The sequence below is a fragment of the Carcharhinus amblyrhynchos genome, chromosome 8 (genome assembly GCF_965287045.1).
Source record: "Carcharhinus amblyrhynchos chromosome 8, sCarAmb.v2.hapA, whole genome shotgun sequence".
NCBI classification, from domain to species: Eukaryota; Metazoa; Chordata; class Chondrichthyes; order Carcharhiniformes; family Carcharhinidae; genus Carcharhinus; species Carcharhinus amblyrhynchos.
Genome location: NC_137331.1, coordinates 31,451,143 through 31,523,231, shown reverse-complemented (window position 1 = coordinate 31,523,231; position 72,089 = coordinate 31,451,143).

Below are 72,089 nucleotides of genomic sequence, written 5' to 3'. Positions count from 1 at the left end.
TTTGAAGCCATGTCCCACCCCAGTGCATCGTCCTGGGCCTCTAGATGACTAGTCTGCTGATATTACCACCACACCAAAAAGCCTCGCTGTCTGTTTCCTTCACCCACAATGTTCTGTTTCTAAAAAAACTCAACACCCTGTGCGTTTATGACAACCTCGAACCATGGGCTGACAATATTACCTACAGAGTGAAGACTGGTGCTCCAGCTGCCATGCCTGTGTGTGTCAGCTTTGATTTTACATTAACATTTCCATTGAGTGCTCTTGTGCAAGCACTCCTCATGTCTGTCGTCGGGAGTGGGTAAACATTGATTTTGTGAGGTAGATGCAGCGAGTAATTTGCATTCTACTGTGCTCGCTGCTGGCCTCGGCGCTCAGTTAGCTGTCTCCGAACGTTTGCTCGATAATCCTATGAATTTTAATGTTTCATACAGGATTAAGTTTGGGCATAAACCAGTCTGAGAAATATGAAAACTTTGGCGGGAAGCCGTGGACAGAAGAATGTAAATGAAAGCTCCTGCAAAATGTTTAATTCATTCCTTTTTCTAATCGGTTAAAATGATTCATCCGAGTGGTGTGTTTGTTTCCGGCCTAGTTAAATCTTTGGGTAGAATGACTTGCTTTCCCAACCAAAGAAAATGTAGAACACGGCTAATTGTGTTGTGATAGATGGTAGATTACTTTCTGCGATGGATAATGCCATTTACACAAGTATATTTGGCAGAGATCTTATACAAACAGAATACCTGTTTGCTAATCACACAGAAATCCTTCTATTCAAGCTCTGTGATTTAAAATGACTAATTAAATCGCTGTTAAACACTAAGCATGGCATAACTTTTTCCCAATAACCGCACGCATTGTTCTTAATTCTTTCATCAGTAAAACAGAAAATAGAATGCACTTGAATAAAGATAAGGAATAATGCAGGATCAACCACATTACAGGGGAGCTTACAGGCCATCTAATCATGGGAGGAGGAGCAGAAATAAATGAGAAAACAAATTAGGAAAATGAGTCACGGATATAGAATAATAATCATGAGGTGTTTCAAATTCCCAGTATTAGGAGGCACTTCAAGGTCCAACCATTGGTTAGTTTTTAGTTTATTAATTAGTGTCACAAGTAGGCTGACCTTAACACAGCAATGAAGTTACTGTGAAAATCCCCTAGTCACCACATTCCGGTGCCTGTTCAGGTACACTGAGGGAGAATTTAATGTGGCCAATGCACCTAACCAGCACATCTTGCAGATTGTGGAAGGAAACCGGAGCACCTGGGGGAAACCCATGCAGACATGGGAAGAACATGCAGACTCCACACAGACAGTGACCCAAGCCAGAATCGAACCCTGGTCCCTGCATTGTGAGACAGCTCTGCTAACCAATGTGCCATCGTTCCACCAGGTGGAAGTTTACAGAGCCAACGGGGAAGGTGTTAGCTAGTAAGCTAGTGAGAGGTTGCATTGCCTCCTTTGGGGGAAGGCCCACTGGATCCCAATACAGTTAAGCAATCAACAGGTCATCAGTAAGGCTTCCACGGGACCATGCGGTTAAGGTGCCACTCAGAGGCTGGCAACTCTGCTGCTCAGCAATGTCACAAGGTGGGTGCTGCAGGAAGTGCATCTAATGGAGGCCCAGGGTCGCAGCGTGTTCCAGGCTGGAGCTCAGTGATGGCGGGAGGGGTTTTGTTTAGCAGGACTTTGGGGTTTTGGAGAGTTGGCAACAACAACCGGAGAGGGTTGAATCTCAGCAGGCTCCCCTCTGCCCTTCCTGATGCCTGATCCTTGATCGGGCACTGAGCGCCGTTGAACAAGGAACCCCCAGCAGACAAACAACCTGCATAGATTTGCTTGTCACGTGGTGTTAGGTCCACCTGCCACTTGTTTAATACCAGTGGTAGTACGGTGAGACCCTTGTATGGGCTTTTATAACCCACTTAAAGGCATCAATTGACAATGGATTGGAAAGGCTGTCCTTAGATGTTCCTGCCACAGGCTTAAGGAGGTGCAAATGTAGCAGGATCCTAACTGACATCACCCCACCTCATTAAATACCCTTCTGCCACCTAACTCATCATGAGGGAGCACTTAAAACCCCGCTCCACTTGTGCTAAATTCCTTTCCAAATCAGCCTGTCAGAAGCCCAGCAAGGTGGGAAGACATTCTACTGGACCTGATGGTAGAGAATGAATCAGAGAAGATAGGAAAAGCAGATGAACATGGGTTCAGACTGTGATAACCCCTGTGATCTGCATGGGAAATCACTAATTGACCATCCAGTTGGGCTCATTGAATACAAGGTCCCTGGGGATTGGTAGTTAGCTAATCTGCTGGAGCTCATATACTGAACCCTTTATGGAGGAAGACCCTGAGAGGGTCCATTAACTTTTTTTGTCTCGGTTGGGACCTGTTGTGTTCATCGCAGGCTTGTGGTTCTGTTTATATTCATTTTGTGCAATAAAAACACAGTCCCTTCATAGCTGACTCCTGGAATTATTATAGAACAAAGTGGTCAATACCAAGGAAGATGGCAAAAAATACAGGATGACATTAATAAAGTTGCAGATGGACAGATAATCGAGAAATGAGCTTATACATGTGAGGCATTACATTTTGGAAGGAAAGGCAAGAAAGTCACGCATTACAGGGGAAAAATAATTCTAGACGGGAAAGAAAAGGAAAGCAACCTCAGAGTACTAAAGGAGGCATGATCACTTATTTCTAGAGTGTTAGGAATCAAAGTTAGAGAAATTATATTAAAATTGCCTCAAACCCTGATCAAAGAACAAAGAACAAAGAAAATTACAGCACAGGAACAGGCCCTCCCAGCTTGCACCGTCCATGCTGCCTGACTAGATCACACTGTTGCTGGGCAGCATGAATAAAGAGGCATTCGAGGGAGTTCAAAAAGAGAACCAGGAGGGTGATACCAGAGCTAAGAGGTGAGACCTATCAGGAAAGAATGAACAGGCTGAATCACTAACCTTTTGAAAAGAGAGGCTGTGAAATGACCAAATGGCGATCTTTAAAAATCTGGCAAGCTTTTGATAGGATAGATGTAGGAGAGAGAATGGTCGAGACTTTGAATTGCTCAAAACCCGCTTGTTAAAACCATGTCTGAACTGGTGAGAAAAGAACAAAATTGGCATCATTAATATAGTCACCAACAAACCAAATGGAATTCAGAAAGAAACCTCTGTCGCCAGAAATTGGTGCATGTGAACATTAAAATCGTAGGAAGTGGTTGACCAAGGCAAATAGAAGAGGTGCATTTAAAGTGCACCCAGGGGGTTGGCACGGGGGCACAGTGGTAAGCATTGCTGTCTGACAGCGCAGGGACCTGGGTTTGATTTCCGTCGTGGGTCACTGTCTGTGCAGAGTCTGCACGTTCTCCTCGTGTCTGCGTGGGTTTCCTCTGGGGGCTCTGGTTTCCTCTCAGAATCTGAAAAATGCACTGGTTAGGTGCATTGACCATGCTAACTTTTCCATCAATGTACTCAAACAGGAGATGGAGTGTGGTGAATGGAGGATTTTTACAATAAATTCATTGCAGTGTTAATGTGAGCATTGTTGTGACACTTTAAACTTTAGATAAACAAATGAGGAAGAAAGAAATAGAAAGTTATGCTGATAGAGTTGGAAAAAGAGTAAGGGATAGGAGGAGGTTCTAATGGATTGGAGGGGCTAAATAGCTTATTTCTGTGATTCTATATGACTTAAAGTTTAGTAAAATGTGCGTTGGTTCTGAAGTTAAAGTTTATTTATTAGTCACAAATAAGGGTTACATTAACACTGCAATGAAGTTACTGTGAAATTCCTCTAGTTGCCACACTCCAGCGCCTGTTGGGGTCCATGCACCTCACCAGCACGTCTTTCAGGCTGTGGGGGGAAACCAGAGTACCCGGAGGAAACCCACGCAGACACGGGGAGAACATGCAGACTCTGCACAGACAGTGACACAAGCCAGGAATCGAACCGAGGTCCTTGGCGCTGTGAGGCAGCAGTGCTAACCACTGTGCCACTGTGGGGTATAGCAGGGGCTTTCCAGATAGTTCAATTCAGAATACATATGTGATGTTCCCACCCTGGGAAACAGAGAAAAAAGAGATTTTATTTTCAGTAAATAGGAAACCTGTGAAATCATTTGAAGAGTATTAGAGGAGTGGGCTGAGTAATTCACTGATGTGTAAGTGTCAGTGGAATGCAAAGCTTGAGTTGCTGACCCATATCGTACATCAGCGGGACAGAGAATGCCAGTGGGAGGATACAGCATGGAAGCTCCTGTCAGAGAGATGACTGCAACACACAGTGCACAGAGTAACAGAGAGCACTATCTGAAACGTGAGACATTCGCTTCAGGTATTTAAGGAGTAAATGATAAACAGTGGGGGGATTCTCAAAGGCTAGAACATATACTTCAGATCTTAAGAGCAGGTTGCAGCAAATGTGGATTACAGATGATTACAAATGTTCACTGACAATATCTAGAAACCTATTACAAGCACCTTCTCAATTAATACCCGTATCCAACACCAAATCTGGTGTCGTCCAGGATGGCATTTTGGCACAGTGGTTAGCACTGCCAGCAGTGCCAGGGACATGTGTTCAATTCATGGCTTGGGCCACTGTCTATGTGGAGTTTGCACGTTCACCCCGTGTCTACATGGGTTTCCTCTGCATGCTCCGGGTTTCTCCCACAGTCCAAAGATGGCAGGTTAGGTTGATAGGCTCTGACAAATTGCCCCTTAGTGTCAGAGGAATTAGAAGGGTGAATATGTGGGGTTACGGTAATAGGGCCTGGGTGGGCTTGTGACCAATGCAGATTCGATGGGCTGAATGGCCATCTTCTGCACTGTAGCAATTCTATGATATCACCGGCAGTGCATTTTCTGTTGAGTGAGCCTGTGTTTGCAACCTTGAATGTGAGGAAGTGAAACATTTAGAAGAAGGGACAAAGACTGAACTCTGAACTTTCAAACGCGCTTGGAATATCTTGTTGCATTTTTCATCTCTGCTGGTGTTAGCAAGGCCCTTGTGAGGTATTTGGTTTGGCTACCATTGGAATTGAGTGCTACACTTGAGACTGAATCTCCTCCCTCCCTCAATCGTGCCTGAAGCCCGCACAACTTCTCAAACATTCTTTTGGTGAAAATAGGATGGATTGTGGGAGTTCGGTTTGATGTGGTTCTCTAAGCTATAAAAGTTTATTTATTAGTGTCATAAGTAGGCTTACATTCACATTGAAATGAAGTTACTGTGAAAATCCCCTAGTCGTCACACTCTGGCACCTGTTTGGGTACACTGTGGGAGAATTTTAACATGGCTAATGCACCTAACCAGCAAGTCTTTGGATTGTGGGTGGAAACTGGAGCACCCAGAAGGAACCCAGGCAGACACGGGAGAATGTGCAAATTCCCTGCAGACAGTGAGCCAAGCTGGGAATCGAACCTGGGTCCTGGGGTACTGTGAGGCATCAGTGTGAACCACTGTGCCACTATGTTGCCCTGTATATGCTGATATCATATTTGTTCAACATTTTCTTCTCAAAGAGCTTCAATCTCGTGTGAAGGATCACAAATGCAAGGGCCCTGTCACTTCTTTTAGGCAGCCATTCTCAATGCCCGATAATTGACATGGTCCAATTTCAGGGCACAAGTTAACATTAAAAGTAAAGTTAAAAATATTGATAAACTTCCCAATCATGCTTTTTTTTGTGCTGTACCAGTTCTGTGGGTTTGTGATTTTGTTGTTTCCCACTTAATCTGACTGCGAACCGCAATGTATAAAACAACTTTTAGCTGCTGCAATCATTAACCATGTTAAAAAAAATCCTAACCTTCTTGGATATGTTAAGGGGAGAATGGGTTAGCACACTAACAAGCCCATGGCTCCTCACAACTGCTCAGACCTCAGTCTTCAATTGTGTCATTCTGGTGTGTCCTGATCTAAAGGGTGTGAGAGAGAAGCATGGCAAGTGAATGATGTCCAAGCCAGGGTTGTGTATTGTAGAGAAATGTGCCCAGGGCAGCACTGTCTCAGATCCTTCTGGTTTTCCCCATCATGTTCTCTGGGGAGCCGCATGGCCTCTGTTTCACAAAACCTCACAGCCGCAGTGATGAGATCAAATAATCGCTGGTGCACAAATTGTACCATGAACCATTGATAGAAAAAAAAGCAGCCCCTTCTCAAATCCTATTGTTTCAGGCCATGATAGCTTTGATGCTAAAAACTGCGGAGGTTCTGTCAGAGTTCCAACCTTCACTCTCACGTTACGTTAGGAAGTTTGTAAGTACTCAGCTTAAGGCAGTTCCTAAAAGTGTTTTTTTAAATTAAATCTGATCACAATTAATCAAACACTAATCAACATGCTATCAATTTTGTGAGATTTGAATGTTAAAATTAAACTTGTTAAGTGCTACTGTCTCTGCTTCTAATTTATTGCATGTATTGTAAATGTGAGGTAATTTGTAAGCTTGTTAACTACTCATCTCAAGATTTAATTGTGTTTGGGTCAGTTTGTACCCTGTGTTTAATCCGATTAGCACCACAATGTGAATGGAAGTTAGAACTGTTCTGAACCTACCAAACCTTCTTCGTGACTAGTGATAAAGTTGTCTTTTCCTTAACTGCCTGACTGAAGCAGCTGCTGCTTTGGACCTGTACATCATTCTCAACTGCCTGAATTAGGTTGCATCTTCACAGGCATCCAACTGCATAAGGTGGGCCTTATATCTGTTGCTTTGAATTCTTTATCCTCAGAAACAGGACACAAGATCTGAAAGTATAACCGTCAGCTCTCATGTGTGTCTAACCTGGTGGTCAAGTTTCAGGAAGTTTCACTCTGTCCCAATGACTATCAGAAATAATCTTTAGCACTGTTGGCACAGTGGCAAGTGGTTAGCACTGCAGCCTCACAGCACCAGGGACCCAGGTTCAATTCTGGCCTTTGTGACTCTGTGCGGAGTTTGCACATTCTCCCTGCGTCCGTGTGGGTTTCCTCCAGATGCTTCGGTTTCCTCTTACCGTCCAAGGATGTGCAGGCCATGCAAAATTGACCGTTAGTGTAGGGGGATCTGCAGGGTAAATACGTGGGGTTACGGGATAGGGCCTGGGCAGGATTGTGGTCGGCGCAGACTCGATGGGTCAAGTGGCCTTCTTCTGCTCTGTACGGACTCTATGATTCTATGACTAATGATATCAGCTCTGTCATCCTTGGCTTAATAATAGCATCATGTCCCTGAGGAAGACATTGGGATTTAAGTTCCAATTCTGAGATTTGCACACATATTCTAAACTGACACTTCAGTGCAGTACGGGGGAGTGCTGCAGGGTCAGAGGTGCTGTCTTTCAGATAAGAAGCTAAATTGATCCTCTATCTGTCCTCTTTTTTAATTATTTGTGGGAGATGGGTGTCGCTGGCTGGCCAGCATTTCTTGTTCATCCTTGTTGCCCTTGGTGGACAGTTGAGAGTCAACCATATTTCTGTGGCTCTGGAGTTACATGTAGGCCAGAGCAGGTAAGGACAGCAGATTTCCTTCTCTAAAGGATACTAGTGAACCAGATGCAGTTTTTCTGACAATTAACAACGGTTTCATGGTCATCAGTAGATCCTTAATTCCAGATTTTTTTTATTGAATTCAAATTCCACCATCTGCACGGCAGGATTCGAACCCAGGACATTAGCTAGTTTCTGGATTATTAGTCTAGCAATAATACCTCTCGGCCATTGTGCCATAATTAATCCTATTCCAAGAAGGGTTGGGGAGTTCTCCCTAGCGTCTGGCCAATTTTTACCTCTCAACAAACATCATACAATAAAAAGTCTTATTATCTCATTGTTGTTTTCAGGGCTGTTCTGTGAGCAAATTGCCCACTGTGTTTCTTACATTGCAACAGTAACTATACTTCTAAAATACTTTATTGGCTGTAAACTGCTTCAAAATGTCATCTTAAGCTAAAGTTGAAAGTTTATTTATTAGTCACAAGCTATCAGTGATAATCCCTCCATCATAAGGTCAGAACTGGAGATGTCCAGTGATGACTGTGCAATGTTCAGCATCACCCAGACTTCTCAGATACTGAAGCAGTCAATGACCATATGTAGCAAGGCTTGGATGATATCCCAGCTTGAGCTGCCAAGTGGCAAGTAACACGTGGGCCACACAAGTGCCAGGCAATGACCATCTCCAACAAGAGAGAATCTGACCATCTCCACTCAATGGCATCACCATCACTGAATCTCCCACTACCAACATCCTTGGGGGAGGTGTTACCATTAATTAGAAACTGAATTAGACTACCTATATAAATACTGCAGCCACATGAGCAGGATAGAGACTGGAAATCCAGGACGAGTAATTCATCTCCTGACTCCCCAAAGCCTATCCATAATCCACGAAGCACAAGTCAGGAATGTGGTGGAATACTTTACACTTGCTTGGATGAGTGCTGCTCTTAACAACACTGAAAAGGTTTAACACCATCCAGGATAAAGCTAGATTGGCACGCCACGCACAAACATTCGCTCCCTCTCCCGCTGGCGCACAGTGCATCCACAAGATGCAATGCAGCACTCACCACAGTTTCTTAAACAGCACCTTCCAAACCCACAGCACTTTGGGTGCACCTATACCACATGACTGCCGCGGTTCAAGAAGGCAGCTCACCACCACCTTCTCAAGGGCGGTTAGGGATGGGCAATAAATGCTGGCTTAGCCAACGATACCCATGTCCCGTGAACAAATAAGTTAAAATAAGGGTATCTTGAAATGGTGAAAAATTTGACATAAATAGTAATATTTCTTATTCTTCAATAAATAAAGATAAATGGAACCTTGCTTGAAGTGTATATAATGCACTGTACTTTAAAGTTTATTTATTAGTGTCACAAATAGGTTTACATTAACACTGCAATGAATTTACTATGAAAATCCCCTAGATGCCACACTCCATTACCTGTTTGGGTACACTGAGGGAGAATTGAGCATGGCCGATTTACCTTAGCTGCACATCTTTGAAGTGTGGGAGCAAACCAGAACACGTGGAGGCAACCCATGCAGACAAGGGGAGAAAGTACAAACTCCCCACAGGGAGTCATCCAAGCCGGGAATTGAACCCGGGTCCCTGGCACTGTGAGACAGCAGTGCTAACCACTGTGCCACCATGCTACCCCTTCATGGCCATTAGTTGAATAATACAGATTTTTGGGAATGGAGAAGTGTTGAGAAGATTTTCTTAGTTGTCTACATGTAATTATTGTACAGAGACAGAACCATGTGTGTGCACTGAAGCACAGACATCAAATGATTTAATTTGTCAGCCATTATCTGAGCCTTGCTAATTCACTTTCCATTCAACTCACTTTTATCTTGTGTTCAAACAACTCCTTCCCTCAGGAGATTATGTGGACAAAACGCATTAGAGAGTAATTTGTACCTGCTCTGTGGAAAATGTGGGCTTGATTGGTTTCTCATTTTTCAAGCTTTCTGGGGTTATGATTTCCTCCGGTTCTGGAACATGCAGGAGGGGAGAAATCAAAGTCTATTTCTTTTAAAACGGGTCTGCGCACAGCGACAAGAGAATTACTGACAGAATCTAATTGAAATTCTGTTAACATCGGGCACGGTGATCTGTGAATGATTAGAGAAGCACGAAGTCTGCTGAGTGGGTCCTTTGTGTTCTCAGAAAGATTGTTACCAGCAAGCAGGGTATGGCTTGCTTGTAGTCAGAGAACCATCATGTATAATTGAGCTGTATCAGCTGAATTTAAAAAGCTGAAGGAATATTGTGGTATTGGTAAGAGAGAAAGATATTCTCTAGTATAATTAGCCTTGAACTGGAGCCGAGTAGATTTGCGTTTGACATTTATGTTTTTTTAAAAAGTTTGTTTATTAGTCACAAGTAGGTTTACATTAACAGGGCAATGAAGTTACTGTGAAATTCCCCTAGTCACCACACTCCGGCGCCTGTTCAGATCAATGCACCTAACCAGCACATCCTTCAGATTGTGGGAGGAAACTGGAGCATCCAGATGAAACTCACACAGACGTAGGGAGAACGTGCAGACTCCACACTGACAGTAACCCAAGCTGGGAATCAAAATTGGGTCCCTGATGCTGTGAAGCAGCAGTTCTAACCACTGTGCCACTGTGCTGCCTTCATCTTTTCTGATTGAGCAGGCAGAGATATGGAAGGTAGAACGTCATTTTTGTGCCCTGTTACTGGAACTTTGGGACTCCCAGCTCACTAATCTGATTATTAGCAAATCAACACGTCTGTTAAATTTGAGGGCATCCATTTAATCACAGGCAGCAGTGTAAGATAACCATGAGTCCTGTTGTGTTTTAAGAGTTGGATTGCATTATGATATATAGGGACAGACCAGCTTACTGTGAAGTCTGACTTCTGAATGGTCCTACCACATATTAAGCTGATCTTTCTCTACTGCAGCATTATATTCTGCATCCTCTCTTTTTCCTTCTCTATATACTCTATGAACGGTATGCTTTGTATGTATACCACACAAGAAACAATATTTTGCACTGTATCTCAATTCATGTGACAATAATAAATCAAGTGAAATGAAATAAAATCAAAGTGCTTCTTTGAGAGAAGTGTCTGTATTCACTTGAAACTTGAGTCATTTCTGTGTGTTAGCTTTGAATGATTTGCTATCATTATCGGGATAGGCAGGATTGTGTGTGTTGTGCACATCTCGATTCATTCTCATTGTCATTTGCTTTCAGCAGCTTGCCGCTGTGAAGCTCAAACAATCCTGCCTCTCCTCTGCCGCTCCTTCATTTCCTCTGAGTCAGATGTGAAGATGCAGGCGTTGGATTTAAGTCCAACAGGTTGATTTGGTAGCACACCCTTTGGAGTGTCACTCCTCACCTAAAGAAGGAGTGACACTCTGAAAGCTTTTGCTACCAAATAAACCTATTGGACTTTAGCCTGTCGTTGTGAGACTTCTTACTGTTTACAGCGCCAGGGATCCGGATTCAATTCCGGCCTCGTGTCACTGTCTGCGTGGAGTTTGTACGTTCTCCCTGTGTCTGTGTGTGTTTCCTCCAGCTGCTCCAGTTTACTCCCAGCCTGAAAGATGTGCTGGTTAGGTGCATTGGCCATGCTAAATTCTTCCTCAGTGTACCCGAACAGGTGCCAGAATGTGGCGACTAGGGGATTTTCACAATAATTTCATTGCAGTGTTAGTGTAAGTCTACTGTAACACTAATAAATAATTAAATTAAATTTATTAATGTTTAAGGTTTATTTATTAGTCAAAAGTAGGCTTACATTAACACAGCAAAGAAGTTACTATGAAATCCCCTAATCACCACGCTCCGGTGCCTGTTTGGGTACACTGAGGGAGAATTTAGCACAGTCAATGCACCTAACCAGCACATTTTTGGGACTGTGGGAGGAAATTGTTGAATATATAATTAAAAAGTAGATGGATATTCCAAAAAATGGGCTGCTTGCTCCATGGATTGTCTGAATAGATGGGGCGTGATAAAGGATCAGCTACCGCTCTGAAATTCTCTTACTTTGAGAAGACAAATCTATGTATAAACTGTAAATCCTCTTCTGCCTCTGTGCGTGAAGTACTTGTTCTGAAGGATATGTGACGGACAGGAAAGAGAAGGCGGTACTTGGGACTCCTTTTGGAACAAGTTAGTTCCAATGTGGCATGCCCAAAGGTCACCAATTGGACTTGAGTCAGGCCTCTGTGACAGACTGTAATCCAACAGTTGAGGTAGGAAGATTCATGGTGTTCTAGGACTTGGTGAGGTGATTTACTGCAATTGTACAGGGTGTTAGTGAGGCCACACCTGGAGCATTGTGTGCAGATTTGTTGTCCTTATCTGATGAAAGATGTCCTTGCTATAGAGGTAGTGCACCCAAGGTTTACAAGGCTGATTCAGGGATGGCAGGTTAGTCATATGAGGAGAGATTAAATTGGTTAGGATTGTATTCATTGGGGCTTAGAAGAGTGAGAGGCGATCTCATAGGAACTCAATTAACTCTAACAGGATTAGACAGGGTAGATTCATAAAGAATGTTCCTGATGGTGGGGGAGTCCAAGACTAGGGGTCATAGTTTGAGGATAAGGACTGAGGTGAGGAGAAATTTCTCCACAGAAAAAGTTGAGGCCAAAATATTGTGTGATTTCAAGCAGAAATTAGATATAACTCTTGGGGCTAAAGGGATCAAGGGGGGAAGAGGGGATCAGGATATTGAATTCGATGATCGGCCATGATCAAAATGAATGGCGGAGCAGGCTTGAAGGGCTGAATGGCCTACTCTTGCTTCTAGTTTCTATGTTTCTATGCTTAGCCAGCTTGGTGGAGCCTGAAGGGTCAGTCTGATATGCTTTCAACTCCACTCAAAGTAGCTGCCAAAGCAAGTGGCTGTGAGGTGATGAGTGCCAGGAAATTTGTTGGGTCTACTGACTCTGGGCAACCATCTCTGCCATTTTCCTCACAGCAAAAATGAATGTGGGAGTGTTTACCGGGGCTTAGGGGCAGCAGTCTGAACCTTTTTCTGCTTCCCTTCTCAAATATAGGGCTCGATATTTCAAATGAGAGACTGGTGAAATAATGGGGATGTACATTGTAAGCATCAAGAGGATTGAAACTGTCATAGAATCCCTACAGTACAGAAGGAGGCCATTCAGCCCATCGAGACTGCACTGACCACACTCCCACTCAGACCCTATTCCTATAAGCTCACATATTTTACTTTGCCATTCCTCCCCCCGTGAAACTAGGGTCAATTTAGCATGGCCAATCAATTTAACCTGCACATCTTTGGTGTGGGGAAGGAAGCCAGAGCACCCGGAGGAAACCCACGCAGACACAAGGAGAACATGCAAACTACACAGATAGTCACCCAAGCCAGGAATTGAATCTGGGTCCCTGGCACTGTGAGGCAGCAGTGCTAACCATTGTGCTACTGTGCCACCCACTATATTAGATACCAGAGTGGAACATGTAATCATAGAATTCCTACAGAGCAGAAGGAGACCATTTGCCCCATCAAGTCTGCACCGAACACAGTCCTACCCAAGCCCTATCTCTGTAACCCCATATATTTACCCTGCTAACCCTTCCCCCCGGATACTAAGGATCAGCTTAGCATGGCCAGTCAACCTGACCTGCACACCTTTGGACTGTGGCAGGAAACTGGAGCACATGCATACTGTATGCGGACAAGATCGGGGCATTATACTCCCCCACCCCACTTTGCAGGCAACAGGGTCTACCGATGTTACCCCCACCCCTTGCAGGCATCATGGCAACCATCACCACGCCCCACCAACTCCACCACTGCAGTCTCAGGGGAACTCTCCCCAACCCCCCTCAACCCACCACAGGCATCAACCCTCCTTAATACACAGAAGGGGAAGTCCTCCTGGGCTGGTCAGTGGACCCACCCTGGCACAGGTTGACAGTGCCATGTTGGTGCCAATCTGGCTGGCAGTGCCAACCTGTCTGAAGTGGCAGGGCACTGCCCAGGCATGTCACTGTCCACCTGGGGGCTATATTTATCTTTGCCCTCCGCTGGGACATCGCCTTGACTGAACCTCATTTTCAGACAGCTGTTGTGAAGCTCATTGGCATCGCGTCATGTCGACAATGTTGAGTGAGGAAGGGCCATGTGACGGGGGAACTGGGTAATGAGATTTAGATTTATTCAAATTCATTAAAATGAGGTTCTCGCCCTTTGTGGGCCAGGCCTTTGTGATGTCACTGGCGAGGGACATGGAAAATAGGGAAATGTGATCTCGCTGGTGAGAACCGCGTCTCCTGATCCTCGCTGGATGTTCGCCCCCCTCCCCCACACCAGCGATCTCGTGGACCGCCCACCTGCACTGAACATCGCCCTCCCCAAATCAACGCAAGCCTTATTGCCTTGAGTTGAACATTAGCACCCTCTACAGCCTGCATAGTAGACCAGAGATGTCTGCGTGACAACACTGGAAGAAATGTGAAACATTTGCAGCATCGAAGGAGGCCATTCAGACCCTCTTGCCCACCCTGGCCGAAGCAGCACTGTTCAACGGTCCATCATGTGATAGAAAGAAAGCTGGGGCCTCCACCATAGCTCCGGAATACAACATCCATGTTGGCACGGCAACTCGGACACTTTGAGTGAACTGCAACACATCACTCCATCGAAACCCACTCACAATTTTATACACCTCAGTTAGATCTCCCCTCTGGTTCCTCTGTTCTGAAGAAAACAATCCCAGCTTATTTAATCTTTCCTCAGAGCTAAAGTTCTCCATTCACAACAACACAGCGTAAATCTCTACTATAGCTACTCTCATGTGATCACGTCCTTCCTGTAATGCGGTGACTGCATGCAGTACACCAGCTGTGGTCTTACTATGTGTACTATCAGTCCTCCCAGCCAGAACCAATGGTGTCTGATTCTGACAGGAAACACACAGAATAAAAAGCGTGATCACACCTTGTCTTTTGCAATCAGGAAGTTTTCTGATCAGGAAGCTTTGACTAAGGGTCATCTGGACTTGAAATGTCAGCTGTTTTCTCTCCTCACACTTGCTGCCAGGCCTGCTGAGATTTTCCAGCATTTTCCCTTTGGTTTCAGATTCCAGCATCTGCAGTAATTTGCTTTTATTCAGAAAGTTTTCTTTTTGCCTAAACGATCGCTGCGTTACATTGCTCGTGTCAAGATTAGGGTCAAAGATTTATCATAGACTCGTAGAATCCCTATAGTGGAGAGGGGGGCCATTTGACCCATCGAGTCTGCACCAACGACAATCCCTCCCTATCTTCATAACCCCACATATCTGCCCTGCTAATCCCCCGAAACTAGGGTCAATTTGGCATGGCTAAGCAACCTAACCCATTTTTGGGCTGTGGGAGGAAACCAGAGCACCTGGAGGAAACCCATGCAGACACGGGGAGAATGAACAAACTTCACACAGACAGTGACCTGGGGCTGGGATCAAACCTGGGTCCCTGGCACTGTGAGACAGTAGTGCTAACTACTGTGCCACTGCACTGCCCTTATGAATGCATTCCATTCCTCTTCTGTTCACACACACGAGTTTAGGAGATTATGTCCCACGTAATCTGATCTTTCCTGAAATGACTTCCTCTCTGCTCTCCTACCTGGTCACCTGGTATCCTTGCCTCCCCTTACCTGTTCAACATCTATCAGTGCCATTTTCCTTCGGGGTTAGCTCAGTTCACACCTGTATCCTGATGGCACCCAATTCTGCCTGGACTCCACAGCCTTCACCTCCACATCCAGCACTGTCCGCCTTACTAATTATCTCAGCTGGAGTGTGGAAACCTAGAACCACAATAAAGGTGTTAAAAAGGAGGATCTTTTAAAGTTTAACAATAGCAGTAACTTAGCAAAATAGTAATAATAGTAATATCTAAACAGGAACACTAGTAAAACAGGTTTTGCTTGTATAGCATTCTCTTGTAGATTGAAAAGCTTTCCAAAAACTGACACATGCTCAGGCCATCAACACACACCAGTAAAACAATTACAGACGAGACAAGGCTTATAAGAGCATGCTGTACTGAAAATGACAGTCTGTGACAAGGAGGAAGGCCGATCAGCCTATCTTTAACCATTTGGAAGTATCCCTTGATATGTCGCCTATCCTCAGTAACCATCTAGAAGTATTCATCTGGAAGTTCCTTCCATGTTAGAGAACTCACGAGTTACAAGAACCTCCTGGAAATCTCCCACTTTGACCAGACTTTGGTCAACTCCTTAACGTCGATTGAGGGCAACATGATGGGTAGCATTGCTGCCTCACAGTGCCAGGGACCTGGGTTCGATTCCGGTCTTGGGTGACTACCTGCTGCAGTGGTGGATTCCAACATTTTCACGAGTGCTTCCTCAGTTGATTTGGGAAGGAAATCTACCACATAATGCAGCACTGAACTGTAGAGTCAGGAGCAATTGACACGCTTCCATTCACTTCAGGGCATTGGGAAAGAAAATTAATTGAGGCTACAGGACCTGTTTTCCACCCAGTGTGGACATCAAGTGAGTGCAGGGGCAACCAAACCTACAAAGCTTTCTACACTCAAGCAATCTATAGGCCTTATCCTCCATTGGCTTCCTGCCATTTAAACAAATGTCTTTATTTTAAAATTCTCATCCTTGTCTACAAATCCCTCCCTGGCCTTACCCCTTCTATTCTCTGCGATTTCCACTGGGCCCTCAACCCTCTGAGTCACTCCTCTAATTCTGGTCTTGCAAGCATCCCCAGTTATAATCGCTCCAGCATTGCTACTTCCAGTTGTCAGGGAACCAAATTCTGGAATTCACTCCTTACACCTCCCCCTCCTCATTTATTTTATTCATTCATGGGATATGGATGTCGTTGGCTGGTCCATTCCTAGTCACCTGAGGGCAGTTGAGAATCAACCACATTGCTGTGGCTCTGGAGTCACAAGTAGGCCAGACCAGGTAAGAATGGCAGATTTCCTTACCCAAAGGACATTAGTGAACCAGATGTGTCTTTCTGACAATCGCCAGTGGTTTCGTGGTCATGTGCAGAATCTTAATTCCAGATATCTTTTATTGAGTTCAAATTCCACCATCTGCTGTAATGTGATCTGAACCCATATGCTCAGAGCATTAGTCGAGGTTCTGGATCAATAGTCTGGTGACAATACCACTAGGCTATCACCTCCCCAGAATTTTACTACCCGCCCGCCATGGGAATTGGAACGGGCAAGGGGCGGACAGTGGGAAAGCCCATTGACCTTTGGTGGGACTTTATGTTTTTGGAATGAGCAAGGCCATAATATCCTACCCAATATCTCCAAAAAATGGCATTGCTGTACTTTGTTTTATCAAAGTTCCCATGGAATGCCTCAGGCTGTTTCATTCTGTCCAAGGTGCTGTATCAACGTAAGGTGTTGTTGTAATGGCCACATTGCTGTATCCCAGCAAGGAGCAGGTGCGAACAAGAGAAGGAAACCAATAATATGGACGGCACGGTGGCACAATGGTTAGCACTGCTGCCTCACAGCGCCAGGTATCTCAATTTGATTCGCAGCTTGAGTCACTGTCTGTGTGGAGTTTGCACATTCTCCCCGTGTCTGTGTGGGTTTCCTCTGGGTGCTCCAGTGTCCTCCCACTGCCCAAAGATGCAGGGATTAAGTTCATTGGCTGTGCTAAATTGACCTTCAGTGTCCTGGGATGCGTATGTTAAGGGATTAACAGGGTAAATATGTAGGATTTCGGGCATAGGACCTGGGTGGGATTGTTGATGGTGCAGACTCGATAAGCCGAATGGCCTCCTTCTGCACTGTAGGGATTGTATGATCCTGTGTGATTTTGTTTGTTTTAAACATGGATTTTGGTATAACATGCTGTGACACACTGTCGGGCAAAGGCAACTTCCCATTTTCAGTTTCGGTACAACTTGTGCCCACGGTACACAAAGAGATCGCGGTGCGATGGATTTGAAGTCACTCATTTACCACTGGAGACATGGAGTTTTCCATTTCTAGTCACTTATTAAATCTGTTGGGTCTCAGCTGTCGTCAGCGTGATAGCCACATTCACCTCGAATAAATTAATGGCTGTTCCCCGTTTCAGAAAGCACACAGGGGTGACTAATAAACTGCAACTTGGAGCAGTTTGTTTATTGGAGTGAGCGAGGTGTTTGGGTTGCTATCTCCCAGCTAATGAGTCTCGTTCCACCGGCATCTGTTCCAAAATAAACTTGCTGGAAACCTGAAAGTTGCCCGCCAAGAACACTGAGGGCTCATTCAGCCTGGGATTTGCTTTGCTGTGCCATGTGCGACGCAACCTGCCCACTCTGCTTTGCTGATGAGGATGATGGGCAGAATCCCTCTCATTCCCCATACTGTGCCCCCATTGCTACTAGGCACACAGAGGTTGCGTGCTTTTGAAGCCATTCCTTTAGATCCTACTCACTCACACTTTCCCTGCCTCATTTACTCTGCCTTGATTTTTGTTGTGCTGAAACATTTCTGCCACTTCCTTCTATTGCCTCTTCCAAGTTTTTAAAAAAATTCTTTCATGGGATGTGGGTGTCACTGGCGAGGCCTAATTACCCATCCCTAATTGCCCTTGAACTGAGTAGCTTTCCAGACCAGAGGGCAGCTAAGAGTCAACTGCATTGTTGTGGATCTGGATTCACGTGCAGGCCAGACCTAGTAAGGACAGCAGATTTCCTTCCCTAAAAGAGGGCATTAGTGAACAAGATGGATTTTCCCAACAATCGACAATGGTTTCACGGTCATTGTTAGACTTCTTTGATTCCAGATTTTATTGAATTCAAATTTCACCATCTGCCCTGGTGGGATTCGGACCCTGGTCCCCAGAGGGGTATCCTGGATCTCTGGATTATCAGATAATGGTGGATAATAATTGAAATTACAGGACAATAAAAGGTAGAGGTGACATAATCCCAGATGTCTATAGCTGACTGGTGATTTAACCTGAGGGCCACCACACCTCAGGCAAGAGACAAGGCTGAGAAGGTGGTGTCTTCATGAATAACCTCAGCTGGTACGGGAATCGTATCTGTTCTGTTGTCATCGCTCTGCATCACAAACCAGTTGTCTACACAACTGAGCTAAATGACCTCCATGACTAGACAATACCACTATCCCCTGCCTCCTCTCATGTGTTACATGTGATAACGTGTCACTGCCCACACAAGGAATGCTCATACACCGTCTCACCATTGGGCATGTCACTACTGACCCTGTACTCAGCAGCCACACTAGGTCACAATAAGGCCTGGGATCACTGGCTGTTCACTATCCCCCTCTCTGCACCCCCGAACCCCAATAACCCAACTCCAATCCTCCAGCATAAAAGCCAATTGGTTCTTCCATTTGGAATCAGTGAATTCAGGATAAAATGGGACCTTTTGTTTGATACTAGATGTTGCCTTTATTCATCGAGTTAATGGAAAGGGAGCAATTTTCTTTTCTCCTTTAATATTCACAATCATTCATTGGCATTTATCCCACTATAGTTTCCTTCCTATGGCCTTGCACATGGCTATTCCAGAGCAAGTGCTGATAACAGCTCCAGCGGAGTTGGAGGGTGGTAATTATACAAAGGCAAAAATGCCTGTTAACCAGTGTAGTGAAAACATAACTCATTTATTTACAGGTTAAAATGATAGGATGAACCCAATGTAAACTGAAATAACAACGTCCCAAGTTCCACTACCAAAAGAGAAAGTGCTGGAAAATCTTAGCAGGTTGGGCAGCATCAGGAAGGAAAGAAAAGAGCTGATGTTTCGAGTCCAGACGACCCTTTGACAAAGCTAAAAGGCATAGAAAGTGGGGGATATTTACACTGCAGAGTGAGGAAATGAAAGATGAGTCATAGCCACAAAAACTAGGGGAAAGGCTGCTAATGGCAGTCCACAGACAGAACAAAGGGAGTGAATGGCCAAACGGCAAAGAAACTGAAATCAGAGGGTAAGCTGTGACAGATGAGTTCTCCCCTCTCACCTGATGAAGGAGCAGGCCTCCGAAAGCTAGTGGCTTTTGCTACCAAAGAAACCTGTTGGACTTTAACCTGGTGTTGTGAGTTTACCCTCAACCGTTTTGTTCCAAAGGCTTTGGAGTGTTAGTCAGTGTAAGAATGGGTAACGCAGATGACCCACAAGACCTACAAGTGTAACAAGTAAACACGGACACTCAGGTAATGTAATTCCCTGAAGCATTAGGTGCTTAAACTGAAACTTGCGATCCGCCGGACAGCTTTAATCTGTAATGGATGTAGCTTCCCTCCACAATACTTCTATTCTGCCTTTCTAGAAGCAGCAAGTAGGTGCCATCTGAGCCAGCTGATTATCCATCTGATACAATGAGCAGTAAGCATCTGTTTGCTTTAAGAACATGAGGTAATGCGACACCAATGAGAATTGAAGATCCTCAAGAGATAAGTCTCTCGACCTTGCACTGTGTTTCAGGAAGCGAGCCCTCTGAATGCAGTGCAGCAGTTACGGGAGATTGCATCATGTTTCAGCGTGTGTTGCACACAGCAGCCGCGTCCAGAACATCCGTCAGGTGATTTTCCCAAATCAATGGAGGAGGCTACAGGGATCGGCAAGGGGCAGCTATTTATGTGATCTGAGCACTCAGCGAGAGAACATGACTCATCCCCATCCAGCGCGCCATTGTGCCGGGCACTAATGAGAGACAATTTGTAACTGGGGTCAAATCCTAAGCACTGTGGTCTGGAAAGAATGAACAATAATGCGGGCCGGGAAACCGGAAGACCGGCTAATTTAGCATGCGGAGATTAATTAAATGTAATTTGATAACCTGGCCTGTCTGTCGCAGTTCCAGCAAGGAAGCAAAGCACTTAGCTGACGCAGGCAAGAGAGTACAGTGTCTGCAGTAGGTTGCGGCAGTGCAGTGTGTGTTGGAAAGAAATCTCTCTGCTTTAAAGATATGACATTCAAATCATGTCAATAAATGAAATGGTGTTGTCAGAGCTTGTATTTTATTCAGGAAGAGTAACTATTCAAAACCAAAGGCTGGTTTATTGATTGGACCCTTGCTTCTCTATGTTTACAACAGAGGCTGGATTTAGCACAAATTTCGATAAAATGCCAGCGCTAACACTAGCAGTAAATATTAAATAGTTGCCATCACCCGCTCTGATACAACCCATCCCAGGTAACAAGGGGCAGTGGGGGGAGGTGGAGTGGGGAGGGGGCAGGCTGAGAATGCAATAGACCCTTGGCACAGTTTAAATTAACTTCACCCAAGAACATATCTTCATCTTGAACTGTTCAAAGTCCCCGAGGGATGTAGACAGGAAACGTCTACATTTGTGGATGCAAATGTATTAATAGAATCATAGAATCCCGACAGTGCAGAAGAGGATCATTCAGTCCATTGAGTCCGTAACAATCTTACCCAGGCCGTGTAACACCAGGTATACCCTCTGCTAATCCCCCAACACTAAGGGCTCGATTTTACCATCAGGTTGCACCCATTTTCGGGCGCAGAAACTTGGTAAAGTCGGGCGAGAGGGCAATCCGCTGCCAATCTGTCTGATATCAGTGAGGGGGAAGGGGGGGGGGGCCGCTGACACTCTGCCTGTGATCAGTGAGGGGGAAGGGGGGGGTCCACTGCCACTCTGCCTGGGATCAGTGAGGGGGAAGGGGGGGTCCGCTGCCACTCTGCCTGAGATCAGTGAGGGGGAAGGGGGGGGCCGCTGACACTCTGCCTGAGATCAGTGAGGGGGAAGGGGGGGTCCGCTGTCACTCTGCCTGAGATCAGTGAGGGGGAAGGGGGGGGGTCCGCTGTCACTCTGCCTGAGATCAGTGAGGGGGAAGGGGGGGCCGCTGACACTCTGCCTGAGATCAGTGAGGGGGAAGGGGGGGTCCGCTGCCACTCTGCCTGTGATCAGTGAGGGGGAAGGGGGGAGCCGCTGCCACTCTGCCTGAGATCAGTGAGGGGGAAGGGGGGTCCGCTGCCACTCTGCCTGAGATCAGTGAGGGGGAAGGGGGGGTCCGCTGCCACTCTGCCTGGGATCAGTGAGGGGGAAGGGGGGTCCGCTGCCACTCTGCCTGTGATCAGTGAGGGGGAAGGGGGGGTCCGCTGCCACTCTGCCTGAGATCAGTGAGGGGGAAGGGGGGGGTCCGCTGCCACTCTGCCTGGGATCAGTGAGGGGGAAGGGGGGGTCCGCTGCCACTCTGCCTGAGATCAGTGAGGGGGAAGGGGGGGGTCCGCGGCCACTCTGCCTGGGATCAGTGAGGGGGAAGGGGGGGTCCGCGGCCACTCTGCCTGGGATCAGTGAAGGGGAAGGGGGGGGTCCGTGGCCACTCTGCCTGTGATCAGTGAGGGGGAAGGGGGGGTCCGCGGCCACTCTGCCTGTGATCAGTGAGGGGGAAGGGGGGGTCCGCGGCCACTCTTCCTGAGATCAGTGAGGGGGAAGGGGGGGGTCCACTGCCACTCTGCCTGTGATCAGTGAGGGGGAAGGGGGGGGTCCCTGCCCATGAGATGACAGTGAGGGGGAAGGGGGATCCCTTGCCACTCTGTCTGTTATCAGTGAGGGGGAAGGGGGATCCGTTGCCACTCTTCCTGAGATCAGTGAGGGGGAAGGGGGGTGGGGGGTGGGGGGGGGCGGATTCGCGGCCACTCTGCCTGAGATCAGTGAGGAGGAAGGGGATCTGTTGCCACTCTGCCTGTGATCAGTGAGGGACAAGGGGGGTCTGCGGCACTCTGCCTGTGATCAGAGAGGGGGAAGGGGGGGGTCCGCTGCCACTCTGCCTGTGATCAGTGAGGGGGAAGGGGGGGTCCGTGGCCACTCTGCCTGGGATCAGTGAGGGGGAAGGGGGGGTCCGTGGCCACTCTGTCTGGGATCAGTGAGGGGGAAGGGGGGGGTCCGCGGCCACTCTGCCTGGGATCAGTGAGGGGGAAGGGGGGGTCCGTGGCCACTCTGCCTGGGATCAGTGAGGGGGAAGGGGGGGGTCCACGGCCACTCTGCCTGAGATCAGTGAGGGGAAGTGTGGAGGGGGCTGCTATTGGTCTGGCTGGTGGAGGGGGTCAGATGATAAGGGGGTCAGTAATGTTGGGGGGAATGAGGCAATGTCTGTGGGGGCCGGGGGAGGCATTATCCAACAAAGGAGGGATCTGACAGGGGAGCAGCATTCTCTCAGTTTTTTTCTGCACGTGCACAGTTGCAGCACCAATTGGAGCTGCAGGATTTCGGGTGCGTTAAACCTCACCCACAGGCTTCTGCAATGCGGTTTAGAATCACTGACATTTTTTCAGGCAGAATGCAGATGGAGGCATCTGAGAACAGGTCTAAAAGTTGGATCTGAAGCACTCCCAGTTTCAAGTCTGCCCAAGCACTTAGAATTAAAAGGTAAAATAGGGCCCACAGAATCAGTTTAGCATGGCCAATCAACCTAACCTACATGTCTTGGGACGTGGCAACACCTGCCTCTTACCTGTCACCATCATTGATACCTTGATTCAGCTGTCCTGTAGTCCCCTCACTTCTCAACATTCAAACATGGACCCACCCCTCCCCACCCCCCACCCCCTGCACTCCTACCCCTCCCCACTCCCCCACCCCTCCCCACTCCCACCCTCTCCACTCCCCCACCCCTCCCCTCTCCCCACCCCTCCCACTCCCCACCTCCACCCACCCCCCACTCCCCCATCCCTCCCCACCCCCCACCCCTCCCCATCCCCACCCTCCCCCTCCCCTCCACTCTCCCCCACCCCTCCCCACTCCCCCATCCCTCCCCACTCCCCCACCCCTCCCCACCCCCCCACCCCTCTGCACTCCCCCACCCCTCTGCACTCCCCCATCCCTCCCCACTCCCCCACCCCTCCCCACTTCCCCACCCTTCTCCACTCCCCCACCCCTCCCCACTCCCCCACCCTTCTCCACTCCCCCACCCCTCCCACCTCCCCCACCCCTCCCCACTCCCCCACCCCTCCCCACTCCCCCACCCCCCCTCCCCTCCCCACTCTTCTTCACTCCCCCACCCCTTCCCACTCCCCCACCCCTCCCCACTCCCCCACCCCTCCCCACTCCCCCACCCCTCCCCACTCCCCCACCCCTCCCCACTCCCCCACCCCTCCCCACCTTTCTCCACTCCCCCACCCCTCCCCACTTCCCCACCTTTCTCCACTCCCCCACCCCTCCCCACCCCTCCCGTCCCCCATCCCCCACCCCTCTGCACTCCCCCACCCCTCTGCACTCCCCCACCCCTCTGCACTCCCCCACCCCTCCGCACTTCCCCACCCCTCCCCACTCCCCCACCCCTCCCCACTTCCTCACCTTTCTTCACTCCCCCACCCCTCCCCACTCCCCCACCCCTCCTGTCCCCCATCCCCCACCCCTCCCCACTCCCCCACCCCTCCCCACTCCCCCACCCCTCCTGTCCCCCATCCCCCACCCCTCCCCACTTCCTCACCTCCCTCTTTTCCAGTAAAGCCCTGCTTGAAATCCACTTCTTTGACCAGGTTTGTGAGTGCCCCTCCAATACATCCTTTGGCATGGCTTCTGTTTATTTCTGATTCCTCCTCCCTGTGGTGCCTGGGACACATATCCGTAGAAAGGTCTGTTGATGGATTTTTTTTCTCTGGTTTTCTTTCCTCTTCTCCTTGAGGTTCTGCTTCATCATTTGGTGTGAAACAAATGGTGCCTTCCAGTGCCTGATAGTCTTCCTGTGAGAGTCCAGTGCCAGTGAGTTGTGAAGAGTGTGACAGCCATGTACAGTCCTCTCCATGGCCGGCATTCAAATGTGTATGTTCCCCAGCCAGAGTCACCAAATAAGAAAGAGGAACTGATTGCCCCCCTTTCCCAGTCCTGGATACTGAGGCCAATTAGAATACATAGATTGGTGGGGCAATCTAGCACAAGAGGTCACAGGTATAGTTTGCGAGGCAGTAAATTTAAAACTGAAATGAACACTTCTCACAGAGGGTGGTGAATCTGTGGAACTCATTGCCCCATAGCACGAAGGAGATAGATATATTTCTGAAAAACAAACAGATTAAAGGGATACAGGGAACAGGTGGAGATAGACTTGAGACCAGGGAGAGATCAGCCATAATCTGATTGAATGGCGGAGTAGGCTCGAAGGGCTAAGTTGCCTACTTCTGCACCTAATTCCTATGTTCCTAATAGCCCTGATAAAAATCAGTAAACAGAGCACCAGGAATCGGACTAACATTTTTCCTTGTATATATGGTACATTATTGAATACAAAATCCAAGCTGACACTCCAGTACAATACTGAGAAAGTGTTATGCAGCAGCCTTTTGGATGAGACATTAGATCAAGCCAGCCTCTCAGATGAACAAGTAATTCCCTAGCACTGTACAAAGGAGAAATTGGAGTTCTCCTTGGTGTCCTGGCCAATATTTATACCTCAGCCAACATCCCCTAGACAGATGAACTGCTCATCACCACATTGTTATTGGCGCCCAGATAAGTGATTCCACTTGAAAAGTACTTCACTAACCAGTTGGTATCCTGAGGTGCCTTGAGGCTGTGAAGATGCTGTATAAATGCATGCCTTTCTTTCCCTCATACTTTGCCACTTTTTGAGCTATTCAGTAAAGGCTGAGTCTTGATGGAGAGCTTTTCCACTTCTGCTCTGTGTGTTACAAGGGCCTTGCTTCCTAAAAGAGGGAGGATTCTGTCTCCCAGAAGGATGATGACGGGCTGATTGGGAATGGGAAAACGGGGCAGTAAATTTTCCTGCTGCCTTTTGAGATTCTCCCACCCTCTTTGCCCAGTGAAGCCAATGGAAATCTCTGCCCTGGCTTCCAATTACACCTTCTCAGGTTTAGATGAAGTTAAAGTGTTTTTTAAAAGTTTATTTATTAGTGTCACAAGGAGACTTACTTTAACACTGCAATGAAGTTGCTGTGAAAATCCCCTAGTTGCTACACTCCAACACCTGTTCGGGTACACTGAGGGAGAATTTAGCGTGGCCAATGCACCTAACCAGATATAACATACCTAGAGGGATTTGAGAATTGTATACTCACCCATCGATAGTAATGCAAGTTTACAACAATAGTGGAGTCGCTATACAGAAAAAGACTGAAGTACATTAGGTCCTGCTTTTCCCATCCTGATAAATGTTGTAATCTAATGATAATGGAAAGAATAACTTTTCATAGCAATCTTTCGCTATCAATTAGTCTACAATAATGGTGCCAGAAGTATCCCAGCAATGAAAAGCTTTGGAAACCAAGGCCAGAATTTTACCGGCATGCCCGCCTCGGGGCGGGTGAGGCTCACACAATGTCATTCTCCATTGGCCTTGGGTGGCATTTTACAAGCCCCGGGTGGGCAAGGCGATAAAATTCCAGCTCAAGAGTCCAAAGTCTCTATTTTCCTTTGTAAGAGGTTACACATAATGCATCACTTGTCAAATTCCCAAATCTCAAACTGGATATTTTATGGGAGTCATCCATCTAATTTGCATTGGAATGAATCAATACTAATTGCTTTCTCTAATTCTTCAGGGAACCCTTTCCAGAGATTGGCCACTCATTCACTGAATATCTTGTCCACAGGTTCATTTTGAATTTATTCCCTCTTAAGCAGAGGCCAGGCACTGGATTTCAACATGCTGTGTGTGATCTGGTGGGAGGGACTGGACCCCAGCATCTGCTTGCAAACTTGAAAGGCATTAGCATAATGGAAAGTCCATTAATCCCAACTGGCCACGACCTCCAGCAACTCGAGGAACATTAAATCCCTGGACAACGTGACAAGACTATCCTTTTTCAGTTTGTTTATTAAACATTTGCATGAGGCAGGGGCTCAGATTAAAAGCACCCCACTGATCCCCAGAGTGGAAACATTCTTTCTTGGAGGTTTATGTGGGTGTGGGCCTGTTGCATCTTTACCATCAATGAAGGTAAAATTAATGGGCTGTGTGAATACTAAAGATTTCTCAAAAGGAAACATCTGAGTACTTGTTAAACCTTTAGAAATGTTCTTGAATGGAGGGGAGACAGGAGCACCTTTCTCTGAGTGCATGTTGAGCCGTGTGTGTTTATACAACAAGTAATCATGAACCGAGCATCTCTATATGGGCGGCATAGTGGCACAGTGGTTAGTACTGCTGCCTCACAGTGCCAGGGACCCGGGTTTGATTCCGGGCCTTGGGTCACTGGCCGCGTGGAGTTTGCACATTCTCCCTGTGTCAGTGTGGGTTTCCTCCCACAGTCCAAAGATGTGCGAATTTGGTGGATTGGCCATGCTAAATTGCCCCTTAGTGTCAGTGGGATTAGCTCGGATAAATGCATGGGGTTATGGGAATAGACCCTGGGCTGGATTGTGGTGGGTGCAGACTTGATGGGCTGAGTGGCCTCCTTCTGTACTGTAGGGATTCGATGAAATGTTTTCTATATCTCAAAGCACTTTATAAAGATGGAATGGATCAAACAGGAAGTAAAGAAGGATTGAGAGAGGTGACTGAAAGACACGGATAAAGGTTCTCTGGAGATTTTTAAATGTGTGTAGAGAGGTTGCGAGGAAAAAGCTGTGAGGCAAAATACCAGTGCCTCTCACAGTATTTAAACATTCCCCACAGGATAAAGAGACCACATCTGTTGTATATTGGAGAATTGATGTAGGAAGCATGGAGGGTTATAAATAAGGGGTGGTGTTCACTACATTGCTGCTGTTTCATCCCAGCAGTTACCCTGCGCTAGTGACTTGTGAAGCCATTTCCAGTGAATACATGAATATATTAATACTCTGTGCTTACTGCAACTACCAAGAATTGATATTAATACATAATAGCATCCAGCTGTATAAGTTTGGGGAGATAGTTTAAGAACACCATTCTCTGAGAGCCTGACTCAGTGGCCAGAATTTTGCCACCTCGCCTGCGCCAGCATCCCCCCTTGGCCTCGGACGGGATCTAACGAGCCTCAGGCGGGGGGGCAAAATTTTGACATGTGATTGCCAATATAAAAGCAATTCATGTAATGTCCATCGCAAAATACATCACACACAAGTGATACAACGAGCTCCTTTAATGTGATTTAAGCGTCTTGTCAGCTGAAACAAAAACAGAAAATGCTGGAACGTCTCAGCAAGTCTGACAGCATCTATGGAGAGAGAAAAGAGCCAATGTTTTGAGTCTGGATGACCCTTCGCCATACAATGCAATGATTCATTGTGGTTGAGACTGAACTGCCCTCTGAAATGGCCCAGCAAGCCTCTTAGTTTAAGGACAATTAGGAAAGGGGCACATGCCCACACCCCCACAAGAGAAATAAAACAAATATCGTGAAGCCCTTTCCACCAGCTATATGGTGAGGAGCAGGGAATAAGGAAGGGAGAAAGAAATCTAAATGGGCTGTTTTTGCTTTAAAAGTTTATTTTTATTGTCACAAGTAATGCTTACATTAATACTGCAATGAAGTTACTGTGAAAATCCTCTAGTTGCTACACTCTGGCGCCTGCTCGGGTATACTGAGGGAGAATTTAGCACGGCCAAAGCACCTAATTAGTACATCTTTCAGACTGTGGGAGGAAACCAGAGCATCCGGAGGAAACCCATGCAGCTACAGGGAGAATGTGCAGACTCCGCACAGTCAGTGAACCAAGTGAGAATTGAGCCCGGGTCCCTGGCTTTGTGAGGCAGCAGTGTTAACCACTGTGCCACCATGCCTGAGATGTCTGCACCAGATTGAGTTAAAGTTGACCCCGATAGTCTCTGATTAGAGATTTCTGTAACTTCTCCTCAACTGGTAGGTCTGTCGTTAACTGATTTCTACCTGTCTCCCTTCATAGAAACATAGAATCTCTACAGTGCAGAAGGAGGCCATTGGGCCCATCAAGCTTGCACTGACAACAATCCCATCCAGGTCCTATCCCTGCAACCTTGTACATTTACCCTGCTAATTCCCCCTTACACTAATGGTCAATTAATCATGGCCAATCCACCTAACATGCCACTTCCAAATTTTCAGTTACTGAATATACGGGAACCTTGAAGAATGATTTCCTCACCTTCCTAACACTTGTGGATGGAAAATCTCAGGTTGTGCAGATTAATCTATCTTCAAAATGGCTCAAAATAACTGAAAGAAGCCCAAAAGCCAGAACTAAGTCCCATGAAAGCTTCCACCCCTGAGATGGTTTGTCAGAGGCTGAGGGAAATTATAGGCAGCTGTGATCAGTCAGCGTTGACACTAATGTGAGGAAGCTCCTTCCCCTCCCCGGGAGTCAACGTGTTTGTTTTTCTTTTGGTGTTTTCCAATTTGCTCCTGATCTTGTCCTGACCACACTGACTCCAGCTGGGCAGATCCCAGCTACCTTTGCCCCGGGGACCATTTCCTGCGATGAGCTGTGTGTGCCCTGGTTAGTGAGCATCTGCAGACTATTTGTCCTGTTCCGGTCTTGTCCCCCATCCACACGTTCCCAAAATAGAGGCAGCGGCCGATTTACAACTACCGCAGAGGAAATTTGCCCTTTCCCCATTGCCACCCACTGAGACTGGCCAACAGAGCAGTAATTAAACCCTTGCTGCTGCTTACTCTAATGCCAATGTGACTTACTTGACAATGCTGTGAAGAGAACTGGATACTTCTCAATAGAAATTCACTGACTGAGTTGTCCCAAACAAACCTGGAGGGTCTCGCATTGTACATATTGTGGGGAAAGTATGAAATCATAGAATCCCTATAGTGCAGAAGGAAGCCATTTGGTCCATTCTGTCTGCATCGAACACAATATCATCCAAGCCCTATCCCCTTAACCCCACATATTTACCCTGCCAATTCCCCTGACACTATGGGGCAATTTAGCATGGCCAATCAACCTAACGCTATAATAATGCAATAATTATTGTATTATTATACAATAATAATTATAATATTAATAATATTATTAGTAATAATTGGTAATAATAATAATTATTAGTAAGAAGCACATCTTTGGACTGTGGGAGGAAACTGGAGCACTCGGAGGAAACCCACACAGACACGGGGAGAATGTGCAAACTTTCTTGAAGTTGGTCACGATGTTATCGCTGAGATCTCCTGACCAGTTCTCCTTCACCCAGAGAAGGGAAACAAGTTCATGCATTCACACCAATTGTGCTTCTCCGCCATGTTTTAGCGCTTGATGGGTAGCTTGCTGCAGGACGGCGGAGAAGACGTTCATAGTGAAGACAGAGGGTGAGATTTCCAGCCATGCTCGCCCCGAAACTGGAAAGTCCCAAAGAGGTCAACAGACCTTTCCATGGTCTGCCCCTCGCCTGTTATGATAGCCGTAAAGGAGATATCTTTTTACCCAGAGGGTGGTGAGGGTCTGGGAGGGTAGTGGGGCAGATTGCCTCACATTCTTTAAAAAGTACCTGGATGAGTACTTGACACGCCATAACATTCAAGCTATGGGCCAAGGGCTAGTGGATGGGAAAATTTGGGAAGTAAGGTGTTTCACATGTGTCGATGCAGACTTAATGGGCTGATGGGCCTTTCCTGCACTATATTATTCTATCATTCTACAGAACAAATGGGAATCTGTTCAGCCTCTGTAGGCCAGATCCAAGTGATTCCTTCCTCTGTTTTTGAATTACAATGCGTAGATGATGCTTGTGTCTGCAAACACTCTGAAGCTATGCTCCTAGCCATTGTAACACCTTTGCTGTGGCATTGAAAAGCATGAGCCTTACAGCAACCATCCCTAAGATAAAGGTTCTCTACCAAGCTTCCCCTGCCTACAGCATTGCCCTGACACACAGCACAGCCCTCAATACTTAGCACTATCTCCAACACACGGCACTGCCTCTGACACACAGTCCTGCCCCACACAGGCACCTCACACACCCGACCCCCCAACCCAACTGGGTATTCAACCCACCTACTCCTCCAACCCACTGCCTGTGCCACCTGTGACAGAGTAGGTCACACATTGATCTCCTCAGTCGCCTGAGTGTCAGTGTGGAAGTGAGTCACCCTCGACCTCGAGGGACTGCCTATGAAGAAAGTGCGTCCCATGAAAGCACTGCGTGGGTGATACCACAATAACTGTCATGTGCAGCTTTGTGGCAAAATAATTCCAATAAATTTACTTTGTAAACATATCTGCACAGATTTCTGTAAATCTTCAGAAAAGAAGTATTTTGATGTGAAGTCACACTGCACTGTGGAAATCCTGGAATGAGTATGCTGGACTTTTACTTTCTGAGTTATTACTATGGCTTTAGTACCTCATACTGAAAGTAAATCAAGGTGTGAAAATAAATTTAAATGATAACATTTTTGCTTTGGACTTATTCATCTACGTTAGCTTGTAGTTTTGATTTGGAGATAAGTGTGGCATGTGAATTTGCTCTTTACTGATTTGTGACCAATAAGAGTTGCCCACTGGTCTGCAAGTGAAGGACCCCATGTGAAAAAAGTGTGAGAGGAACATGTCCAACACAAGAAGGCAGCTTATACCCAGTCTGCTTGGTGATGTCAGCAGCATTCAAATTGGGGCGAAGGGGATCAAAGGATATGGGGGGGCAAGGCAGGATCAGGCTATTGAGTTGAACGATCAGCCATGATCGTAATGAAGGGCTCACTGGCCTCCTCCTGCTCCTATTTCCTGTGTTTCTTTGACTTTTTTGCTGAGGTTTGGATATTAAAACACAAACATGGCTTTAATTTAACAAATTAATTAAATAACCTTCACTGTAACCCCCAGTTACTCCCCTCCCTCTGAATTGTATTGACACATATGTAATTTTCTTAGACTGGACGCAGCATGAATTTTGAGCTCAGGGAAAATGTATGATTGATTTTTACAGTTGTAACGATCGGAAATGTTCCTGTAATATTTTTCAGATTATTTGTGAATGAATATAAGATTAAAAAAATTCAGAGAATCACCGATTTCAGTTGAATCACATCTTGGGTGGGATTATCCAGTTCCATCCATTCCAGGACCAGAAATTCCTGCCCGAGTCAACGGATGTTTCATTGGTACATCAAATTATCCATCCCACTCACGTCAAATCCTGTGGTGGGCAGGTCTGGACACTTGGCTCCTCATCCGTTTGATGAGATGTTTAATGAGCTGGATGCTAAAGTTCCCACCACAACGGTTTGGAGGTGAGCAGGTGAGTTATCCTGCTGTATTGGCCAATTTTTAAAAAAATTCCTTCAAGGGATGTGGGCGTCGCTGAAAGACCAACATCTGTAGCCCATCTCTAACAGCCCTTGAGAACGTTGTCCCTTAACCAACATCACTGATAAAAGAAAACAGGCCATACTGTCATTGCTGTTTGTGGGATCTTACTCTGCCATGTTTCTGAGATTGCAACGGTGACCACACCTTAAAAATGTTCTTCATTGGCTGTGAGGCACTTGGGCCAAGGATGCTGCTGTTAAATGTCAGTCTTTTTCTCAGCTTTAAAGTAAAGTTTATTTATTAGTCACAAGTAAGGCTTACATTAATACTGCAATGAAGTTATTGTGAAATTCCCCTAGTTGCCATACTGTAGCATCTGTTCAGATCATTGCACCTAACCAGCACTTCTTCCAGAATGTGGGACGAAACCGGAGCACCCAGAGGAAACCCACGCAGTCACGGGGAGAATGTGCAAACTTCGCACAGACAGTCACCCAAGCCGGGAGTCAAATCCGTGTCCCTGGCGCTGTGAGGCAGCAGTGCTAACCACTGTGCCACCACGCTGCTGAGACTAGAGAACATTGGGAGGGGCAAAAATATCAAACAATATCAACAATTTGTTATTCATACTAGTCTTCTTGCCATTGGTGAATACGTCGCGGTTCAGTTTGTTGTCGAGTGTCAGGTGGTCTGGGCAAGTTAAAATTGGATATCTTTTGTGCAAAGGTGTCTCTGCTGCACTCTGGAGTGTTGTTATTATGATGAGCAGGGAGAAGCTTAACACTTAAAACTTGCACCTGCTGTCACTGCCATTTTAGAGAGAAAACTATTCCCATAACTGACATACCAATGGAAGTATTGTTGAAAATTAAGCTGTTTCATTTGTGTTAAGGTAGATCATTGTAGCTCTTATGAATATAATTACATAAAATTAGCAAAAGAATACAAAATGGAGGTGAGGGAAATTGTTCTGAAGCATTTAAGATCCTGAGGGGTTTTGACAGGGTGGATGTGGGGAGGAGTTGTGAACATAGCCCAGTCTGTTACGCAAACCAGCCTCCCATCCATTAACTCTATCTATGCTTCCCACTGCCTCAGAAAAGCAGCCAGCATAATCAAGGATCCCATGCACCCCATCTCTTCCACCTTCTTCCATCGGGAAAAGGAGACAAAAGTCTGAGGTCATGTACCAACCGACTCAAAAACAGCTTCTTCCCTGCTGCTATTTTGAATTGACTTACCTCACACTAAGCTGACCTTTCTCTACACCCTAGCTAGGACTGTAACACTACATTCTGCACTCTCTCCTTTCCTTCTCCCTCGCGTACTCTATGAACAGTATGCTTTGTCTGTTTAGTGCACAAGAAACAATACTTTTCACTGTATCCCAATACATGTGACAATAATAAATGGAGAAGACTGTCTTGTCGGAGAATCTAGAACTTAGGGGTCACTGTTTAAATTAAGGGGTCATCCATTTAAGATGGAGATGAGTTAAGATAATATTCCGTCAGAGGGTTGTGAGTCTTTGGAACGTTTTTCCTAAAAAGCTGAGGGAGCAGAGTCTTTGAATCATTTTAAGGCAGAGCTGAATAGATTCTTGGTCAGTAAGATGTGACACTGAAATCCCCATTTTCCATATATAACCAGATCTGACCTTAATTTAGCACAAGCCCCATGGTTGAGGGTTCTATGAAAATCATCCACTTGTATTATGGGATGGATCACGTAGCAATCCACCCACTTCAGGAGCAAAGATTTGTGCGTTGCATTCTCAGAACATTGCTTTTAGCTGCCTTCTCTACACCCAGCTGTTCTTGCCCAGTGACGGGGCAGTTGTATTAACAATTGCAAACAGAGACTTAGCTGGTTTGTGATGCAGAGCGATGCCCACAGCGTGGGTTCAATTCCCATACTGGCTGAAGTTATCCCTGAAGGCCCAGCCTTCTCGACCTTGCCCCATGCCTAAGGTGTGGTGACCCTCAGGTTAAATTGCCACCAATCAGCCCTCCCTCTCAGAGGGAGAGCATCTACTCTCATCTGGGACTATCGTGACTTTATCTTTCTTGTGATGTAAGACTTTTGTCCCCCTGTTCCTCCGGTTTCTGTCCCTGAAGGTGCCGAGCCACCCTGAGGTCAGGTTTTGCCAGTGTCAGATGTAAGCCTGGCTCAGTAAGTGTCTCTCCGACAGTCAGCATTCCCTCCGAGCACAGCTCCTCACGGGGAATGCCATTTTGTGTAATTGTTCCCTGGCAGACCAATTAACACAGTAAGAAGTTTCACCACACTAGATTAAAGTCCAACAGGTTTATTTGGTAGCAAAATCCACTAGCTTTCGGAGTGCTGGCCCTTCATCAGGTGAGTGGAAGTTCTAGTCACAAACTGGGCATATGAAGACACAAACTCATTTATAGAATAATGATTGGAATGTGAGTCTTTACAGCTAATCAAGTCTTAAAGGTACAGACAATGTAAGTGGAGAGAGCGTTAAGCAGAGGTTAAAGAGATGTGTATTGTCTCCAGGCAGGACAGTTAGTGAGATTTTGCAAGTCCAGGTAAATCGTGGGGGCTACAGATAGTGTGACGTGAACCCAAGATCCCGGTTGAGGCCATCCTCATGTGTGCGGAACTTGGCTATCAGTCTCTGCTCAGCGACTCTGCGCTGTCGTGTGTTGTGAAGGCTGCCTTGGAGAATGCTTACCCGAAGGTCAGAGGCCAAATGCCCCTGACTACTGAAGTATTTCCCAACAGGAAGAGAATAGTCTTGCCTGGTGATTGTGGAGCTGTGTTCATTCATTTGTTGTCGTAGCATCTGCATGGTCTCCCCAATGTACCATGCCTCAGGGCATCTTTCCTGCAGCTTATCAGGTAGACAATGTTGGCCAAGTTGCAAGAGTATGTACTGTGTACCTGGTGGATGGTGTTCTCACATGAGATGATGGCATCCGTGTCGATGATCCGGCACATCTTGCAGAGGTTGCTGTGGCAGGGTTGTGTGGTGTTGTGGTCACTGTTCTCCTGAAGGCTGGGTAGTTTGCTACGGACAATGGTCAGTTTGAGGTTGTGTGGTTGTTTGAAGGCAAGAAGTGGGGGTGTGGGGATAGCCCTGGCGAGATGTTTGTCTTCATCAATGAGTGTTGAAGGTTTTGGAGGAGATGTCGTAGCTTCTCTGCTCCGGGGAAGTACTGGATGATGAAGGCTACTCTGTTCATCGTGTCCCGTGTTTGTCTTCTGAGGAGATTGGTGCGATTTTTCGCTGTGGCACGTTGGAACTGTCGATCGATGAGTCGAGCGCCATATCCTGTTCTTTCGAGGGAATCTTTCAACGTCTGGAGGTGTATGTTGCGATCCTACTCATCTGGGCAGATCCTGTGTAGACGGAGGGCTCGTCCATAGGGGATGGCTTCTTTAACGTGGAAGCTGGAGAAGTGGAGCATTGTGAGGTTATCCGTGGGCTTGCAGTACAGTGAGGTGCTGAGGTGACCGTCCTGGATGGAGATGCGTGTGTCATCATAAAGACCAATTAACATCATTGAGAAACTGGGCCAAGACTTACCATAAAACTCACATCTTGTCCACAGAACCATTCAAGGTGGAGAGTTCCATACCCTTCACTCCGCTGGGTTTGAAGCCATGTCAGACAGGTCAGTGATTCTATGTAAACTGACTGCCATAGTAGTCTTCATTTTGCTGTAAGAACTGGAGGTAAATTTTTCAGTCCCGCCTGCCTTGGGAATCATTGCAGGCTGGACGGAAAAAATGATGGACCATTGAAAAATCCATTGACCTCGCGCAGGAATTTCTCGTCTCAGAGTGAGCGGGATTGGTTTTATGGTAAGTCTTGGCCTAGTTTCTCAATTACGTTAATTGGTGAGGTCTGAAACATAAGTGAGCCTGGACAATCGCATCTCAGGCTTGCTAAAGAGATTCAATTTAAGTTATAAATATTTAAATCAGCATTGTGCCGTTCCCCGGCATGAGGCTGATAATCGAGAGTTGGAATGATTGCTACGAGAGCACACAGGTTTAAGGTGCTGGGGAGTGGGTACAGAGGAGCTATCAAGAGTAAGTTTTTCTCTCAGAGGGTGGTGGGTGAGTGGAATCGGCTGCCGTCAGTGGTTGTGGAGGCGAACTCGTTGGGGTCTTTTAAGAAACTTCTGGATGAGTACATGGGACTTAATAGAATTGAGGGTTATAGGTAAGCCTAGTTGATATAGATATCATCGGCACAACTTGTGGGCCGAAGGGCCTGTTTGTGCTGTAGCTTTTCTATGTTCTATGTTCTAATGGCCGGGGAGATTCCCGATCGGCCAGACACCAGTCCCAATTCCTGTTTTTGGCTTCGCGCTTAGATTTCCCAGGCTGCTACATGACTCGACCAGCACAGTGGGCCAGAAAAACCGTGTCCCTGCTAAGAACAACTGCAGCTCTCTAGACATTGCCCCCATGTTGTATTTTAAATTTCTAGTGGGTGGCAGTAAAGGCTATCGCAGTTTTGCCTGCAGAGATTCAAGAGATGGCAGAGTGTGACAGTGAGGTAAGACGTGACTGGTGCTCTCCATTCAATTGGCCGGTTTGTAATTTCCCAGCTGAATGGAGGAATGTGTCTCGATGGCTCATTGCTTGGTGTGGCATTAGCCCACAGGGGCCAACGAGGCTTAGCCTGTGATATGAACCACTCAGAGCATTACAATGTGAGGCAGTGTAAAGAGGGAAGGTAACCTCTCAATTCCTGTTCCTGACTGGCTACCTACCCCTTTAATATGTGTGTAGACTTTGGGTGAGGACAAGATTGGGCTCAGATTAAGCTGGAAATATGATTGTGCATGAATAAAGATGTCCAGTGTGAATGTAGTTATTCTCATAACCTGATCATCACACTAAATTGATGACAGTGACTCACTAAATTTTTGATTTGATTTGATGTATTATTGTCACATGTATTAACATATAGTGAAAAGTATTGTTTCTTGCGTGCTACACAAGCAAAGCATACTGTCCATAGAGAAGGAAAGGAGAGAGTGCAGAATGTAGTGTTACAGTCATCGCTGAGGCGTAGTAAAAGATCAACTTAGTGCGAGTAGGTCCATTCAAAAGCCTGATGGGCAGCAAGGAAGAAGCTGTTCTTGAGCCACTTGGTACATGACCTCAGACTTTTGTATCTTTTACCCGATGGAAAAAGGTGGAAGAGAGAATGTCCAGGGTGTCTGGGGTAGTTGATTATGTTGGCTGCTTTGCCCAGGCAGTGGGAAGTGTAGACAGAGTCAATGGATGGGAAGTTGGTTTGCGTGATGGACTGGGCTTCATTCTCAATCCATTGTAGTTTCTTGCGGTCTTGGGCAGAGTGGGAGCCATATCAAGCTGTGATCCAACCAGAAAGAATGCTTCCTATGGTGCATCTGTAAAAGATGGTGAGAGAAATGATTAAAACCATCCAGCCTTTACAAAGGTTAAGCTGGGAATTTATTTCTGAGGCCGAGAGATTTTGGTACTCCAGCAGAATCCTCACCTTTGGCCAGCATTAAAACATGGAGCCAGGCAGCCCGGTGGCAAAGTGGTTAGCACTGCTGCTTCACTGCACCAGGGACTCAGGTTCAATTCTGCCTTTGGGTCACTGTCTGTGTGGAGTTTGCACGCTCTTCCCGTGTCTGTGTGGGTTTCCTCCAGGTGCTCGTTTCTTCCCACAATCCAAAGATGTGCAGGTTCAGTAGATTGGCCATGTTAAATTGCCGCTTAGGATGCAACAATGTGTAGGTTGGGTGGGTTAGTCATGGTAAATGCATGGGGTAATGGGGATAGGGCAGAGGTGAGGGCCTGAGTACGATGCTCTTTGGGAGAGTTGGTGCGGATTCAATGGGCCAAATGGCCTCCTTCTGCACTGTAGAGTTCTATGTAACAGTCACTTGGCATCCCTCAGCTTTTGGGTTTGATGTAAGTGAGACAGGAGCCTCAGAATTGCTGCCTCCTTTTGACCCTCTGCACAGTGTCCCGCAGGTGTCCGAAATTCACAACTGACTCCACATGGTTTACAACGTATAAAGAAATATTTTGCTTTGAACCTAACTTCCAATGGTTTTTCCCATGACCATCTTATCATGAGCAATGTATGACATGATGTTGCTGGTAGCTATCATCCAAGCGGATCCAAACCACGGTGGATCCACATATGTCTAGATGTGTAATGTCTATATTTTTCATTGTAACAAATGTACACCCAGAGAATGTTCAAAACTAAATGCTGTAACAACCTTTGCTCCTTTCCAACTTCCCAGAAGGGAATTGGATAATATTTGAAGAGCAAAATTGTCTGAGCTATGGAGAAAAAGCAGGAGAGATGGACTAATTGGGTACTTCTTTTAAAGAGTTGTCACAGTGAGGATGGGCAAAACGGCCTCCTCCATTCTGTGTCATTCTGATCATTGTCTGCACACCTGGTATAAGGGAGGTGAGAAGTCTGGCCTTTTTGGCATTACTTAAAGATAGCTAGCATCTCTTAAAGGTGGACAATAGGGAAACTCACCCCATGTTGAAGAAAATGTCTGGACAAGGTGGGAATAGGATCCTGGTTCTCTACGCTAGAGACTCCAAAGGCTGCTTGTCCCCTTAAAGGTGATGGCCGGTGGCAATTTTACCAAAGGATTACTGTACCTCAAGCAAGGGGCGAGTACAGGAATTAAGCACACACTGATGGCGTCACTCTGCATCATGAACCAATTGCTCTGCCAACTGAGCTAAACCTTCTCATATGCAGTGTCAGCGGTCCTTGTCCAGGTAATGAACAGTAGGTGGGACATCTGGTTTCTCCACATGAAGCAACACTTCTACTGCAGTGGTTAGCACTGATGCCTCACATCGCCAGGGGCCCGGGTTCAATTCCAGCCTTGGGTGACTCTCTGTGTGGCATCTGCACGTTCTCCCCATGTCTGATTGGGATTCCCCTGGGTGATCCGGTTTCCTCCCATAGTCCGAAAGACGTGCTGGTTAGGTGCATTGGTCGTACTAAATTCTCCCTCAGTGCACCCAAACACTGTGGCGATGAGGGGGTTTTCACTGCATTGTAACTTCATTGCAGTGTTAAGGGAAGCCTACTTGTGGCTAATGAATAAATAAACCTGCGAAAATAAATAAACTTATCTTTTCACTCTCCTGCAATCACATCTCACCCTACACACACCAATATTATTTTTTCCCACACCCACATCTTACATATTGCACGCCAACAATTTGACGATGTTGGCACATTTTCCACACACCTCCCACGACTGCCAGTAAGTCATTCTTGCAGGAAAAGGTTGCACACAACCTATATCAGTGCACCCTTTCCCTTGTGGATGAAAGTAGACAGGCAGTGGAACAGTCATAACTATTGTGAGGACCAACTGTAACCGCGTATCGAGTTTATTCAAACCTTCTTCTATCCTTTGTACTCATGTCTCGCCAACCACACTCTGCGCGCCAACTGCTTTTACCAGCCAGTATTTTCCTCAGCTCTGCCTGCACAGTGGCCGCAGCTCAGTCGGCAGCACACTTGCCCCTGTGCCAGAGTGTTATGGATTCAAGCCTCAAGCCAGAGACGTAGACCGGGATTCTCTGGCCGGGGGAGCTGGGATTGTCCAGTCCAGCAGCAGTGAATGGAGTTTCGTCTGAGTGTCAAATTCTCCATTCTCGCTGACAGCGGGGGCAAGGCGTATGACGTTGGAGAATTCCAGCCCATGTTTCTGTTGGTGGGAACCTGCAGGCCAGAATTCTCCAATCTCGCAGGTGCCGCTGCCAGCGAGAACCGAGAATTTGGTGCTCAGCCAAATCTCCATTCACTGCCGCGGGACTGGGGGACCACCCTCAATGTCAGTGATTGAGGGGATTCTCCCTCAATGTTAACAAAATGAAGGAGATAGTCATCGACTTCAGGAAGCATAGTGGAGAACATGCCCCTGTCGATATCAATGAGCACGAAGTAGAATTGGTCGAGAGCTACAGGTTCTTAGATGTCCAGATCACCAACAACCTGTCCTAGTCCCTCCATGCCAGCACTACAGTTAAGAAAGCCCACCAACGCCTTTACTTTCTCAGGAGGCTAAGGAAATTTGGCATGTCCGCTACGACTCTCGCCAACTTTAACAGATGCACCATAGAAAGCATTCCTTTTGGTTGTATTACAAATTGATATGGTTCTTGCTCTGTCCAAGACCGCAAGGAACTACAACTCTTGTGAACGAACCCAGTCCATCATGCAAACCAGCCTCCCATCCATTGAATCCATCTACACTTCCTGCTACCTCGGAAAAGGAGCCAGAATAATTAAAGGCCCCACACTTCTTCAGACATTCTCTCTTCCACCTTCTTCTATTGGGAAAATGATCCAGAGTCTGAGATCATGTACCAACTGACCCAAGATTAGTTCCTTCCCGCTGCCATCAGACTTTTGAAAGGATTTACCTCGCATAAGGTTGATCTTTCTCTACACCCTAGTTTAGGACTCTAAAGTTATATTCTGCACTCTCTCGTTTTCTTCTCTATGCAAGGTACACTGTGTCTGTATAGAGCACAAGAAACAATACTTTTCACATTGTACTAATGCATATGAAAATAATAAATCAAATCAAATCAGGTTGGAGAATTCCAGCTGCAGCGTGCAAATTGGTTGCCATGTTTTCCACATTACAATAGTCGTTTGACTTCCAAAACATTGCACTGATTTCTTTGGGTTGCCCTGGGTTAATCACAGGCCCTATTTAAATGCAAGTCTTTTTTTAAAGAAACTAACCATTGGTCCTTCATTTTAATTGACAACAGCAGACGATGCAGAAAGAACATAAGAACATAAGAAATAGGAGCAGGAGTAGGCCATCTAGCCCTTCGAGCCTGCCCCGCCATTCAATAAGATCATGGCTGATCTGAAGTGGCTCAGTTCCACTTTCCTGCTTTCTCCCCATAACCCTTAATTCCCTTGTCTATCAGAAGCCTATCTACCCGTGACTTAAATATATTTAGCGAGGTAGCCTCCACCACTTCAACGGGCAGAGAATTCCAGAGATTCACCACCCTTTGAGTGAAGAAGTTCTTCCTCAACTCCGTTCTAAACTGCGCCCCCCCCCTTATCTTGAGGCTGTGCCCTGTAGTCCTGCTGTCCTTTCTAAGCAGGAAGAATCTCTCTACCTCTACCCTATCCATCCCTTCATTATCTTTCACAAAAGCAGCCTTTGTGAAAGGAAGACACCAGGGGACTGATTTTCCTCTTCCACCTGCCACGGGAAACGGAGCAGGTGAGGGGCAGACCATGGAATGATCCGTTGACATCAGGCGGAATTTCCTGGTTTCGGGTGAGCACAGCTGGGAAGTCCCACCCCGCCCCCGTGTGACCTGCTCTGTCGTGGTTCCTTAGCTGTTCAGCATCAGCCCCCAGTTCCAAAGGAGGAGCCCAATCCAATATGGTGAATAGTGAAGTTCTGGTGGAGGGTGGATGCGGCCTGTCATGTTTCACTCTTAGGCACCAATTAGATGCCTGCAAAATGGCAATAACTTTTCTGGTCCTTCATAGAATCATAACAGTACAGAAGGAGGCCATTCGGCCCATCGAGTATGCACTGACCACAATCCCACTCAGGCCCTATCCCCTTGACCCCATGTATTTACCCTGCTCATCCTCCTGACACTAAGGGGCAATTTATCTTGGCCAGTCAACCTGACCTGCGCATCTTTGGACTGTGGGAGGAAACTGGAGCACCCGGAGGAAACCCATTCAGACATGGGGAGAATGAGCAAACTCCACACAGACAGTGACCCGAAGCTGGAATTCAACCCGGGTCCCTGGCACTGTGAGGCAGCAGTGCCAACTACTGTGCCACCGTGCCACCCTTGTCTCCCTGGTTGAATAATGCATTGAATGCTGCTGCCAGTGTTTGCTTTGTTGGAATGATCACTTGGGCAAGGCAATGGTATTGAGGTGGGTGGCAGGGGTGGGCTGTGGTGGGGTGGGGGATGTCCTCCTACGCAGTTGTGAAAAATTATTCAAACAAATTCAGGCTTCTAAGGAGGTGGAAAGTAAAGATTGCAGAGCAAGTCAAAACCTATCCGGTGTGAGATTTCTCACAATATCTGGCTCTGTGCAAATGCTTTCGAAAACGTGAGTTCATTCTACACATTATGCTGGTTTCAGTGGCCCTTTTATTATCACTGTCATGACCTATTAAATGTTGCAGGGCTCCATTCTGAGAGATTTCTTTTTTAACAACGCGTTAACAATCCTGTCGATGATTTCACCATCAAAGATCTTGAGTTTATCAGTCACACCCTGTGTTAGAGACTGAACAGTGATTGTGTGATCGCACCATCGCGTGGCCAGCTCCTTTCAGAATCTCAAATAGCTCCAAGTGAGGTTACTCTAGTTTGTCTTGTGAAAGGCTTGCTCCCAGGATGGATGTGTGTTTGATCTGGGATTAACTCCATCTGCACTCCCCGGGCACTTTTTTCCACACTCTTTGGGCTGGATTTTCCACCTACGCTCTTCCCAAAACCGGAAAATCCCACCCGAGGTCAATGAACCTTTGCAAGGCCCACCCCCCCTGCCCACTATGATTCCTGTGGCAGGCAGGACGGGTAAAGTGCCCCCTTTGTCTGCTTCATTCTTTTACTGTCTGGAAACGGCTTAAAGCTTTAACTGGTGAATGATCATAGAATCCTACAGTGCAAAAGGAGGCCATTCGGTCCATCGAGTCTGCATTGACCACATCCCCACCCAGGCCACATTCTGTAACCCCACGTATTTACCCTGCTAATCCCCTGACACTAAGGGGCAATTGAGCATGGCTAATCAACCTGAACCTACACATTTTTAGACAGTGGGAGGAAACCAGACTGCCCGGAGGGAACCCACGCTGATTCGGGGAGAATGTGCAAATTCCACACAGACAGTGACCCAAGCCGGGAATGGAACCCAGATCCCTAGCCAAAAGAGAAAATGCTGGAAAGTCTCAGCAGTCTGGCGGCATCTGTAAGGAGGGTAAAGAGTTGACGTTTCGAGTCCAGATGACCCTTTGTCAGAGCTTAGCGTTGTGAGGCAGCAGTGCTGACCACTTTGCCACCATGCTGCCCTTTCATAACCAAAGTAGACAGATGAGTGGAGGAGCAGGGAGAGATTATAATGTCCTGTTTTCAATTCTACTTTAGTGGGCATGGCTTGAAGTGGAAAAGGGAAAATTGTTTGCAGAGGGAGAGGTGCACTTGCTGACTGGAATTGAAAGCACTTTGTTACCATACAACGCGTGTTCTTCATTCAAGCACGAAGCACTTAATCTGTAACTAAGAGGCATTTTTGGTATGAATAATATATGTTGAAAAAGCTTTATCTTGCCATTAATACTGACCTTGGTGAATAATTCATTGCCTGATTTCTGTCCTGCTGTCTTAAGTGCAGCAGTGAAATTTTCTCCTGAGTCAAGAAAGAGGTACGAGAAGGGCGGCACAGTGGCACAGTGGTTAGCACTGCTGCCTCACAGCGCCAGGGACCCAGGTTCGATTCTCAGCTTGAGTCACTGTCTATGTGGAGTCTGCACATTCTCCCAGTGTCTGCAAGAGTTTCTTCCGTGTGCTCCAGTTTCCTCCCACAGCCCAAAGATGTGTGGTTAAGTTGATTGGCCATGATAAATTAATCCTAACGTCAGGGGGATTAGCAGGGTAAATATTGCAGGGTTACAGGGATAGGACCTGGGTGGGATTGTGGTCTCTAAAGACTCTATGGGCTGAATGGCCTCTTTCTGCACTGTAGGGATTCTATGGTAACTTCATGGCCTTCCCCCTTAATTCCCAGTTCACAGGATCCTAGATTTTCTCCACGAATATTGACCACAGGGACTTCTGGAATAAATGGTATTTTTACCATTTTCATTACTTCCCATCCCGGCTGACTAATCCCTGCTGACTCCTGCACAGACCAGGAATTGAACCTGGTGCCAGCTGGGTATAGGTGTTTGAATTACAACCTCAAATGTAGAGAGGGAAATAAACAGGCCATTTAGCACAACTAGTTCACATTGGTACTGAGATAAGCCCAACTTTCTTCATCTTATATTCCAGTATCCCTCATAGGTTTATCCAACTCCCCTTCCCCCATTCCAACATCCCAAAGTGTTTGCTATGTTTTACCTGTTCTATGCCTTCCTCCTTCCCCTTCCCTCGATATTCTGAGCCCTTGAAGACAAATTCTGTCCCAAAGAGCATCCCAGCAACAGAAGGGGGCAAATATCTACCACTGCCATTTTGTGGAATGTGTTATCTTGGCACTGGTCCTTTCCAAGGAATGGTCTCCCATTATGCTCCTGCTATCATGGACTTCCATTTATTTATTAATTGTTGTCAGTGGGAAGGCAAAGCCTGAGTGAGCGGGCCAAAGCCTGAGTGAGCGGGCCAAAGCCTGAGTGAGCGGGCCAAAGCCTGAGTGAGCGGGCCAAAGCCTGAGTGAATGGGCCAAAGCCTAAGTGAGTGGGCCAAAGCCTGAGTGAGTGCGCCAAAGATGGAGCTGACTGAAAGAATGGGGATCATGCCTCTCTCACCTCAGTTGGAGATGCCAATCTTTGACAGGTGGGGGAGGTCAAGAGGCTGGATCTGTGTAATGCCAGGGCTTGGGGGTTTGTTTTATTATTGTGTTTAAGGATTAATTAAAAGGGAATATGGGAATATCTAAGGATATAAAACATCAACTATTTATCACAGGGTTTCACTTGAGGGTTGTTTTGTCTATCCTGACAATCTGAAAATCTTCCTCTTCAGCACGGCATGGTGGCACAGTGGTTAGCACTGCTGCCTTACAGCGCCAGGGACCCAGGTTCAATTAACGCCTTGGGTCACTGTCTGTGTGAAGTTTGCACATTCTCCCCATGTCTGCGAGGGTTTCCTCTGGCTGCTCTGGTTTCCTCCCACACTCCAAAGATGTGCAGGTTAGGTGGATTGGCCATGCTAAATTGTCCCTTAGTGTCAGGGGGACTAGTTAGGGTAAATGCATGGGGTTATGGGGATAGGAGCTGGGTGGGATTAGGGTTGGTACAGACTCAATGGGCTGAATGGCCTCCGTCTGCCCTATAGGGATTGTGAAAAGCTAAGGCACCGTCAGTGTGGGAGGTCCTTTTTTTTTCTTTGAAAGATTTGCTCACCAAGGCAACAGGGCCAGAATCCTTCAGGAAGAGTAATGTCCAGTCAAGCTGAGTGAGCAGGATGAGCCTTGGCTCTTTAGCACTCCGATAATGGCCAGCGTCGTGTGATCAAATGTCACCTGACCAATCCTCCAGAAATACTCCTAATCAGAGTTGGCAACCTTAATCTCGGAGAGTGCCCATCAGTCATCTCTGACGGATTGCTGTTAGCAACAGCCAGAGAAATGAGTCTGAAGTCTGCAATTCACTAACGAGTGATTGAAAACGTGTGGCAAGAGCCTGCCTTTGGCTCGGAAATCACAGGTTCCCGAGCAGTCAGACTGAGAGCAGCAGAGATGTCATGTCTGCAGTGAGGAATGGCTCTCAGCTTGTCTTGTAAGCCCTGTCTGGGGAATTACAGAGAAGCTGATATAATCTCGACACTTTGGCGCTTATGTTGCCAGTGGATCTTTAGAGTAAGCCATCCTCATTCCTTAATCTAACCAGATGTCTGAAATTAACTCCCAACGTCATCTGTGAATAATCCACTTTTTGCATCAGCTGAATATATATGGACATTACTACATTTTCCAGGATGATGCAGTTTTCAGTTGATAATCCTTTCTGCAGTAAGGCGGCACATTTGGGCTGTAACAAGATTTAGTATTGGACATTTAGAATTTGTAGAATCCCTACAGCGCAGAAAGAGGCCATTTGGCCCTTCGCGTCTGCTCCGACCACAATCCCACCCATGCCCTACTCTCATATCTCTACATATTTACCCGCTATTCCTTCTAACCTACGCATCTCAGGACACTAAGGGGCAATTTTAGCACAGCCAATCGACCTAAACGGCACATCTTTGGACTGTGGGAGGAAACCCACGCAGACACGAAGAGAATGTGCAAACTCTGCACAGACAGTAACCCAAGCCGAGAATCGAACCCAGGTCCCTGGAGCTGTGAAGCAACAGTGCTAATCACCGTGCTACCATGGGAGCTGACAGTGTGATTTGTTCTCTAAAGCATTGCTTGCTTTGTCCTTTTATCAGATGTGGATATGGCTGGCGAGGCCACTTTTTTTGCCCATCCCTAATTCCCCTTGAACTGAGACCATGTCAGAGGGACAGTTACTCACATTGCTCTGTGTCTGTAGTCACATGCCACAGAACCATAGAATTCCTATAGTGCAGAAGGAGGCCATTCAGCTCATTGAGTCCACACTGGCTTTTGCCCAGGCTTACACTGAACACAATGTATTTACCCTATTAATTCCCCTATCTTGGGACACTTAAGGGGTATTTTAGCATGGTCAATCCACATAACCTGAACAGCTGGACTGTGGGAGGAAAGCTGAGCACCCAGAGGAAACCCACACAGACATGGGGAGAACATGCAAATTCCACACTGTCACCCAAGGCTGGAATCAAACCTGGATTTCTGAGTCCCTGGTGTTAATCACTGTGCCACCGTGCCATTTAGGCCACACTGGGTAATGATGGCATATTTCCTTCCCTAAAGGGGCATTAGAAAATCAGATAGGCCTTAATGACAATTGATGATAGCTTCCTAGTCACCATTACTGAGACTAGTTTATATTCCAGGCTTATTAATTAAATTTGTGTTCCACCCTGGTGGGATTTGAACACATGCTCCCACAGCATTTGTCTTGTCCTCTGGATTACTGGCCTAGTGACATTATCACAGCATAACTATCTCTCCATCACGTTGGCACAGCCAGGAGCAGAATGAGTTAAGATCTGTGTCAGTTCCTACCTGGTGTTGCTAGCACTCTTGTTTCAGAGTTGCGAGGTTCTAGGTTTAACTCCCAGTCCAGGGCATGAGCACAAGAAATTAAGGCTGACACTTCAGTGCACGATGAGGGACTGTGACCTTCCTGGAGGTGCTGTCCTTTGGATGAGAGGCTAAACTGGGGCCCTGTCTGCCTGCTCAGGTGGATGTGAAAGATCACATTGTACTACCTGGCAGAAGAGCAGGGGAGCTCTCCATGGAGCTCTGACCGATATTTATCTGTCAATCCACATTGCCTACCTGGCCATAATCGGCTCTCTGTTGGTGGAATCTTGCTATGTGTAAATAGGAACATTTGATTAGATTTGATTTATTATTGTCATTAGTACACAATGAAAAGTATTGTTTCTTGCATGCTATACAAACAAAGCATACTGTTCATAGAGAAGGCAAGGACAGCTTGCAGAATGTAGTGTTACAGTCATGGCTAGGGTGTAGAGAAAGATCAACTTAATGTGAGGTAGGTCCATTCAAAAGTCTGATGGCAGCAGGGAAGGAACTGTTCTTGAGTCGATTGGGACGTGACCTCAGACTTTTGTACCTTTTTCCTGACAGAAGTGAAAGAGGAATGTCTGGGCAATGGGGTCCTTAATTATGCCGGCTGCTTTTCCAAGGCAGAGTCAATGGATGGGAGGCTGGTTTGAGTGATGGACTGAGCTTCATTCACGACCCTTTGTAGTTTCTTGCAGTCCTGGGCAGAGCAGGAACCAGACCAAGCTGTGATACAGCCAGAAATAATGCTTTCTATGGATGCACCAGTAAAAGTTGGTGAGAGTTGTAGCTGACGTGACAAATTTCTTTAGTCTTCTGAGAAAGTAAAGGTGTTGGTGGGCTTTCTTGACTATAGTGTAGATATGGGGGGACCACGACAGGTTGTTGGTGATCTGGACACCTAAAACATTAAGCTCTCGACCATTTCTATTTTGTCCCCGTTGATGTAGACAGGGCAATGTTCTCCACTACACTTCCTGAAGTCGATGACTATCTTCCTCATTTTCCAACAGTGATTGTATTTCAGCTTGGGATGTCGATAAATGCTGGCCCAGCCAGCGATGCCCAAGACCTTGTCAGACAAACTTTAAAAAACTAAGGAGGACAAGCCTATCTTATGGAGCACAGGGACACAATTCAACCCTTTGGACCTGTTCCACCATTCAATGAGATCATGGCTGTGCTATTTTGTGGAAGAATGAAGCAACACGGTGGCATAGTGGTTAGCACTGCTGCACTGAGGGCCCGGGTTTGATTCCGGCCTCCGGTCACTGTCTGTGCGGACTCTGCATCTTCTCCCTGTATCAGTGTGGGTTTCTTCTGGGCGCTCTGCTTTCCTCTCACTGTCCAATGATGTACTGATTAGATGGATTGGCCTTGCTAAATTCTCTCTTAGTGTCAGGGGACATAAATATATGAGGTTATGGGGATAGGACTTGATGAGATTGTTGTCAGTGCAGACTCAATGGGCTTCTTCTGCACTGTAGGGATTCTATGAATCATAGAACACTACAGTGCAGAAAGAGGCCCTTCGGCCCGTTGAGTCTGCACTGAACACAATTCCACCCAGCCCTATCCCATATCCCTACACATTATACCCACTAATCCCTCCAACCTCCGCTACCCTGGACACTAAGGGGCAATTTCTTAGCATGGCCAATCAACCTAACCTGCACATCTTTGGGAGGAAACCAGAGTACCCAGAGGAAACCCAAACAGACATGTGGAGAATGTGCAAACTCCACACAGCTAGTGACCCAAGCTGAGAATCGAACCCAGGACCCTGGAGCTGTGAAGCAGCAGTGCTAACCACTGTGCTACCGTGCTGCCCCAATGTACCAGTGGAACTTGTATTGAATGGGGACTGCTGTCGAATGAGAATTAGTGGTTAAAGCCTTAGAGAAAGGGAGCTGGAATTTTACCTGAGAGTGAGTGGAGTGTTGTGACGGAAATTAGCACCATATACGGCCAGTGGGCTGTCGGATAAATCTATCTTTGTCGTATCTGCTATTTAATGCATAATTTGTAATTTATGTTGAATGTGATTTGCCTGTTAATTCATATTTAATTCATTTTGATACAGCTTTGATTTTTAAAGCAAAGGTGATGAAATACTAGTGTCATGTATTAAATTCTGTTCCTTTGGTTTGTTGATCACAGCGCCAGGGGCCCAGGTGTGGAGTCTGCATACTCTCCCCATGTCTGGGTGGGTTTCCTCCCACATTCCAAAGGTGTACAGGTTAGGTGGATTGGCCATGCTAAATTGACTCTAGTGTTAGGGGAATTAGCGGGGTAAATATGTGGGGTTATGGGAATAGGGCCTAGGTGGGATTGTGGCCGGTGCAGACATGATGGGCTGAGTGGCCTCCTTCTGTGCTGTAAGGATTCTATGATCTCCAGGGGGGATGATGACAGAATTGTTTTTGTCTTGTTTCTGGTTCTGGTTAACGGAATGGGACAGATTGGAGGGGCAGATTCCTCTGGGAATCGATTGGTTGAAGTTGTGAAACATTAACGTCCTGTTCCAATGACCTTGGCTTCCTCAATGAGAAAAGGCCAGAGTGTGTCTGTACCATATTACAACACATGGACAAACTTTCACACAGGCCCGAGAGTGAATTCCTGTGGGGGATCTTTGAACCCCCGACTATAAAACTTTGGTGAAAGCTGGAACAGCTGTTTTTCGCTGTTTTTCTGGAGATTTGCCAGCTGGCAAATGGCATAGAGGAGAGAAGACTGAGGGTGACCTGATTGAAGTGTACAAGATTATGAGGGGCATGAACAGAGTGGACAGGGAGAAGCCATTCCCCTTAGTTGAAGGGTCAGTCAAGAGGGGGCATAGGTTCAAGGTGAGGGGCAGGAAGTTTTGGGGGGGGGGGGGGCGGATGTGAGGAAGAGCTTTTGTACCCAGAGGGTGGTGACAGCCTGGAGTGCGCTGCCTGTGTGGGCAGTAGAGGGTGGTTGCCTCACATTCTTTCTAAAGTATCTGGATGAACACAACATTACAGTCAAGGCTAGGTGCCACGTGCTGGTAAATGGGATTAGGTGGGGGGTCTGGGCCAGGATTTTCCAGCTGCACTCACCCCAAGACCAGAAAATCCTGCCTGAGGTCAAGGGACCCTTATGTGGCCCTGTCCCACCTGCTGCAAGTCCCACGGCTAGCAGGACGGGAAAATTTCACCCCAGGTGTTTCTTGTGTGTTGGTACAGACTCGATGGGCTGAAGGGCCTCTTCTGTATGGTTCTACGATTCAAGCCTGAAGTTAATGCCTTGCGGCAGTATGACAGGACACCATTTGATCAAATGTTGTTGAGAAATCCATCCAATTCCACGCCTGGAAGAATTATATAAAGAATCACTGACACCACGTTCAATTCTGTGCGTCGAATCCCTGCTTTTTGCCTGTTTATTGCTGGCTAAGTGATGCTATGGACGTCAGGAGGCTGTGCAGTGACAAGTGCTGATAACAGGCAATGTCGCACGACTTGTACAAAGGTCACTGTGACCTTTGGATGACATTGGACTGAGAGCATTTCCATTGAGTTGGGGGCAGTTGTCATATTGATCTCTGGAGATAACTTGGGTTAATTTTCACCAAGCTCTCTCCATTCAATGCAGCCTTTCATCAATGCCGATTCGGTTTGTAATTAAGATTCTGCAGAAAGGTCACTGTTGAACCTTGCAAAGCACTGGGTGCGTCAGCAGGGAAATCAGGAATCTGAATCAATTTCTGGTTGTCTAACCGGGAATACCAGTTTATTTCTTGACTTGAATGTTTTATCCTATTTGTCTTTTTTTTCCTGCTTAAAGCCGGGGGCCAACTTTCAGGCGTCTGTCGGCAAAGCAGCAAGACCCCAAGAGTGAAGAACTCACCATCTATGTCCTTGCTATGGTTGTTGCCATTTTCCTGGACCATTCTTGAAATAAGGCTAAATGTTAGGAATTTTTAATTTGTTTGGGGGTTTGGGTACTTTGGTTGGGTATATTCCTGGATGTTTCAGCATATGATCTTTGATTTCCAACAACCCCACTCTCTCCCTCATGCCAATGCTCCAACCTCCAGGCACATTGTCTTCCTACATCAATTGGAGAGGAACAAACTCTTTGGGGTGCATCATCTGCCACGAGAATCGTAATGAGTGAGGGATGGACCATGGAAAGATCGTTGACCTTGGAAGGGGATTTTCAGTTTCATAGAGACATAGAAACATAGAAGATAGGAGCAGGAGGAGGCCATTTGGCCCTTCGAGCCTGCTTCACCATTCATCATGATCATGGCTGATTGTCCTACTCAATGGCCTAATCCTCCTTTCTCCCATAACCTTTGATCCCATTCGCCCCAAGTGCTATATCCAGTTGCCTCTTGAATACATTCAACGTTTTGGCATCAACTACTTCCTGTGGTAAAGAATTCCACAGATTCATTGATCTTTGGGTGAAGAAATGTCACCTTATCTCTGTCCTAAATGATCTACCGCAAATCCTCCCCCACCATCGGGGACATCCTCCCTGCATCTACTCTGTCTTGTCCTGTTAGTATTTTATAAGTCTCTATAAGATCCTCTCTCATTCATCTGAACTTTGGGATGAGCATGGCCAGAAAATCCCACCCTTTGTTACCCAATTCATTGCAGCGAAACAGCCCAGAGAGTCCATCTCCAATGCCTTTTTTTATAATTAATAAGTGGAAATCTAGATATTGAAGATGTCAAGGGATATGTGGATAGTGCTGAAAATTGATCTTGTGGGAGATTGCCAGCCTGGGTGAATGAAGGAGCAGGCTCGAGGGGCCCAATGGCCTATTTCCTCAGTTCTTAAGAAAGAAAGGCACAATGTGGTTTGCCAGCCCTTTGATTTTTTTTTCCCTGGGTCGCTTGCCACTTTACAAGATTAAACCTCAAATCCTGGATATTCCAGAACAGTCATGGAAGTTCACCCTCCAATCCTTCATAAGGGCCAGTGAGTGGAATTGATGTTGTAGACTCAATGGGGTCAAATTTCCGCAGAGTTTTCTCAATCCCTTGTCATAGCTTCAACAGAGGATCTCTGAAGATCAGATGTGCAAGCAGATGTTTTTGCTGTTTCTCCAGGAGTTGTGTTGGAGTTCCACTGGTTACAGTGGGAGGTTACGACATTCCAGGTGTCTAAGTCTGGAGAGACAATCAAACATAGGTATCTTCCATTTTAATATTTTCAGCTAATTTACTGTCAATCTGACTGCTAGCACAAGTCATTTGTTGGGACACCATCAACTTCCCCACCATCAATAAATTGCAATGAATGTTTTAACCATCTGTGTGGTTAGAAATTGCAAAATTTAGAAATTATAAATTGGAAATGTAGCGTGACTAGTTTAAAAAAAATTCAGGAGCAGATTTTCTTCCTCATTACTCCAGGCTCTGATTCATGTATGGTAATGATTTTAGAAGGAACAGAAATATAGAATCATAGAATCCCTATAGTGCAGGAGGAGGCCATTGGGCCCATCGAGCCTGCACTAACAGCAATCCCACCCAGACCCTAGCCCATAACTCCACATATTTACCCTGCTAATCCCCCTGATACTAAGGGGCAATTTAGCATGATCACCAACCTAACCTGTAAATCTTTGGGCTGTGGGAGGAAACTGGAGCCCCCGGAGGAAACCCACAGAAAGGGCAGAACGTGCAAACTCCACACAGACAGTCACCCAAGGCCAGAATTGAACCTGGGTCCCTGGTACTGCGAGACAGCAGTGCTAAGCACTAGCCAGGACTCTACCACCACGCCCACCATGGAATTGGAGTGGGTGAGGATCCAACAATGGAAATCTCCGTTCACGTTGGGTGGAAATTTCTCATCTCGCCTCAGTGAGACCGTAAAGTTCCGCCCTTTGACTTTGAGAGACAAGGTAAATTGCAGCAATTCCCAGGGTGTGATTTATACAGAATTTCAGCATGCTTTTGTTAAAGTTCCCTATGAAAGACTGTTAAATAACCTGAAAGTCATAGGAATTGTGGCTAGATCATGAGACTCCAAGCCAGGTGATGGTGTGCAAAGTATACAGAGCATACACTTTATCTAGTAGAGTCCTAAATTGACACTGGGGCACCTATGTCCATCATAGGGCCCTGCCCCAACACCCCCCTCCACCAAGCCAATTAAAAATTCCTAACATTTGACTGCCTGACTCAGGAAAACTCTCTGGCCTCTCAGGGTTAGGCCACTGATGATGTAATATCAATGGGAAGTCATGTCCTTCCATTTTCCATGTGTTCATTCTCCACTTGCTCCAGATAGGAAATCTATTGATATTTTGATATTTTGTCATCCATGATCTATAGCCACAAGAACATCTATATGAGCTGTACATCATACGTTCTACATTCTAGTCTCTTTACAAAGGTTTTGACTTATTGGGTTCAGATAATACTTGCATAAATAAATCATACGGCAGAAATATAGTGGATGAATGTGAAAATTATTAATTAGCAGGTTGTTATATATTTAAATGGTTGCATGGTTGCTTTAAGAGCTGATCACTTGATTTGATGGTAATGTCATTAGGGTGCTTGCACAGGCTCTGTTTCATTTTCAGTTTGTAGTCTGGGCTGTGCAGAGAGCAGTTCTTCAATAAATCTGTTGTGTGTTAGTTTAAATCTACATGTGCAAACACAGTTTTTCCTTTGTTTAAAACCCACAACCCCTAACATAGTTAGGACAGGTCTACCTCAAAATTCAGTATGATAGCTTCTTTCCAATTGCAAATTCTCTTCATGCATCAAGTAGCGCAGTAAGTCAAACTTATGTCTGTTTCTATGGCTAATAATTCTATGGCACAAGTCACCAGTCTATTGCTAGGGGCTTATAGCTAGAGGGGTGCCATTCCACATCAAGCTTGGCTGACCAGGAATCTCTCCCTCTCTTATCATCAGCCTCTGTAATAGACAATATGCAACACCAAGCATCATTGAGCTCAAGGTATGCAGTTAACTCTTGGCCCCATCTATTGGAGGACAGAGTCCACTGAGCTGAGGCTATTGATATTTTGTCTTCCATGATCTATAGCCACAAGAACATCTGTATGAGCTGTCTTTAATAAAGAAAATGCCACTTCACAAAGGCACAGTCAAAAAAAGACTTTAGCTACAGAAGGATGTATTAAGCCACAACACGTACAAAGGCGTAGTTTCTAAGATAAGTTTAACGGAAGCAAGGAAGGAACATGTCCAAGAGGTTTGGCAAGGGAATCTCAGAGTCTGGGCTTAACCAGCTGAGGCCATGACTCCCAGTGGTGTCAGGGCAAAGGCGGAATCATGGAATCATAGAATCCCACAGTGCAGAAGGAGGCCATTCAGCCCATCGACCCTGCACCAGCCACAATCCCACCCAGGCCCTATCCCCATTACCCCATGCATTTACTCCAACTAGTCCCCCCTGACACTGAAGGGGCAAGTTAACATGGCCAATCCATCTAACCTGCATATCTTTGAATTGTGGGAGGAGACAGGAAATCCTGAAGGAAACCCACACAGACACGGGGAGAATGTGCAAACTCCACACAGACAGTGACCCTGGGTTGGAATTGAACCCGGGTTCCTGGCACTGTAAGGCAGCAGTGCTAACCACTGTGCCACCATGCTGCCATTTGGGACATGACAGGGCTGAGTGAGATGAGGTGAGTCATGGTTAAAGGGACGTAGAAGGTTATAGAGGCAGGGACGGTGAGGCTGCAAAGAGACCTAAACATAAAAAGACAATTTGAGACAGCTGGGAGTGATACCCAATGCTGATAGGCCAGGCCTGGAGGGAAAGGGAGAGCAGGATTGGCTGAGGGGTAGAATCCAAGCCGCAGCATTCTGGATGAGCTGACATTTTTAACAACTGTGCAAAAGGGAAGTTGGCTGGAGCGTTGGAATTATGAAGCTTGGGGCACGTGGAGGACGGAGAGGTTATGATGCTGGGAGGAGCTGCTCTTGTGACAGGGAGAAAATGGGGATAGATCAGGAAAGGACTTACTGATGAGGGTGCTTGTGGGAGGTTCGTTGACAATACTTTCTACTTTACCACCATCTGAGGGGGGAAACTGTGGGTGAGAACAGCATCAGAGAGGGTCATCCTCTCCTCTCGTTCACCCTTTGAGATGATGATGACTCTGTGATGTTGGGTAGGGCTCCAGTGGGCGTGTAGGTGACTGTAGCTGCACCTGGAAGGTTCCGCTGTAAATAGGGCATCTGCAGCAGGTGACTGAGTACTCGACTAGTTGCTGGCTTGGGATTTCCTTTCCTTGTGTTTTCCCTCTTGCTCTCTCAGGCACTTGGTTTCGAAGGAGCCTTTTTATTTAGTTGCACCAAGTGCAACGATCCTGGCTGACCTCCTCCCAGGAATCCAAGTTGTCCATGAAGCCTTCAGAGATTCTCTCTAGTGCTTCCTTTGACCTCCATGAGAGCGCAATCCAGATTCCAACTCTCCATGGAAATTTGCTTTGATAAGTGAGCATCTGGGCTACATAACCAGGATGTGGATAACCTGGTGTTGAGAGACTCCTTACCACATAACCAGCCCAGTTTAGTTGTGACTGTCTCAGTATGGTGTGCATGCTTGGCATGCCTGCCTGGGTGAGCACCACAGTGTCTGGTAATTTGTCCTGTGTTCTGATCTTCAGCAACTTCCAACAGCAGTTCAACTTTAGCTTTCTGACCAGCACCAAGTTGTGTACCAGCCTGTTCCAGGAAAGCCCCTTAGGTTTCAGTCATAGAATCTTTCAATCGCTACAGAGCAGAAGAAGGGCATTCAGCCCATCGAGTCTGTACTGACCACAATCCCATCCAGCCTCCATTCCCGTAAACCCACAGATTTACCCTGCTAATCCCCCTGACACTAGGGTCAGTCACCTGCAAAAACTCAATCTGCAGGTGCAGCAGGTGATCAGGAAGGTGAATGAGATGCTGGCCTTTATAGCGAGGGGGATAGAATATAAAAGCAGGGAGGTCTTGCTGCAACTGTACAGGATACTGGTGAGGCTGCAACTGGAGTACTGTGTGCAGTTTTGGTCGCCGCACGTGCGCAAGGATATTTTGGCCTTGGAGGGAGTGCAGAGGAGGTTCACTAGGCTGATACCAGAGATGAGGGGGTTGGACTATGAAGAGAGACTAAATAGACTGGGTCTGTACTCCTGGAGTTTAGAAGGATGAGGGGGGAATCTTATAGAGATGTATAAGATAATGAAAGGGATGGATAGGGTAGAGGTAGAGAGATTCTTCCCACTCAGAAAGGATAGCAGGACTAGAGGGCACAGCCTCAAGATAAGGGGCGGGGGGGGATGCAGTTTAGAACTGAGTTGAGGAGGAACTTCTTCACTCAAAGGGTGGTGAATCTCTGGAATTCTCTGCCCGTTGAAGTGGTGGAGGCTACCTTGCTAAATATATTTAAGTCATGGGTAGATAGGTTTTTGACAGACAAGGGAATTAAGGGTTATGGGGAGAGAGCGGGAAAGTGGAACTGATCCATTTCAGATCAGCCATGATCTTATTGAATGGCGGGGCAGGCTCGAAGGGCTAGATGGCCTACTCCTGCTCCTATTTCTTATGTTCTTATTTACAATGGACAATCAATCTAACCCACACATCTTTGGAGCATGGGAGGAAATTGCAGCACCCAGAGGAAACCCACGCAGACATGGGGAGAAAGTGCAAACTCCACACAGACAGTGACCTGAGGCCAGAATTGAAGCTGGGTCCCTGGCGCTACGAGGCAGCAGTGCTAACCACTGTGCCACCGTGCCGTCCATGACCCGAATTCACTTATCTCAGCAGCACACACTCTCCAGCCGTCGATATTGACACGAGACACGTGTAAGAATTGCTAAAGCAAGCGTGTAGTCTTCCAGAGGTTTGGGCATCAGTCTGGGAACAAAGAGGATTAAATCTGACGATCAAATTGAAAGTGTGTAGAGTAATGTTCCTGCCCAATCCGCTCCAAGTATTCAAGACTTGGGCTGTGTACCACTGTAATGCCAACAAGCACAACCATTTTCACTAAGGCTGCCTTTGGAAGGTTGTGCGGATCAGTTACTGAAACAAAATACCAGACACTGAAGTGTGGGGGCATAACAACTGTGTGAAACTGCTGTCATTCGGTTTTTCAATAGATTTGCAGATTGACAATGTTTGGTTGTGAGAGTGGAGCCTGAGCAGTTTGTGAAGGTTGTCGGAACTTCAAAGCAAGATTGTTTTGCATCCACCACTGGCTCCAGCACTGTTTGATGCAATACTGTTTGTTGTTTTCTTGCTGACAGTGTTCTGAAGTTTACAATGAGCTGTGTTCATCTTCTTCTCAAAAGCAACAGTGTTGATGTGTCACATGCCAGCAGTGCAATCAACACTGCCAGGAAGTTATTCAATGATATTTGTAACCACAGTAAAGGTCCTGTGACTATAGAATCATAGAGTCGCACAGTGCAGAAGGAGGCCATTCAGCCCATCGGGTCTGCACCGACCACAATTCCACCCAGGCCCATCCCCGTAACCCCACATATTTACAGTCCTAATCCCTAATTTACTCCCCATAATCCCACATTTATAGTGTTTATCATTGTGCCACCGTATCTCATTTCCATGCTGGTGAGTGGAAGGAAGAATCGGACAAGGCATTTAATGGGCCATCTTCATTATCCCCCATTTTGCCAAATTAAATTTAGCCCTGCTTTCAAAAGAAGGCTTCTTTGTGGAAAGGTGCAAAGACTCTCACGCCAGTTCCCATACACCTTCTGACACAGCCGAAATTCTAAACAGCCAGCAGGATCCACTAGTCAACGTGTTCTACTCACAATTAAAAAGAAAACACATTTTGGAGCAGGTTTGAATCCTCTTGTGTGCAAAGTCTTGAAATATAAGTCCATTTTTCACAAAGTCACCATTGGCTTCCCGCTTTGCTGGAACTGGTGTAACCTGCTGGAACACGTTGGAAAGCAAATGTAGTCAGCATCCATTTTTATGGCCTGATATAACCTTCAGAATGTCATGTGCAAATGACTTAAGTTGTGCCTTTAGGCTTTTTAAGAGCACTTAAGTAGTTCCCACCACTGGGCAGAGAGCCAAGTAGCTATAAAGCATCTTGTTATAAAAGAGTAAATTATTTGGAAAAACCCCTATTTCATGCATCTGGCCATTTAAGCTCTCACTGCAGAGGACAGGAAACGCAACCTGTCTATGCTGTCAGCTCATTTAACACAGTAAAGACGCTTTATTTGGACAACGGCCCACCCTGTTTGGGTACAGACTTAACAGCAATGTGGATGACCATGGTTGACCACCTTGTAAAGACCCCCACTGCATGGAAGCATGGACACAAAGTAAGGACTGGATCTGGCACTGTGGTAATGGCTCATCCATACTGTGATAATCCCCATGACCCTGCATGGGGAATCACTGATTGACTTCCCTGAAGGACTCGTTGAATACGAGCTCCCTGGGGATAAGTCATTAACTCCCCAGGTGGAATTCATATACTGAGACCTGTATTAAGCAGGCTCCTGAGTGGGTCCATTATTCCATTTGTCCATTTGTCCTGATTGGGACCTATTTGTGTTCAGCACAGGCTTGTTGGCTTTGCTTTATTTTATTTTGTGCAATTAAGCACTGTTCCTTAACAGCCAGCTCCTGGAGTTGTTATCCATTGAGGCTTGAACATGCATACCAACTACCTGGGTCAGAATGGGAGGGAACCTGCACTCGAGAAACTCTTGGCAGTTAGTGAGTCAACGTCCTTGACAGAAGAAATGAGAATCAAAATTAACACTGGATGAAGTATGCTTCATGAGATGATGTTAAAATGAATGAGGAGTTGACTTTTGATAACTTTTCACGCCAGATTGAATTCTGGGCTGGTGAATACTCAAACAGTGATACAGTTAGTATGTGGCTATGCCTGATGCTACTGTTCGTTTGTCAAGCTGCTTTTGATGGAACATTTTAATGAGGTTGATTGGAGGATAAATGTTGACCAGAAGACTAGGGAAATCACCTCCGTTCTTTGAGTTGTAGCACGGGAACTTTTAAGATGGGGCCTTGCCATGTGAAAGATGGCACCTCCACCAGTGCAGCATGCCCTCAGTACGACACTGAAAGCATCAGTCCTAAATCTCCAGAGTGCAACTATGAGCTCCTGACCTTCACGTGACCTTTGGAGATAAGAGTCAACAATCCGCTTCACTTGACAATAATCGTCTAATGGGTTGCGATGATGCGTTTTGAGGCATATTAATGCTGCAAAAAGTGTGTTTTGAGGCACACCAGTGCTGCAAAAGGCACTACCTAAATGCACATGTTTTCTTCTAAGCCTACGAATGAATGAAGTACCCAGAGCCATGTTGTAAAAGCAAGTGCACAGTAAGTATAGCACCTGATATACAGTGAACTGCATCGCAATGCCAGTTTTAAACATTAAGGCCGGAATCTTATGGCGGTTCATGCTGGCGAGATTTTCCCATCCCGCCAGTGAATGGAGATTTGGCTGGGTGTCAAATTCTCCAACCTCGCTGCAGCGGGAATGTGGTGTGAACTGCTGGTCAGATCGCACCCGATATTTGTTTTAAAATTCTCCCAATGCACGCACAAGACAGGGGAGGGTTGGCGGGGGGTGGGGTGGCGGAATTTTGCTGTTTTGTTTAACTTTCCCTAACTGGGAGGAGGAGATAGAACAACTTCTTAAAGTGTTCATTGACAATAGCTGACATTGCGCTGCAGTTCTCTTACTCTTACCAATCTCTCTCCAACTGTGCGAGAAGTGGAGCACCTTTCAGGATAATCATGCCGTGATTGATGTCTGCAATTACTTTATGGATGGATGTTGGATTGTGATACGTTACTAACCCATTAATTGCCTGAGTTTGGAATGACGACAGCTCACTTCCATCAGTCCAGAAAAGTTCATAATTCCCCCCCTCAATTCTATTAAAAAAAGATAAAGCGGTATTTGTGGAGGGGTAGGGGGGATGCGGGGTACAGATTGGCAATATTAGATTAAATTCCTTGCACAAACGCCTTTAGGATTGTGTAGGGCTACAAAGTGCAGCCAACCAGCCAGTGAGTATCTTTTTGCTCAGTTCCTTGTCGCTGGGAGCTGTCTGTCCCTCCCAACCATTTCGCACAGGATGGTGATTATGGTCCATAAATCCAAGGGAACCCGGTGATTATCATTCCATTCATATCGCCTCTTTATTGTCGTTTGATGGGCAGATCAGGTTGATTTCCCGCCCCCCCCCCCCTCCCCCCAGACCCCACCCCATCCCTCCGGCACCATATGTCCAGGTGAGGAAGAGGAGAAGCATTTATGAGTAACACTTGTTTAGCTGAAGAAGAATGGCTTTGATGCATGTCTGTCTTCTTTTAAGATGAAAGCCAGCATGCAAAATGTTCTTCCCAAGCACGGCAAACTGTTGAACTCATTGCCCTTCCTTTGAACAGCTGAGGAACTGGCCACCTGAAATTAGAAATCTTGCCTTGTTCTCTTCACGATTGGATAAGGCTGTAAATGAAAGCAGATGTTGCAGAGTTCTGGCAACCGCTCCTATTTTTCATCATTCTACTTGGTTTTCAAAGCGTTTCCATGCACTGTCTCCTCACTTGCCCGTTTTATTAGACTTGTGCGCAGCGTCGGGATACGCCAGCGTTCGCGCATCTCTCCTGCCATGAACCCATCGGCTAATGTCAGGGACATTCAAAAGGAGCCTTCGGCACTTCCCACATTTTCCAGGCTCCTCAATGGAGAAATTCATTAGCTTTTCACATTCAGGGCACCAAAGACAACAGCCGGAATTTTACTGTCCCGCCCGCCATGGGATTCGGAACGTGCAAGGGCCAGACCATGGGCAGGTCCACTGACCTCAGGCAGAATTTTACGGTTTCAGGATGAGTGAGGCCGTAAACTCCCACCCAGTGTCAAATCTGGACTTACCCATTCCCCAATCAAACACACTCGCCGCTGCACTTGATCACTCTCTCACTCTCCACTGCACTCAATTACCCTCTCTCACTCTCCATTGCACTCAATTACCCTCTCGCACTCTCCACTCCATTCGATCACTCTCACACTCTCCACTCCATTCGATCACTCTCACACTCTCCACTCCATTCGATCACTCTCTCACACTCTCCACTCCATTCAATCACTCTCTCACACTCTCCACTCCATTCGATCACTCTCTCACACTCTCCACTCCATTCAATCACTCTCTCACACTCTCCACTCCATTCGATCACTCTCTCACACTCTCCACTCCATTCGATCACTCTCTCACTCTCCATTGCACTCAATTACCCTCTCGCACTCTCCACTCCATTCGATCACTCTCACACTCTCCACTCCATTCGATCACTCTCTCACACTCTCCACACCATTCGATCACTCTCTCTCACTCTCCACTCCATTCGATCACTCTCTCACACTCTCCACTCCATTCGATCACTCTCTCACACTCTCCACTGCACTGGATCACCCTCTCATACTCTCCACTGCACTTGATCACTCACTCACACTCTCTACTGCTCTCAAACACTCTCTCACACTCTTCATTTCACTTGATCATTCTCTCACACTCTCTACACCACTCGATCACTCTCTCATACTCTCCACTGCACTTGATCACTCTCTCACACTCTCTCACACTCTCTACTCCATTTGATCACTCACTCACACTCTCTACTGCTCTTGAACACTCTCTCACACTCTTCATGTCACTCGATAACTCACTCACACTCTCCATTTCACTCGATAACTCACTCACACTCTCCACTCCACTTGGTCACTCTGTCGTACTCTCCACTGCACTTGTTCACTCTCTCACACTCTCCACTGCACTAATCATTCTCTCACACTCTTTACTACTCTCGATCACTCACTCATACTCTCCATTTCATTCGATCGCTCACTCATACTCTCCTCTGCACTCGATCACTCACTCACACTTTCCCCTGTACTCCATCACTCACTGGGTCTTTCCACTCCATTCTCTTACTCACTATTGGGAACGCACTTGCTGATATCACTCACGAATATCAACCCCATACACTCTGTGTCACTGGACTCAGTACAGCGGAGAATGACAGTGGACTGAGCTAATTAAAATGGGACAGAATACCTGTAGAGGAGGCACATCATGCACTGCCGAGGATCGGTTAACTGGATGAGTTTTCAAGTGTTGATTGCACAGTATCTGAGAGCAAGAACAACTTATATTCACTTAGCTGCCTTCAACATAGCAAAGCAAGCTGAGGTGTTGCGTGATATGATGCGTAAAGTTGAGAAACATCATAATATCTCTTTATTCTGTTATCATTGCCATGCTGTGCTTAGTATTAAATAGAAGAGAATTCAACTGATTGTACTGGGGTGTATTATTTTCCAACTAAGAACTTTGCTTTGAAAAAATACAGTCTATTTCTTCCCAATTCTCCTCCACAGTTACGTGAACATTCAAATGATCATAGAATTCCTAAAGTGCAGAGGGAGGACATTTGGCCCATCAAGTCTGCACTGACCACAATCCCACCCAGGTCCTAGTCCTGTAACCCCACATATTTACCCTACTAATTCCCCTGACACAAAGAGACAACTACGCATGGCCAATCAACCAAACCCGCACATCTTTGGACTGTGGGAGGAAACTGGAGCACTCGGAGGAAACCTGCGCAGACACAAAAAGAATGTGCAAATTCCACACAGACAGTGACCCAGCGCCGGGTCCCTGGCGCTGTGAGGAAGCAGTGCAACCACTGTGTTACTGTGCCACCCCATCATCTCCTGTGTGAAAGGGGAACCTCTGACTGGTGTATATTGGGCTGCTGTTGGGTTTCATTTAAAGATCCCTTTATCCTGTCAGAAGGTCAGCATCCAGACCGTTACTGCAGGATCTCTCCAGCGATGGTTCATCCCATGCTTTTCTTCAGGGAATGCTCACTATTCTCACAGTGTGATCCAACATTTCCTGTCTGCTGTCTTTGTCTCTGTGTAAGTTGTGTGGTTTTCCTGAACATTACTGCACTGGGTTGTAGTGGGAATACCGTTGTGCAGATTGAATTGAGATACATACAAACAGGGAAGCAACACTGCCCAGCTGTACACTGAAATTTTAGGGTAAATTTTGATTTTGCAATTGAGATTCCTCCCTTTTAGTTTTTATGTAAATCTCTTTCGAAAATATATTTGCCAAACCGTACTGTACTAAGTGGGCAGCACAACGGCACAGTGGTTAGCATTGCTGCCTCACACCTCCAGGGCCCTGGGTTCGATTCTTGGCTTGGGTCACTGTCTGTGTGAAGTCTGCACATTCTCCCCGTGTCTGCATGTCTCCCCGGGTTTCCTCCCACAGTCCAAAGATGTGCTGGTTAGGTTGATTGTCCGTGCTAAATTGCCCCTTAGTGTCCCAGGGTTTTTAGGCTAGATGGATTAGCGGGATAAACATGTGGGGTTGTGGGGATGGGGCCTGGGGTGGGATTGATGCAGACTTGATGGACTGAATGGCCTCCATCTGCAATGTAGGGTTTCTATAATTTCTATGATAGACTATGTGCATAACGTGCTCTCAGCATGAGCTGTCCAATTCATACCCCCCCTGCCCCAGTAGTGAAGGACAAGAGGAGATTTCCTGGTCCTTCAGGCACCATCTGGACTACCCTCCCCAGTCCTCCAAAATCCCATAATGCCTGCTTGTTTCTACATATGAACATAAGAAATTGTAGCAGGAGTAGGCCATCTAGCCCTTCGAGCTTGCCCCGCCATTCAATAAGATCATGGCTGATCTGTCGTGGCTCAGTTCCACTTTCCCGCCCTCTCCCCATAACCCTTAATCCCCTCTCTTATCAAAAACCCATCAACCCGCGTCTTAAAAATATTTAGCGAGGCAGCCTCCACCACTTCAACGGGCAGAGAATTCCAGAGATTCACCACCCTTTGAGTGAAGAAGTTCCTTCTCAACTCCATTCTAAACCGCCCCCCCTTTATCTTGAGGCTGTGCCCCCTAGTCCTACTGTCTTTTTTGAGCGGGGAAGAGTCTCTCCACCTCTATCCTATCCATCCCATTCATCATCTTATACGTCTCAATGAGATCTCCCCTCATTCTTCTAAACTCTAACGAGTACAAGCCTAGTTTATTCAGCCTCTCCTCATAGCTCAACCCCCTCAACTCCGGTATCAGCCTAGTAAACCTCCTCTGCACTCCCTCCAAGGCCAAAATATCTTTGCGCAGGTGCGGCGCCCAAAACTGCACACAGTACTCCAGCTGCGGCCTCACCAATGCCCTATACAGCTGCAGCAAGACCTCCCTACTTTTATATTCAATCCCCCTTGCTATGAAGGCCAGCATCCCATTCGCCTTCCTGACCACCTGCTGCACCTGCAAGCTGGGTTTTTGCGACTCATGCACAAGGACCCCGAGGTCCCTCTGCACCGTCGCCTGCTGCAGTTTTTCGCCACGTAAGTAATAGTCCTTCCTATCATTATTCCTACCAAAGTGGACCACCTCACACTTGCCAACATTAAATTCCATTTGCCATTTCCTGGCCCATTCGCCCAGCCTATCTAGATCCTTCTGCAGACTCTCCACACCCTCCGCACAATTTGCCGTTCCTCCAATCTTGGTGTCATCAGCAAATTTCGACACCCTACACTCGGTTCCCTCCTCCAGATCATCTATATAAATGGTAAATAGCTGAGGCCCCAGCACCGACCCCTGGGGCACTCCACTAGTCACCAACCGCCAATCCGAATAGCACCCGTTGACCCCCACTCTCTGCCTCTGCTGGACAATCTTCAGCATCTCCTTTCAGGTCTGCTTCAGCCAGCAACCAAACCTTATTGATAGGAGCTGTCTTCACAACACATAATGAGCTCCAGTTAAGCTGATGACAGCCTTGCCTCTGAGTCAGAAGGTTGCAGGTTCAAATCCCACTCCGGAAACTTGAGACTGAATTTTCTCAGGCCTGCCGAGGTCCAGTTGCCAGGGGTGATGCAATGCTGGCCGTGGCCAATTAGAAGGCTATCTCTGGGCTGCTGTACAGTTAGGCTTAGAGGCCTACCCCAAGCCACAGGCAAGAACAAAGAAAGAAGAAAGGACAGTACGGCCCAGGAACAGGCCCTTCAGCCCTCCAAACCACCACCTTTCATGATGCCTGCCTAAACTAAAACCGTAAGCACTTACAGAGTTTGTATCCTTCCATTCCCATCACTGACAGAAGGTCCCTCTATCAGCCATGAAATGCTTACAAAATGCTTGGGGTGACATGGTGGCACAGTGGTTAGCACTGCTGCCTCACAGCACCAGGGACCTGGGTTCGCTTCCCAGCTTGGGTCACTGTCTGTGTGGAGTTTAAACGTTCTCCCCATGCCTGCGTGGGTTTCCTCCGGGTGCTCCGGTTTCCTCCCACAGTCTGAAAGATGTGCTGGTTAACTGAATTGGCCATGCTAAATTCTCCCTCAGTGTACCCGATCAGGCGCCAGAGTGTGGCGACTAAGGGGATTTCCATGGTAACTTCACTGCAGTTTTAATGTAAGCCTACTTGTGATTAACAAATAAAATTTACTTTAGAAAGGAGATACTCCTCTTAAACCGCTGGGAGCTGCCAGGGAAGGTGCGCACTAAGGTGGGAAGTAGCCCTTAATTGGCCATTCAAATTATTTGGCACGTGGGTGGCCATGACACCACCACCGCCATTTTCCAGCCGCATCAGGCCTGGCACAGATTGCATTAGAGCTGAATGGAGTCGGAGAAATGCAAGTGAATGTTTTAGCGTGTTCACTGCTGGAGTGAAACCCTGTTGCGACCCTCCTAATCTAGTGTGATGACACTGTGCCTTTAAGAAACATATTTATATCATGTTTCTTGTAAGGGGTATGCTTAAAATTCCGCTTTTTGTCTCGGAAAATCTTTAAATTAGTAGTTGGGAGAAAAGGATAAGTAATCATTTTAGACATGAAGTCTGGAACCTTATCATTGTATATACTGGCAGGATTTTCCTATTCCATTGCAGTGAGCAGAGATTTGGCTGGCTACCAAATTCTCTAACCTAACTGCAGCGGGAGTGTGGCATGAACGACAGGTAAAGTCAAGCCCTGAGTGTTTATTGAAGCAGAGCAAATGCATTTGTATTTACTTAGGTTCCCCCGGGATTTCAGAGTCGAGTTTGGATTAGGTTGATTGACAGAGGCAGAGGCATGTGCTTAATGGGAAGAACTAAGCTTCATTTTCATTAAATTTCATTTTCATTTTAAAATATAAGCAGTTGCAGCCTAGATTCAATTCCTGGCTTGGGTGACTGTCTGCACATCTTCCTCATGTCTGCGTGGGTTTCCTCTGGGTGCTCTGGTTTCCTCCCACAGTCCAAAGATGTGCGGGTTGGGTTGATTGGCCAAGCTAAAATTGCCCCTTAGTGTCCTAAGATGCGTAGGTTAGAGGGATTAGTGGGCAAATATTAGGGATATGGGGGTAGGGTCTGGGTGGCATTGTGGTTGGTGCAGACCCGATGGGCCAAATGGCCTGTTTCTGCAGTGTAAGATTTCAATGATTCTATGATTCATATTTTTGCTCGTGTAATTGAGAAGGATAAACAATGGGCGGGACTTTCTGGCCCCACTCACCACCTGGATCATCCAGTCCCACCGAGAGCCAATGGACCTCAGGCTGGGCTGTCCAGTCTCCTACGGCATATCCCATCATGACAGGGCTTGACAATCCCTGCTAATGGTTCTCTGATTGTTTAAATATTCCCCCTCCCCTCTAAACCCTAATCGGTTTTGCTTGCACAGAGTCTCTGGCCAATGATGTCATTGGTTTTCTGTGGATGTGCAGATAAGTGAGCATGCTCGGACAGGTATTGGCGGCCATCTTGCATGTCCATCTTGCGTTGTCAGGAGACATGGCAATTATTTGCATGTTTTCTTCGTGCCTATTTAAAAGTCCACCTGAAAACCTGTTTTCTATGTTTCTATAAAGGATATGGGGCAAGGGGGAAGTCAGGATATTGAATTTAGTGATCGGCTGTGATAAAAATGAATGGCGGAGTAGGCTTGAAGGGCTGAATGGCCCATTCCTGCTTCTAATTTCTATTTTCTATGTAAAATCATTCTAGTTGGACAATGAACATTCTATGGGGACTGAAGGTGCCAACAATAAATAGGTTAAATCATAGAATCTCTACAGTGCAGAAGGAGGCTATTCGGCCCATCGAGTCTGTACCGACCATAATCCCACCCAGGCCCTATTCTCATAACCCCTCATATTTATCCTGCTAATCCCCCTGTTAATTTTAGCGTGGTCAATCAGCCTAACCCGCACATCTTCGGACTGTGGGAGGAAACCGGAGCACCCGAAGGAAACCCACGTGGACACGAGGAGAAACTCCACACAGGCAGTGACCCGAGGCCGGAACTGAACCCGGGCCCCTGGCACTGTGAGGCAGCAGTGCCAACTACTTTGCCACCGTGTTGGTCCCTCCGGGTTGGCGGGAGTTAAAAATCGTGGCTGGTGACCCTCTGCACCACCCAGCCGCCAAGCAGAGGAATCAGCCTAAATCATTTGAAACTGCCAATCACGATTCCTCCACATAGTCAGTCCCTTTCATTGTGAAGTGCATTTGGAATGAAGAGTGATTTGTCTGGAAACATCAATTACTGGAACTGCACTGTTTCCGCAGCTATTTATAAAAATGCCTCAGCCGTTGAATAAAAATTAGTCATCAGTTGTACTGATAAATTGCTGGGGGATTGTTATAGCTGAATATTATTCAGTTCCAATGGCGTCTGTACAGACGCAGTTCCATACTGGTGGCGGACTACGGCTCTCTCGGTTGAAGTTATTCATTTGCCACGCAGATTAGAACAGAAACCAGCTGACAAATGTCACATTATTTCGTCCTAATCAGATTTATTTCTGCCATTACCCATTGCCACCTGCTCTTACACATCAGCCCTGTAATGTCAGTCACATTGCAACTACGTCACCTTGTTGTGAGTGTGACGGTGAGAGCCAGACAGGGCATCAAATCAGAGGCGGAAAGAGGATCATTTGAGGAAGACGCTGAGAGTTACAGACTGTCTTCTTCATGTCAGCCTGAGAAATTTACACTGTCTGAAATGTTTTCAATCTCGTTCATATTCCGAGCACAAGATTAGAGAAATACGTCGCCCGTGAATGCTAAGTGGTATATTTTACAGCTTTCGGTTCTGCAGAGATTTAGGTTTATTCTTAAAGAACATAGAACATAACAGCGCAGTACAGGCCCTTCGGCCCTCGATGTTGCGCCGACCAGTGGAACCAATCTAATGACCCTCTAACCTAAACTATTCCAATGTTAGCCCATATGCCAATCCAATGACCATTTGAATGCCCTTAAAGTTGACGATTCCACAACTGCTGCAGGCAGGGCATTCTATGCCCTTACTACCCTCTGAGTAAAGAGCCTACCTCTGACATCCGTCCTATAATTATCACCCCTCAATTTAAAGCTATGTCCCCACGTGTTAGCCATCACCATCTGAGGAAAAAGCCTCTCACTGTCCACCCTATCTAATCCTCTGATCATCTTGTATGCCTCAATTAAGTCACCTCTTAACCTTCTTCTCTCTAATGAAAACAACCTCAAGTCCCTCAGCCTTTCCTCATAAGACCTTCCCACCATACCAGGCAACATCCTGGTAAATCTCCTCTGCACCCTTTCCAATGCTTCCACATCTTTCTTATAATGCGGTGACCAGAACTGTATGCAATACTCCAAATGTGGCCACACCAGAGTTTTGTACAGTTGTAACATGATCTCACAGCTCCGAAATTCATTCCCTCTACCAATAAAAGCTAACACACCATATGCCTTATCAACGCTATCAACCTGGGTACCAACTTTCAGGGATCTATGCACATGGACACCGAGATCTCTCTGCTCATCCACACTACCGAGTCTTTCCATTAGCCCAATACTCTGTAATCTTGTTACTCCTTCCAAAGTGAATCACCTCACACTTTTCCGTATTAAACTCCATTTGCCACCTCTCGGCCCAGCTCTGCAGCTTATCTATGTCCCTCTGCAAACTGTAACATCCATCCTCACTGTCCACAACTCCTCCGACTTTGGTGTCGTCAGCAAATTTACTAATCCATCCTTCCACACCCTCATCTAGGTCATTTATAAAAATGACAAACAGCAGTGGCCCCAAAACAGATCCTTGAGGTACACCACTTGTAACTGAACTCCAGGTTGAATATTTCCCATCAACCACCACCCTCTGTCAGCTAACGTTAACTCTGGGTGGAATTTTCCCGACGCACCCGCCACAGGAATTGTAATGGGTGGGGGTGGGGAGGGGGTTGGGGGGGCAGGGTTGTCGGGGGGCAGACCATGCGAAGGTCCATTGACCTTGGGTGGGAGTTTCTGACCTCGAGGTGATTGCAGCTGGAAAATCCCACCCTCTATTTCTCTCTCTGCAGATGCTAAGTTTATCCAGCATTTTCTGTTTATTTCAGATTTCCCAGCATCTGCACTATTTTGCTTGTATTTTAATATGAAATTCATAATAAGATATAGGAGGAGAATTTCTGCCCATCGGGTCTGCTCTGCCAATCGATCATGGCTGATATTAAGGCTTTTCCCCTCTTGTTTGTTAATTCTAGTGATTTTTTTTCTGCTCATGAAGCTAAGTAACAAAGAATAGAAGATTTGTCTCAAGCGAGGACGGTCCCACATTGACAGAGTGTTACCAGTGGCAGCAGCCATATTGGCTATGGTGGTGACCTGTGGTGACTGCCCCTTTAAGTGCAACATGGCAAGCCCCCTAAGTGCATGGGGAATGAACCACTTCGTGGACTTCAAAGCTGACCTCAGTTTTTCACTTTCATTCTTACCTCTGAGTCAGCGGAGAGGAATTTTACACATGGCGGATTCTGAGGTCGGTGGCAGGGATGGTGGGCTGGGGGGGGAGGTGAGGATTGTCAAATTGAACAGATGGAATTCCCACCTTAATGGCCGTTTCCTGTCCAGCCTCAAACTCTAGGGGAATGCGAGCAGGGTGGGAAACTGACAAAACCATTTCTCCATCCCGGGCAGGAAGATTAGGGGAAGGGAACACCTCAATATGAAGGCCCCCTCAGAGTTGGGGGTACCTCTTGGAGCTTGGAACTCCATACCACCTTGTCTCCTCGGCCCACTCCCCGATATTGTGATCACCGCCCTCCCCACCCCACCCAGGATGTCCCCTACCCTTCTGCCCAAGGACACCTGGGAGTTCCGATGAAGGGTTACACAGGCTCAAAATGTAGGTTCTGTTCTCTCTCCGCAGATGTTATCACAGATTTTCCAGCATTTTCTCTTCTTGTTGTTGACCTTTCCAAAGGCCCTGGGATTTAGTCCCACACAGAGCGTTGCAGCACTGCTTCTGCCCACTGCACGCTATGCCTAGCCGTGCTGGACGGCTGATTGGTTAACCACTCACACAGGCGGGACTTCCTTCTGGGGGGGTGGGGGCGGGGCGGGTGGAAGACCCACCCACTGCCAAGCATGCTTACCATCCTTAAAATCCTACCCAGAGAGTTCTGGGTTCAAGACCTCCTCCAGACGCTGGAGTACACTATCTGAAATGATGCTGAGGGAATGTTGGACCACTGGACATGCTACATTCAGGTGGAAGTTTGAACCGAGGCCTTGCCTACTCCCTCACTTGGGTCCAACTGACTGCAAAAGATCAGCTAAACCTTTTAAAGTAAACTGAGGGAGATGTAGATATTTTTGAACCTGATATACATCCCTGTTCCAGCCATTGGCAATCGGAATGGTAATGCCAAGCAGCACTTTATTCCAGAATATTCCTGCACCAACTTTTGCCTTAGTGCTAAATTCAAGGATTGGCATTGACTATACAGTATCGCTACTGAGGGGCGTTGCAAGAAGGGACGCTGGGAACTAAGCCATGAAGTTGAGATGATTTTTCTGCTCCGTGTATCTCTGTGTTACACCTCTCATTGCCAATAGCGACTGTGCCTGAATTTGTGTTCGATGCAGTTACCCATCAGGCTCCTACACCGAGGGGCAAAGGGAACCAGCTGTTCTGATATCTATAGCTGAAGCATCACTGACTGAGTGTATTCCTTCTACAATGGAATCTCTGATAGCCATCACCTTTAGGAAAGGATAGTCAATGAGAGCAATCTAGTTAAAAGGTGGAAGAAGGAACAAGCCTTCTTTACCAAAGCCATCAATATTTCAAAGATCTGTAAGGCATCGGGGGGAATTTTTACTGGCTTGCTCTCCCCATCGTCAGAGTGGAGAAACTAAGTTTGCATCTGATTTCTTGTGTCTCACGATCTTACTGACACCAGATATCCGGTGCATTCAGCCTCAATCATTTCTGAATAAATTACTTAAATTGATCTTAAATGACATTTACAAGAATTTAATCAGGCCGGACGCAATAGTCCAGGTTCACTGGCCTTTGTGACCTTGAGGTCTTCTCTGGTGAGGATCACATATGGGTCCCACGAACCGGGACCAGTCTTGATGGTCTCGCTGGAGGCCAATGAGGCCCCCCCAGGGAGGTTGAGGGCAAGGGGGCAGTATCCCATGGGGAGTGCCAGTCTGGCACCCTGGCACTGCCCACTAACACATGAAGGGCCTACAGGGGAGGGGGCCTGAAGGGAGCAGGGCTAGGCCTGAAGGGGGTGGGGTCTACAGGGAGGGGGCCTGAAGGGAGCAGGGCCTAAAGTGGGTGAGACCATGCCAGGCTGATTGGGTAAGGAGGGAAGGGGCACCACTGCCATTCTGCATTGTGATTGGTGCGGGGGGGGGGGAAGCGGCGATCGGTCTGGGCAGTGGGAAGGGGGAACGATGTTTCTGGGTGTTGTAGAGCTCATGATTGGCTGCAGACTCCCGCGATAGCTGCAGCAAGGAGGAGGTGGTTGGCTCAAGGCCAGCTGTGACAGCAGAAGCCTGACAGGTGTCTCTCTGCTGTTAGCCCTCTGCTGGTAGCAATTGAACAGAAGTCTGCACATGCGCAATAGCTCCCTCTGCTGCTACAGCAGGTTGGCTGGCAACTTAAGTGCCACTCCATCTATGGCTAGGTCTAGCCAACTTTTTTATTTGTCTAACTGAGTAAGACTGTGATTTTGGACTCACTGAAAAATTGGATCTGAAACTCTTCCATTTTCAGGCTAACTCAGTCGATCATCTGCACTCCAATAAAAATGGACATAGTTCTTTCAACCTCTTTGTGCATCAAGATAGATAAATCCCTGTGACCTGACACAGTGTATCCTATGACATTGTGGGAGGCTAGGGAGGAAATTGCAGATCCTCTAGCCGAGATATTTGAGTCATCGATAGTCACGGGTGAGGTGCCTGAAGATGGAAGAGTGGCAAATGTTGTGCCTTTGTTTAAAAAGAGCTGTAGGGAAAAGTCTGGGAACTATAGGTTGGTGCAACTCACATCTGTGTTGGGTAAGTTGTTGGAAGGTATTTTGAGAGATAGGATCTACAGGCATTTAGAGATGCAAGTACTGATTAGGGACAGTCAGCATGGCTT